General features: G+C 53.4%; 2 protein-coding genes across 6 annotated transcripts in view; one reads left to right on the top strand and one right to left on the bottom strand.

Annotated features, from left to right (window-relative positions):
• Positions 1 to 23,837: 23,837 nt before the first annotated feature.
• SLC9A3 (solute carrier family 9 member A3) lies at positions 23,838 to 62,578 on the top strand. Of its 4 annotated transcripts, none has more exons than XM_003802007.2 (17): positions 23,838 to 24,099; positions 48,713 to 49,015; positions 50,166 to 50,326; positions 51,617 to 51,695; positions 52,153 to 52,330; positions 52,957 to 53,177; positions 53,588 to 53,790; positions 54,151 to 54,240; positions 54,415 to 54,485; positions 55,839 to 55,968; positions 58,327 to 58,442; positions 59,349 to 59,478; positions 59,643 to 59,819; positions 60,015 to 60,087; positions 60,453 to 60,566; positions 60,924 to 61,173; positions 62,524 to 62,578. In XM_003802007.2, the coding sequence occupies exons 1-17, from the start codon at positions 23,883 to 23,885 to the stop codon at positions 62,525 to 62,527; spliced, it is 2,517 nt and encodes an 838-aa protein (XP_003802055.1). In that variant the 5' UTR covers positions 23,838 to 23,882; the 3' UTR covers positions 62,528 to 62,578. The 4 variants fall into 4 exon arrangements, with proteins under 4 accessions (XP_003802055.1, XP_003802056.1, XP_012668320.1 ...); XM_003802008.2 differs by having other exon boundaries at positions 54,178 to 54,240; positions 62,524 to 62,545; XM_012812866.1 differs by lacking the exon at positions 62,524 to 62,578 and having other exon boundaries at positions 54,178 to 54,240; positions 60,924 to 61,177.
• A 5,659-nt stretch (positions 62,579 to 68,237) lies between these two features.
• EXOC3 (exocyst complex component 3) overlaps positions 68,238 to 69,771 on the bottom strand; it is a 35,742-nt gene continuing 34,208 nt past the window's right edge. Inside the window, exons 11-12 of one of the 2 annotated variants that reach the window (XM_003802006.3) lie at positions 69,241 to 69,368; positions 68,238 to 68,697 (exon numbers count right to left, since the gene is read on the bottom strand). In XM_003802006.3, the coding sequence (XP_003802054.1) occupies positions 68,526 to 68,697; positions 69,241 to 69,368 (300 nt within the window). In that variant the 3' untranslated portion in view covers positions 68,238 to 68,525. The remainder of the gene's footprint in view (positions 68,698 to 69,240; positions 69,369 to 69,771) is intronic. The other variant, XM_023508172.1, reaches the window with a different exon arrangement.

Here is a 69,771-nt window from a genome sequence, read left to right as displayed (position 1 = left end):
CCCAATAAGACTCTTTATTTTATTAATTTTTTTAATTAGGAAGGATGCAGTATATTTATTTTGCAGTTTTGGGCCGAGGCTGGGTTTAAACCTGCCACCTCTGGCATATGGGACTGGCACCCTATGCTTTTTTTCTTTTTTTTCTTTTTTTTTTTGAGACAGAGCCTCAAGCTGTCCCACTGGCTAGAGTGCTGTGGCATCACAACTCACAGCAACTTCCAACTCCTGGGCTCAAGCAAGTCTCCTGGCTCAGCCTCCCAAAGTAGCTGGGACCACAGGTGCCTGCCACAATGCCTGGCTATTTTTTTTGGTTGCAGCCATCATTGTTGTTTGGCAGGCCTGGGCTGGATTTGAACCCGCCACATTAGGTGTATGTGGCTGATGCCTTAGCCACTTGAGCCACAGGCGCCGAGCCACCCTACGCTTTTAAGCCACAGGCGCTGCCCCCCAATAAGACTTTTTAAAGTAGAAATTAACAATCTTGTCCTGAATTTTACAAGGAAGAGCAGAGTGTCGAGTGTCACCAGAGGAGTATGACAAAGAACTCAGTAGGAGAGGTCCTCCATAGCAGATGGCAAGATGGCTACAAAGTCACTTAGTAATACAGTGCGGCACTGGCTAGGAACCTGCAAATACTAAGATCATATTCTTACAACAGACGAGAAGTATGGGTTGCTTGTCTTTTTCCAGATATAAATATAGTAGAACCTCTGTGAGTTGATCGCCCAGGGACTGTAAACAAATGGGCAACATAAGGAACTGGTCCTGCTGTCCTGATATCCACATTTCCTGATATCTGCATGTCCGGTCTATAAAAATTAGGTCATCTCAAGGAGGCGGTCAGTGGAGACAGGTGGTCACCAGTAGAGGGTGCCAAACAAAGGTATATACATTTTAAGAAAGAAAAAAATGGTATTAACATTTTAATACTCAACATATACCAAAAACAAAAGTGAACATAAGTTACCTTGAGCATCTCTTAGACTTGCAAAAGTTAAATGTCAGTGTGTATCTTGTGAGTGTGTATCTGGTCAGTGTGTATGTCCAGGCCATGTGTTCGTCCTGTCCTGTGCAGTGTGTGTGTCCAAGCAATGTGAGTGTCCTGGGTAGTATATGTGTCCTGGACAGTTGTGTGTGTCCTGGGCAGGGTGTGTGTCCCAGGCAGTGTGAGTGTCCTGGACAGGGTGTGTGTCATGGGCTGTGTGTGTGTCCTGGGCAGGGTGTGTGTCTTGGGAAGTGTGTGTGTCCTGGGTAGGGTGTGTGTCCTGAGCAGGGTGTGTACGTCCTGGGCTATGGGTATGTCTTGGGAAGTGTGTATGTGTCTGGGCAGTATGTGTGTCCTGGGCAGTGTGTGTGTCCTGGGCAGAATGTGTGTCCTGGGCAGTATATGTGTCTGGGCAGTGTGTGTGTCTGGGTAGTGTATGTGTGTGGGCAGTGTGTGTGTGGGCAGTGTGTGTGTCCTGGGCAGTGTGTGTGTGTGGGCAGTGTGTGTGTCCTAGGCAGTATGTGTGGGCTACGCAGTGTGGGTAGTTTCCCACTTGTGTTTTCCCCTGGGGCAGAGGAGTTGGTGACACAAAGAGACATCAAGTCCCACTTGGCTGGGCAATGGGTGTGGCTGGGCCAGTCTGGGGTCCTTTGTTAGGCCAAAGTTGCTGTGTATTGACCCAAATCCCATTCTTCCTCCTTGGTGTCCTTGCCCACACAGGACTGGGGCAGGCAATCACCTCCTTCATTGTCCAGCAGCAGCACATCCTCCTCTGTGGCTCCCTCCTGCTCCCCGTCCAAGTCTGCAGCAGAGATTTTGCTGTCCTAAACCCTCACATTTCTGTATGTTCTCACGTTGGCCTTCTCTTTTGCAAACTTAATTGTTAAGGATAGGCTGTTAGGAACTACACCAGAGAGAATCATGCTATGGCAGCAGGGTCTGCATAACTGGCAGGCTGTGTGGGCCAGTGTGGGGTCACTGCCTGTCCCCAAAAACCTCCCTCCCCATGACACAGTGTGAGAGGCCCAGCCCAGCCAATACTGTGACACACACATGATGAGCTCTACGGACACAGAAGTCCTGCATCCCAGGCAGCTTTGGTTGCTAGTCTGGCCATAGGGAGAAAGACACTTCTAAATTCCTTAGTCAGATGGATAATTAATTAACTGACACTTCACTTTTCCACTGTCTAATGCCCCCCTTCTCTCTCAACCCTACTGCCCAGATTTCTCACAAATTGGAGAAATGAGGCAGTAAATGGAGCCGGTGGAAGTGCCCACGCACCCTGACTGCCTCTCTGTCCTCCAGTGTGGCCAGTATGTCCAGTGGCCATCACATGGCTTACTGTGCTAGCAGAAGTGGTTGAGCACCAGCCCCATCCTGGTTCCCCGTCTCAGTCCTGTGGGACCAGCCCTAGGACCCAGTGACAGCTGAGCTGGCCTAGACTAGGGAAGTACCATTGTGGGCCAAGGTGCTGCACCTGCCCTGGCCTCTCCTAGACTTTCACCCATGTTGATCTGGAGATCCTGGCCTGTGATCACACCCCATTCAGGTCTACCAGACAAACCCTCTCTCCACTGTACCCCATATCTCAGCTGAGCCCCCTTCCTGGTGCCCACACACACCTGAGAAAGCAGATCCATCCCGCAGTGGGTAGCTGCTCCCTCCAGATTCTTTTCATTTCTCTTTTTGGCTGTTTTGTTCACTGCAAATATGTGTTGGGGTTCCCATCTTTATGCCAGGTGTTTGGAACAGGAGCTGTTCATGGGCCACAAAGTAGCTTCTATCCCCTGCGTGCAACCCAGTGTGGACACACCTGGGCTCTGTGTTAGTTTCCTTTCCAAATGGAGCTCATGTACCTCCAGGCTGTCCAAGGAGAATGGTCATAGACTTCATGCTTACTGTGTATACACAGGGTCCTAAATCACATCAAGGGGCTCATACTAGGGGCAGGACAGGGTAGCTTTGCTGGGCACTGTGGGGCTGGACATCCCTTTGGTGTGGCTCAGCAGGGAGACACAGGACCTGATGGGCCCACTGTGGCCAACCAGCAGATAGATGCTGCCCCCCACAGGGTATGGCCAGGCTGACCTACCTGGGGCAGAACCAGTTGCTGAGAGCCCCATCTTCAAAGTATTAGCTGCTAGTCCTACCCTAGCCATGGCTCAGGGCTGTGGTCCCGTCAAAGAGCAGACCCTCCTGTGCTATGTATAGATTATTCACAGCAATATGCAGAAGTGGCATTACCCTAGGCGGGAGACGAGGAAGCTGAACTTCACAGGAGTGAGGCAGACAGGACAAGGTCAGGCTATGAGGCAGCCGCCCACAATCTGGAGCCCACCTCGTGCTTATCTGCTGTGGTCCACCCAGCCTTAGGCTCAATGCCCCATGCTTCTTTTCTATTTATAGTTGTCTTGTTCTATGTTGAGCATGATTTTATAATCTGCCCGAAATTCCTTTGGGAAATAGATAGGTGTGTACACCCTAAATGAATAAAATACAGTGTGATTTGGTGAAAGGTAATGGCTGGTTTATTTCCCTTGTCATAAAAATGTTACTGTCATCCCTGGCAAAAGCTTGACAGCAGCATATCTGGTGGGAACACCTCCCCTGCCCATCAGATACGGGCCCTGCTTGAGGAAATGTTTGGTGATTTGCATACCAGGCTCCAAGGGAAGGAAATGTCTAGAAGTGACAGGGCCAGGCAGTGATGTCCCTTGTGTTAGATGATTTTTATTTCCTTTGAATCTGTAGGGCCACTGTCTGTAGCTCAGTTTGTAAGGCAAATGCTTTTAAAGACTACCCAAGTAATCCCAGACACAAAAGGAGACTTATTAGAAAGACAGGACTGTGCCAGCATTTCCGTCCTCTGGGGTTAATTCATCTCACCCACGATGGCCAGAAACCTCCCCTCACAGTATTTTCTCTGCCTCCGGTGTTGTGGCCACAACAACTGCTCCTGTCTGGAGCCTAGTCACCTGAGGGGGGAAACTCCTCCTGTTGGAGCTTGGGTCTGGGTTTTCTATCTCTTGATGATGACTCAAAGATGCTGGGCCTTGCACTGGGACAGGTGCAAATGACCTTTTATTCTGTGAGGCAACCACTAAGGGCCACTCAGAACTGAGTACTAGGCCTCATCTGAATTTAGAGGGCATTGTTTTATAAGAACTAATATAAAACGTCTCACTCATCCACTTTTTATTTAACAGCTTTACTGAGGTGCAATTGACATACAATAAACTGCATAAAGTGTCGATTTGATGAGCTTTGACATGTGTCTGCACTGGTGAAACCAGCACCATAAACAAGATAAGGAACTTTCCATTGCACCCAGAGATGCCTCCTGCCCCTCTGCAAACCACCCTTCTCCCAAGGTCCACGCAACCACTGATCTGCTTTCTGCCACAGGCATTTTCTATAACTTTTATAGAAATGTAGTAAGACAGTAATTACCTTTATTGGGCCTGTCTTACTTCACTTAGAGTAATTATTTTGAGATTTGTTTATGTTTTCCAATGTGTCAATATTTCTTTTGTTTTTTTCTGTTTGTTTTTTTGAGACAGAGTCTCATTATGTTGCCCTTGGTAGAGTGCCATGGCATCACAGCTCACAGAAACTTCAGACTCTTAGATTTAAGTGATCCTCTTGCCTCAGCCTCCCAAGTAGCTGGGTACCCACTACAATGCCCAGCTATTTTTTGTTGTTGTTGTTGTTGTTGTTGTTGTTATTGTTGTTTAGCAGGCTCGGGCTGAGTTTGAACCCTCCAGCCCCAGTGTATGTGGCCAATGCTCTAACCACTGGGCAACAGGTGTTGAGCCTCCATGTATCAATATTTCATTCCTTTCTAGAGCTCAGTTATATACTATCATATAGATAATATCATCTGTTTCTCCCCAGAGCTGTTGATGCACATTTGAGTTGTTTCCCACTTTGATTACTCTCTCTAATTTCATTGATTAGGATTAGCATGGTACATTTTTTTCTTAGTCTTTTATCTATAATTTATTGGGATTTTTACATTGAGTGGACATTAGGTTTATGTGCAATTGACTACGTTAAACTATTTTAAATTGCACACAAACTTTATTTCCACCTGTATTTAAAGCATATTTGTTGTCGGGCACAGAGTTGGGTCTTGGCTTTTCCACAGTCTGACAACCTTTGCTTTTTAATTGGGATATTTAGACCATTTATATTTAATGTGATATGGCTCAATTTATTAGTGATAAGGCTCAATTTAAACATATGTTTTTTCTATTTGTTTTCTATTTTTCCCCCCTGTCTTTTGGTCCTTTTTTTCCTTTCTTTTTCAATTTCTTTTGGATAATTTTTCTATGATGCCATTTTATCTTTGTTGAGTTTGAGGCTATTATTGTTTGTTGTTCTTTATTATGTTAAATAGTTACTTTAGGATTTACGATATACATCTTTGTTTTATCATAGTGTCCCTCCAAGTAATATTAGACATGTTAAAAACAGGTAACTTAACAATTGCATACTTCCATTCTCCCAGCCCTCATGCTATTTCTGCCATGCATTTTTCTGTATATGATATAATCCCATGGTAGTTCATTTAGTTCCCCTGTCTTAGGGATGGCTGTCCCATGTTGTCTGATCTCCCATGTCTTTGTTTCACATATTATTTTTGTGGTTTTATTTGTGTCAGGCAAAAGGTAAATCTGGTCCCAGTTACTCCATTTTAGCTAGAAAGGGAAGTCAACACACCTTTAAAAATAACTTTTTCATTCATTTGTATGTTGTGTGTGTTCACTATAAAAATAATTGGAAGCTATAGAAAAGTAAAACCATCCTGAATCTCACTGTGCAAAGCATTGACAAGATCTCCATATGTTTCCATAAGTGGCTTTTCTGTCTGTGCCTATTTGTGTATGATATTCCTTTCTTAGATAGTGTCATGCACAAGGTACATAGATGGGTCTTGGCTTCTTTTCCTAACATCACACAGAGAACATAGTTTCATGATATTAAAATTCAAATTGAAGCATTGTTTATTTATACATTTTTACTTGTTAGGTTTGCATAATTGACCATTTTAGCCAGTAGAATTTCAGGTAAATGATCAAAACCAAACCAGTGTGAAAGTAGATCAAGGAACAAAACCTGGCATTTTAGAAACAGATTTGCATTTATGTAGACACTGGTATATTATAGAGATAGCCTTGGGAAAATGATTGTCTACCAGAGGCTATGACTGCCAGCTGGATGTTTGGAGACCATGCAGCTGGGAACTCTGTGCATGCTGCAGGAAAAGGGATTATTGTTTAAGCTCAGAGGATTGCCAAGATTCCCATCTCTCCTTCTTTTCCAGCCCTGCCCTCAGGACCCACCTGGCATTACCTCCTCTAGGAAACCTCACCAAGCCATGTGCCCTCTCTTTGGGGGCCAAGGGCTCTCACAGCCTGGGCAATCCCTGCACGGAGCTAGGGGCTTTGGTCAAGAGCTCTCCAAGCTCAATAGCAAGAGCCTCATTTACTTTTCTCTGTGTCTCCAGCACCCTTGAAAGCAGAAGCCCAGCTACTGCTGGCACCTAGCACTGTGTGGTGGAAAGAAGCCCTGGTTAGTTTGCAGTCTTGGGAAATGGATTCTGCTGATGCGTGGTTGTGTCTTGAATACAAGTAACAAGTAGACCCCTTTCAGAGGCAGCAGAATGACTGTGGCCCACAGAGCTGTTCAGAGCAGCATTAGTTTATTGAGGCTCTGTTTGCTGGTTCAGAATAGTCATATCTGAATTTATCAGAACCATCAGAGAGAGTCCTAATTGTACTAAGGTATTGCATGTAAACTGCAACCCAATCCAAAGACAGATTATTGTAGCAGTATTAAAGTTGGCCAAAAAGTATTTGTCCATTAGAAAAAATGGACACCCATTCATTGTGCTTTGACTGCTGAAGAAAGGTAGCACACTGGCCATGCCTGGCCCTGCTCCTGGCACTGGTGAGGCCTGTTTGGGCTCATGTGCTACACTTAGCAGGTGCAGTGCAAACCCACACAAGGGTCTGTCCTGCTGCTGCCTGGCATGTCCATCCCACTAATCTGGACCCTGGTTTCAGTGGTAGTCAGGACACTAGCCCAAAACAGACAGCAGAGTGAGTCAGGCATCTTCCCAGCACAGGAGTGAGCCTAGAGCCAGGCTGCCTCCCTCTTGACATCTCAGCCTTAGGCCAGCTAAGCAGAGAAGCCTCTGTCTCCCTGCCCCCCGACTTGCTGAGCCAGCAGCTCTGGAACATGGCAGTGTGTAGGGGAGCAGGTCCAGAGTCATCCTGGCCAGGCCCCTTCTGAGGCCATGGTCTGGCCACATGTGTTTCTGTGGCCCTTCTCGTCCCTAGGCTAATTCCCACCTGGGCACCATGAGCCCTGCTCATGGCTTCCAAGTCACATGGTTACACCTGCCCTCTCCCAGACAAGCCATACTCCCTATGTCCCCAGGAGGGACTGGCCTGTCATGCAGGTCCAGGAAAGGAATCTACTGGCCACCTGAGATAGGTCTGGATCCTGGAGCATTGGGCTTGACCTCTGAGCTTTTGCCACCACTTCAAGGCAAAGCTAATATCAGGACCACTTGACACATCCCCAGCCAGCCAGAGCCCACACTTCCCCATCACTGACAGACTTGGGTAGCTCCAAGTGATAGCCTGGTCCCTTCCCAGCCTTGGTGCAGCTACATGGGCCGCTGGACAGGACATTCCAGCCAGCACCCTCCACTGAGCCTGGGGCTATGGTCCCTGCTGCCAGAAACCCTGGAGCAGTAATTTAAACGTTCAGTCTCATGAAGTGCTCAAAGCCCCACTTGAGGGCAGCTCTCTCCCCTACCTGGTTTGAGTGGGTCCTGGGGGTTGGAGTGGATGGGCCCTCAGGAGCAGAGGTCCGTAATGCTGACCAGTTATCTCCCTGCCTGGCTAGGGCTCTTGGCTCTTTGGAAACCCCATGGGGAATGTCTCCTCCACTTGTAAAGCCTGTGCTCAGTCCTTCCTTCTACCTGGAGTTTCTCTGGGTTCATCCTGTAACTGGCTGTCCAGGAGGACCCGGGACCCAAAGAGCCAAGCCTGTGCTATGAGTGCCTTGCCCTGCCCTGCCTCAGTTACTGGGAGCAGGAAGTGAGCATGGCAGGCCTGAGAGGCAGAAATAATCAGATGTCACAAAGTCCAAGCCCCGTAATTCTAAGGACTTTATTGGCAGGAGGGGCAACTCCAGCCCACTTGCCCCATCCTAAACTTGGTTCTGGCAGCAAGTGTTGGTGGCCCAGCCCAGAGCGAGGGTGTCCAAGGCATAAAACATTGAGGCTGTGGCCTCCAGTGGAGTGAAGGGCAGAGGGAAGCAAGGGTCCCTGGAAGACCCCAAGGGCCACACCCATAAGTCTACACTTTTGCATAAAGCCCCCCAGCATACCCCAGTGTACCCCACGTCAGTGTTGGGGTCACACAGAGACTGGGTAACCTCAATGAGCTTTCTTCCTGATAAGCCCAGGTCCCTGCTCTGGCCCTTGGCAGGAACAAAGTCACTTTCCTCTACCTCCTGCTTCCCGGCATCTTCCCAAAGCTGCCTGAACATCCAGAGCCACAGAGGCCAGAACAGCAGAGAACACAGCTCTAGGATATCAGAAGAGCTGATGGAAAGCGGCTGCTCATGTGACCACCCAGGCACAGGCTTCAGCTCCAGGCTCCTGGTGAATCATGGCACAATGGCCTGTGGCCCTGTGCTCCTTGTTGCCCAGCCCACTCTTTCTTCAGATGCCACCTCGAGAGGGCAAGAGGCTACAGCCCATGGAGCCTCCCAGTGGCTTTGGCTCCCCAGAGGCCCTGCTGTACATACTGGACTGAAGCTCCATGGAAGAGCTTATATGGGATAAAGGGGCTGGTGAGGCAGATAAGGTAGCACTTTGTGATTAGCTCCAGCCACAGATACTTTGATCAGGTCCAATGTAGACACTCAGCCCAGGACCACGGTGCTGACCACAATGCAGACACCCACTCCACCTGGGACCCCCACCCCCCACAGCAGGAAGAGTGGGCTGAACAGGCTTTAATGGTGGCCTGGCCTCTGTTCCCTCCATACCACACAAATGTGGGTCTCAGGGGCCACCAGTGTCTAGGGACCTGCCTGGCTGTCTCTGATGAAAGTTACATTCTCTTGGTTTTACAAGAGCTGTGGTTCCCGAGACCCCACAGAACACAGACCCTCAATGAGGTCTGACATCCAGGCTATATCCACTTAGGTAGGCAGGGAGTGCTGATCCATGGGTGTGGTTCTCAGACTCTGGTGCCCTCCACACAGGAGGGGACACAAGCCAGGCAGTGATGTCCAGTGGGAAGGGGTTTCTAACAGATGTGCTTGAGTGGAAGATAAGGACTAGCTAGTGCTGGACCCACTAATCTTGGTAGGTCATCCAGTGGGAGCTATACTCACCTGCTAACACTGCAGTGTTAGGTGGAGCCTCTTTTGTCACAGTGATGCTCACTGTGTTTATGCCTGCTGGGCCGGGTGTGCTGGCCTGTCTCTGCAGAGAGGCTTCCGCTGCTTCTGGAGGCACAAGGTCTGCTCACCCCACTCATCCTCCACTCACCCCGTTCATCCTTACCCCCACCTCACTCACCCCGTTCACTCCCCACCCTGCTCACCCCGCTCTCCTGGGTTTAGAGAGTTAGCACCACAGAGCCTTGAAGAACTATGTCGACAATCTCTTTGCCCAGAATCAGATGGCAGAAGGGGCACCTGGATGTGGCCAGCAAGCACAAGCCAAGGGTCTCCACCAGTTCTGACCCGAGCTTTGGGTAGTCTCACGGGCCCTGTCTAGGTTTTGTGCTTCCCCAGGCATGAATGACCACAAGGACCCGCCTCACAGCCACGGAGCATGCAGCCTCCATCAGAGGGTCCCTCCTTAGGAGCTGGTCCAGACCCAGCCCCTGCTTGGGGGGCTCCAGTGTCTGCAGGAAGCAGCACTATCCCCCACTGCTCTTGGCCCAGGGAGAGACACCAAATATACATCAGTCTGCTCACCTTCCAGGCAAAGGCACCAGGCTCCGTGTGTGAAGAAGTCCCATGTCTGATCTTCCCAACAGCTGCAGGGGCTGCCCCCCCTGCTCCACTGGCATGATTTAAAGCACATAAAAATTAAACAAGGTGAGAAAGTGAAGTGAGGCACCACCCCTCCTGTGGGCTCCCCGGCAGGAGCTTTGCAGCTATTTACACTTCCCTGACCTCTTACCTTCTTGCAGTGTGGGAAGCCTGCTGAAGTTAATTTGGCTAGAAAATGATTTCTGGATCTTCTAGGCCAGGAAGCAAGTGGCCTGACCACATGCTCTGAGGATGGGCTTTTGCTGGTCACTTCTGGCAGTCAGCTATTTCTCCTCTAGGATGCTGAGAACCACCTGACGCTTCCTCTGAGCCACCATGGACTCATGTGCCTCACAGGCTGGAGTTTAGTCTCCATACCAGGCTCCAGGCTGCCTCATCCATGCCTACCTGCTGCTCATGCTCCCTCAAGTACATCCCAGGCCAGCCAGGCCCACAAGGCAGTCCCTCAGCTCCAGTGTACCCCAGGGAAAGCTGGTCAGAGCTGCTGTCCCCAGAGTTCTGGGCTCAGAGACCTCAACAAAAAGCCCCAAATTGTGTGTAATTTTCTTGTACCCTCTTCCAGAGGCCAGATTTGCTCTGACCACCTTCTGCAATGGACTCTACACACTCAGGAGGAGCTCTAGCTCTGCATGGACACTTCTTGTGGTGTTTCCCACTTGTCCTCACTTGGACCCTCCATGTCCCCCAGATGGTGGCTGTTCTGCCACACCCAGTGCTCCTTCCTGCTCCCCTTGACAAGAAGCTTGAGTGCACCCACATCCCAAGCTGGACCCTGATGACCCAGCTCCTGGCACTTGGCTGCTGTAGTGCTAAGGTGTTCCAATCGTGACTGGCCACCCGGCCTCTGGCTGCTGCTGCAGAGTCACATGGTCTCTGTCCTGGATTTTCCTCTCCACAGAAAAAGTTGGAAAATGAGGGTCCTCAGGCTGACCATACCTGGCCTGACCTTGCCTGCCCATCCTTCCTACCACTGGAGGCCTTGTGCTTCCTGTCCCCACCCCACCTGCTGGCTCTTGTCACCACTCATGCATATTCAGTTGCTTCCATTTCAAACCCAACAACACCAGGCCCTCCCTCCCAGTGACCTGGGCCTCTCCTCCCAAAGCTCACCAGTCACATCCAAGCCTGGCATACTAGGCCCTGCCTTTGCCCCTCTTGGCCAAGCCCCACTGCGCTGACCAGTCCTTATCTCTGCAGCGGTGTCACCTGGGCCACTCTTTTGGCACAGCTGCTTCCTTTGGCCTTTTTGGGGGCCCAGAAGTTTTGGCCCAGAGCTAGAGTGTCCCTTGAGGGTTCTGTGGGATATTCCAACCTCAGGGCACCCAGACCCAGAGGCCTCCAGGTCTGACTCCCTGAAAACATGCAGATGCTCCTCAGAGAACATGAGCACAGCCACAGGTCCACCTACTGAGGGCCTGGCAGAGCTCAGAATGCAGTGGGACCCACACCAGCCCTGCCCCACAGGAGCACCTGTAGCAGGATAGGGGGCAGCAAGGCCAGAGAGCAGGACCACCCCCAACTAGGGCCAGCCCAGGACTATCTTTGATGAAACTTTGTTGTTCGAGAAAAAGAAATGCTTTTCAAGAAAAGGAAATTATGGCTCAGCACCTATGGCTCAAGTGGCTAAGGTGCCAGCCACATACACCTGAGCGGGCAGGTTCAAATCAGCCTGGGCCCACCAAACAACAATGATGGCTGCAACCAAAAAACAGCCAGGTGTTGCTGTGGGCACCTGTAGTCCCAGCTACTTGGGAGGCATAGGCAGGAGACTCACTTGAGCCCAGGAGTTGGAGGTTGCTGTGAGCTGTGATGCCATGGCATTCCACCCAGGGGGCAACAGCTTGAGGCTCTGTCTCAAAAAAAAAAAAAAAAGAAAGAAAGAAAAAAGAAAAGAAAAGAAAATCATTCAAGCAGATTTGGTGGGAAACTAGCTTTCTGGGGGCTGTTCATACCCTGCACAGCTGAATGTGATCTCTCCGTGGGGACAGGGCATGGGGCGCCCAGCCTGGCTGGCAGGGGTGGGCAGACATGAGCTCCTGAGGCCTCAAAATGCTAGCAACCCACCTCCATATGGGAACATGGGGCCACACTCCTGCCTGTTGGGCAGGCACAGGACAGCCACCTGCCATCGGTCTCAGCCAACTCTGGCCTCTCCCACACCCAAAGGTGGGGAAAGGGGCCAGTGGTGGGATCTGGTGGGTTTTCTCTCCCCTGTATATTCTTTCACCATTTGCTTAGATGCTAATGAGCTGAGGCCTAACCATCAAGACTCCTAAAGTGCCCCTCTCCTCTCATGACCCTCAAATATAATGTGGCCACACCAGTAGTAAGAATGCATCATGATCGGGTTCAATTTACCCCAGTTGCAAATGTGGTCTGTACCTGAGTAGTTCTGTTACCTGCCTGCAGCTGACAGTGATGCCAGGAATGGTCAGCCTGGGGACCCCAGCCCCTCCCTCTACAGGCCCCGCCTACCTGCCTTGGCCTACCCACCTAAGCCCCACTGCCTGGGCTGTGATGGGTAAGGGGCATCCGTGAAGGAGGACCGAGCAGTGGTTGGGCAGCAAGGAATCTTGCTGGGGTCCCAGTGGGTCCCACTGACACTGGCACCTATCCAAGTAAGACACTGCACTGTCCCTGTGCCTAAGTGTGCCCTGTCTCCCCAGGGAAGGGGCCTGGAAGGGGCCCGGGCCGCCCACCGGGCCCGCCCACCCGGGCCCGCCTACCCCTCCTCCTTGACACCTCCTCCAGAGTCCCCTGGAGCCCCAACCCTGTCGACCCTATGCCTTATCCTTGACTCATGGACCTCAAGGGGAAGCAAGCAAGTGCACCCCCCCCCAGCCTGTCCTTGCAAGATGGACAAGCATGCCCCTCAGTGGGCAGCACAGGAGCCACACCCAGCAGCTCCTTGGCAGGGTCTCCACACTGTCATTCAAGAGGGAAGTGGGGTGATGCCAGGGATGGTCAGCGTGGGGACCATCGTCCACAGGCTCCTTTTCCCAAAGTAGCCAGCTGGTAGCCCACCTGGTCCTGGGGAGCAGGGACGAGCCCTCTGCCAGGTATCCTTCAGACCTGTCCTCTGCAGCCCACTAGGCCAACTCATACTGTCTGGGATGGCTTCAAAATAGTCCTGGAGAAGGCCTGGGCCAGCAGGGCTGGGCTGCGACGGTGGGGCAGGCTGAGGGACTTCTCAGAGGAAGCAGCTCTTGGCTAAGCCCCCTAGGAAGAGAAGACCACAGGCCAAGAGGCAGTGCCTGGGAAGTCAGGAGGACCTGGGAAGCCGGGAGGACCCAAGAAGAGCTGAGGAAGAAGAGGAGGGTGGGAGCCCAGGGCCTGGCCCCAGAGGGACCATTCTGGCTTCAGCTCTGGCATGGGGCCATGTGGAGGCCACTGCTTACTCTAGCCCATAGGTCAGGGAAGATGGAAGGTGTGGACACCAAGGCTATGCACTTCTGGGTGGGGAGGAAGGAATGGATTAGCCTCTGGCTGGAGGACTACACAGGAGAGAAGCAAGGCAGGGACCCAGAGCCTGGCTGTGGCAGGGGCCTCCCCCCTCCCCAGTGCAATCAGAGGGCAGATGAGTATGGAGTAGCGCCCCTGAACTAAGTCAAGAGTTCCCTGGAGCCCCCACCCTGTCTACCCTATGCCCTTATTGAGCAGCTCCTAAGGGTGGGAGAGGAGCTAGAGACCAGATGGCCTGTGCCAGAGAAAGCCTGTCGGTGCTGGCAGCCTCCTTAGTGGAATCTGCAGTTGTGACTGTGGCTGTGGACAGAGGTGCATGGCGCCGGGTGCCATAAAAGGCTGCATAAACATTAATTAGCACAAGTTAATATATAATTCTGCACCCGCAGTATCTCACCAGCACAATGCTATTGTTTGATAAGGATTTAATGAGAAGAAGGAAAGAAAAGCCCTGATAAGAACCTGTTCATATTGTGATAGGTGCCAAGGTCATAAGGTGGGGTGTGAGGAGAGCACAGGGGACACCCTGTCGGCTGCATGCCTGGGACCTGTAGCGGAGCCCAAGGTGGCCAGGCCTGGTGCCCCTAATGTCTGCATTTGGCCGGTTCAAGCAGAGCCTTTGGGACGGTGCTTGGCCCATGTTTACAGAAAGTGCTGTGGGCTACATTACTATCAACACTTTGGATTGGTGGCTCCCATAGACTTCAGCGGAGCAGGTCTAGTCCACAAGGCATCCACAGCTTTGTCGCTTTCCTCCCTTGGCTCACAGACAGCAGCATGGAGGCAAGGTCAGGGAGCTAACAACTTGCAGAGTCAGGCAGTTCCGGGCACGGCAGCACTCTCCCTGAAGCAGGACAGGGTAGAGGCAGGAATATGGCCTGTCATAAACTGGGCTCACTCGTCACCCATCCCAGAAGTGTGGGAGATGCCAGGCATTGTGATTGGCACGTGTGCTGATTGTGGCTGCTGCAATCAGGGAAAGAGGACACCGAGGGTGGATGTCTGCCTTCCAAGGTGTGGACGAATTTGTTTCAGAGAAAGGAAGAGCCTTCTTCCCACTGTGTCCTCCTGCCTCTGGCCACCCTCCACATGCACTGACTTTGGTCCAAGGCTAGGTGTCCTTGGGATGCTGATGTGGGATACAGACAGAGCCCCTGGGTGCCTCTCTCATGTGCACAGCCCCCAGGTGTGGCACTAACACAGAAGGTGGCAACAAGGGGCAGAGAGTGAATCCATGTGGACAGGTGCCAGGGGGCCCCTCCCACCCAAGGGCCCTACTCTAGAGATGCAGTGGGCAGAGCCCACGGTCCCCTGCCTGAGGATGCACATGCAGCCACCTAGCTGTGTTTCAAACATCTTGTCCTTTCAATGACAGTTTGCCACGAAAGTGTGGCAGCTGAATGAGCTCCCTGCCCTGGCCAGTCTGTGTTTCCTGAACTTAGAGGTGGCTGAGCAACCGAGACCCCTTAGAGGGACTTGGAGGAAGCCTCAAAAGAAAGCACACAGGTGCTGGCGTGTCTCCAGACAGACCAAACCATAAATGTCATGCCCATCGCCACCACAGGTGGCACCTCTGGGGTATGTGCAACACCAACAAAGAGGTGACTGCTCTTCAGCAGATATTTAATTGTCATTGGACACCCAAGAGAAGCCATCTCCCCCACAGCAAAGCCACTGTCTCCCGATGTGCACACTTGGCAGGACAAGCCTGCGTCCACTCCTGGAAGGGAGCTCTGTGGTGCTCAAAGACAGCCCTGGTGCTCTCTTAATCCTACTTTTGCCATCAGTGACTCTGGCTTTAGAGGGGAGTATAGGTGCAAGTGAAGGGTGAGGTGTGTAGGCCAGTGGCATGCTGGCGTCTAGGAGAACACCTGCTACCCAGGCCTTCTGGACAGATCACTGGGCCCATCCATTGTTGCCACCATAGTGTTTTGAAATAACCCACAGCCCAGCAACCCACCCAGAGCTCAGTGGGTACACATATTCATTCTGGTTAACACTGTGTTGGCCTGAGGTCTGGGCAGTGGCTCAACTGGGACCTTCCCAAGCAGCCTTCAGGAGATGCCCTCCTATGCAGAATGGCCTGGTGCTCACACCTGCGTTTGCTGACCCTGAACCCTGAATCTTCACATGGGGCAGGTAGGCTGGTCCTGTAGTCACCTCCATCTGACAGATGAGGTTAGGCTCAGAGAGGCTCAATAATCCCACAGAGGTGGCACAGCCAGTCTAGTGCCCTAGACCCCCAGGTGTGTGCAGGCCCCCACCTCTCTATGAGAACATCCACAGCGAGGTCAGCAGTGCAGGGGCAGCTTGGGCCTGGAAGGGAGCTTGCCTCTGAGTGTGTGGCCCGCAGCCAGTCGCTGTAGCCTTCAGCTTCCTCACTTTAGAACGGGATTAGTGTGGAGTGAGTGCCAGCCACCCTGTATCCCGGGGTTCCCACGGGCATCAAATGAAACCCAGGTGGGGTTGAACCAGGGGGAGAGTGGCCAGAGCTGTTGTTATTTTTCTGTGCATATAATACCCAGTCTCTAAATAGGGAAGTCCGGAGCCAGAACAATGAGTACATTCATTAGTGGATGAGGGATGGTCCACATTCATTAGTGGATGAGGATGTGGCCTTTGCCCGGGAGCCTAGGGGCTCCCACATTGCCAGAGAAGAGGGAGTCCATGGCTGGTCCCTAGCATACTGGCGAGGATTGCACTCCTTCTTGTGGCTTACATGAGCAGGGAAGGCCATGCTCCCAAAGAAGCCTGGGCTCCACCCCTGGGGAAGAGCAGTGTGACCTGGTGAACTCATGGGATGAGATGGCACCAGCCAAGAACAGATCAGGGAGCACCTGAGAATTCCTAAACCCAATGCTCAGTCGCTTTTGTGCGGGGAAGTAGAGATGAGTCAGGACGGGGTGGGCCAGCCATATCATTCTGCTTTATTGGCACCTAATGTCTGTACCAGGGGCCACGTGGTGGCTTTGTCGGGGAAGCCAGAGGACCCTGTTTGTATGTCCAAGGAAAACACCCTTGTTTCACAAGCCGACCCAGTAGAAGCATGAAAGATTGATTTTGAAAATATTGTTCCTGAAACCTAAACTTGCAGCTGGTGCTTCCTGGCAGCAACATATCCACAAGGGCTTGGCTGGAGCCTGTCCAGGAAGCATTTTTGAATAGGGAGGAAAAACTTTTGACTTTACATATCACCTTCCACCCCAAATCTCAGAGGTGACTCAGTGGCCCCCATGTCCCTAGGCTTGCTCTGCCCAGGTGGGATGCCGGGTGGGGGCCTCATGCCCTTCCCAGGGCCATAAGGATGACTCAGGCCGCTCCAGCCTCCCCCAATAAACCTGGTGACTCCTGGTTCTGGGAAAAAGTTGTGGTTTATGTCCAGGCCCAGGACAGCCAGCATCCATGGCAAATGTACTAGCAGCCATGGGATATGTTCTGCAAGGTCTCTGGTGGACAGAATAGAGTAGGGTGCCAAGACCTGAGGGGAGACCCTCGCTGTGGCCCAGCACCTGCACCCATGAGACTTGGAGTGCTTTTCAGGAGCTGCAGGGAGTGGGCTTTCCTGGTGGTCAACCAACCACAGCACGGAAGGGTATGACCCTCCCCACTGCCCAGGGGCATGGGAGCTGCTGGTGATGGCTCCACTGCCATCAGTCACAGAAGCTGGGATGCAGCTGCCATCCTGGTCCCTATTTACACAAGGGGACAGTGATCGCAGGCCCTGTCCAGGCATCTCCAGGGCATCCTCAGCTCATCCTCCCTCAATCCCCCTTTCATTCTGGTTTCACATTTGGGGAAGCTGAGACAAAAAAAGCCAACTATTTCCACAGGCCAAACAGTACTCCATGCCCTTTCACAGAAGTGCCTGTGTCCCAGCAAGCAGTAAATGAGGTCACCATGTGCACCTGCATACCTCAGTGCCCCCAGGTGTTGCTGAAGGTCACAGGGAGAGTGGGCCTGTCTAGAGAGTTCATCCTATGGGTCTGTGATGGATGGGGTGCACCGGGGACCATGTGGTGGCTTTGTCAGGGAAGCCAGAGGACCCTGTGTGCATGTCCAAGGAAAACACCCTTGCTTCACAAGTTAGCCAGCTTGTGAGCACCCTTGTTTCATAAGCCAACCAGCTGTTCAGCAACAGGACTCAGACCTGCTGACCTTTGGGCCCATGTGCAGCTTTGGGGTCAGCCCAGTGTCCCTAGGGATGACCAGGCAGGCAAGGCCTCTGCAGTTCTCAGCTGGGAGAAGCCTCCTTGAGGAGACCTGGGTGAGGGTGTGTGAAGACTTTGGCTGGGAGGAGGGCAATGGGACATTTCCATGGCCTGCAGGAGGTGGCCATGCCCTGCTGGGGTCCAGCCTCGCGCAGCAGCTAGCACAAAACATTCCGTGGGAAGTGCACTCTATGGACATGCTGTAACCCACAGGGCCTGGCCGTCTCCTGTCTGTGGCCTCTGTGGTGCCTGGAATCCAACACACACCTGAGATATCAAAGTCCCTGCCAGGGCTAGAGCCAGGGGCATGTGCAGTCCTCACACCCCTTTGATCACACCCACCTGGCACTTCTCACCAGGAGGTTGGAGAGGAACAGCTGTCCCAGCCTGGCTCCGGGGCCTATAGTCCTTTCCTACAGTGGGGTGGGGGCCCCTGGAGCCTGTTTGGGGAACTTCTCACAGGAGTCTGAGCAAACAGATGACCTGTGCGAGGCTGACCTCCCCAGACAAATGGAGCCGCATCCCTCCGAGTGCTGTCTGCATGGTTCCAAAGGAGCCTCTCAAGGCCCCCAAATCCTGCTTGGGCCCTGACTGAGTCTCAGGATGGGTTTGAGGTATGGGCAACTGGAGGTCTCAGGAGCTGCTGCACTCCTCCAACTGACAGAGCGTGAAGGCTGCAGGTCAGGGCCATGACAGCGGTGTCATGGATGGAGGGCTCTGGACACCTTGGAAGGAAAAGGTATTATCTGAAGGCAAAGTCAGTATGTGGTGTGGGCCTCCAGGTGGTGGGAGTGAGTGCAGTTCCTAGCACTGTGTCCCTTACATTCCTTCCGTGGGAAGGGGCAGGCGGGAGCTGAGGGCCCCTGTGTGCTGGGACCTTGACTTTCTGCTCTGGGACACTGTGTCCTGCCCCCGCAGCCGTCCTGTGCCCACCGGCTCTGGCATGACTGCTGCTGCTCCAATCTGAAAGGCTAATTTGTGCAAATGAGCACCGTGCTCCCCACGCGGCCTCTGCCCAGGAATTTCCTTCCCTGTTGCACATGGCCAGCATTCCTCTCGGCAAAAATTTTCCGCTCTCAGGTGAGCAGCTACTATTCCCCTGCTCCCAAGTGTCTGTGCTTTCTTTGCCTTCAGGTAACACCTTTTCCTTCCAAGGTGTTTAGTGCCCTTGAGGTGTCTGGCCTGTCAGCCAGGGGAGGCCAGGGTCCCCGTACATGCCTGGGACAGTATGACAAACCCAGCCACCCTCCCTAACTGCAACTCTGGGCCTCATGGGGGACCTGCAAGTCTAAGGCAGGGCCACATAGGAAGCAACGCAGATGGAAGTGAGCTGGAACTTGCGGAGCTACATCTGGCTCCTCCCTCACTATAGGTGCCCACCTCTCCTGGGTCCCCCAGAACTTGCCCTGTCCACTGGTCAGCAGGGCTGGGCAGTAGCCCATCTAGCACCTTCAGGGGCTGTGCTTTAACCAGGGCTCAAGTTGGCCCCCTCCTCTGTGAACTGAAGCCACCAGTGGGGCAAAGACCCCCTTCACTTGTGCTCAAGAATGTGGCCATGATAGCAGAGGCACAAGGACCCAGGCAGCCACTGTCATAGCACACTGGTGGGAGTTCTAAAATCACTCTCACCAACAAAGCTGCCATTCTTTGGAGAAATCTCTCTGGATTCCTTTGACAAAAATGCCATGGGGAATGATTGTGCTGACAGGACCTTGTCCAACTCTGCCCCCCCACCCCCTCCCCTTGTGTCCAGCCTCCCCCTGCCCACGCCCTTCTGGGCCCTGGTGAATGGGGTCTCTCCAGGAGCACAATGGGCTTTGTGCTGTGCTGGGCGGTGCCCTGCCCCAGCCCTGAGAGCCTCCTTAAGTCCTCTGCACACATAGGCCACAGACAAAGCCCTGCCCTGTCGGGCTATTGTCATCCAGCCACTCAGGTCCTTGTTTGTGCCAAGTCTGATACCACTGAACTCCAGGCCAGGTGGGGTTCCCAGCCACTGAGATGGCTGTTTGAGGCCCAAGGGAACTTGGTTCCATCCAGCAGCTCTAGAGGCTCTCCTCAATGTCCCTGTCCAGGAGGACAGAGGGGCAGGCGCCAGCAGTCCTGGGCACCGAGGTACACACATGTGGTGTAGAGAGGACTCTGCCATGCAGCTATGTAGGAGAAACTGAGGCAGGCAGGTGGGGGTCTGGGCTGGGCCAGCTCTGATCAGAGACAACAGGACCCCCAGTCTGTGTGGTTCCAGTGGGAACCATGAGGGGCCAGAGTGAGCAAACTACCCCCACTGCAGCCCAGGCCTCACATGGAGGACAGGAAAGCCAGCAAGGGATCACGGCAGCCAGAGTGATATGGCTGCTTACCCATGCATGGGCCAGCACTCGGTACTACGTGCTCCCCACTACCCTCATTCTTGGGGGTTTCTAGCCCCTCAGTCGTCAAGCAGGCTGGGGAGGTGAAGGAGGCTCCAATGGGGACCCTGGAGGGGAGGAAGGAGGCTCAGGGCAAGGCTTTGAGGAGAAGGAAGCAAACCTAGGAGGGAGGCACAAGCCCAGCATGTGTCCACCTGGACATACCCTGGAGCCCCCAGGGGCCTGTGGACCTTGGAGGAGACCAGATGATTATTCGAGTGTGAGGGACCTTGAGGACACCTGCGTGGCTGAATTCTGTGTGAACAATGGCTTGGAACGCAGCAGTGCAGAGAGGGGAGCTGACCTGGGTGGCAGGAATGTGGGGCACAGTCCCAATCACCACCCTGTTTGCTGGCACCCAGCACTCTCCTCTGCGTGTCACTTGAGGGTCCACTTCCCGTATGCTGACTGTGAGCAGTCAGAGGCATATCTGTGCCACACACAGAACCTAACATGGTCCAAGCAAATATTTGCTGAAGGGAAGTGAGTTATAAAAAGAATGCATAGAGAAATTAACCACGTCTGAAAGGCAGAAGAAAACACATCCAAGGACACAGAGCAGGGCACGTTTACTTTGTCCTGAGCCAGTGACAGAGTCAGCAGGAGCGGCATCCCTGGGGGGTATTAGGGGTGAAGAGAAAGAAATGTGCTGTCCAGATCTTGGTGCTACAGACTAGCCAATTACATATTATTAAGAATAGATACATATAAGATAAGAGTTATTGGACTCACCTTCACCAAATCCACACATACAAGCCCCCTGTACCCTAAAACCGCAGAACATGCACTCACTAAGGGGGAGCAGCAGACTCACCAAAATACACCAGACTCTTTCCTACAAATTTCAACAAGTCTGAAAGGATTGAAATCATGCAGTGTATGTTCTCTGGCCATGGTGGAATTATACTAGATTTCAAACACAGAATGAAAATAGGAAGCTCTCCGAATGTTTGAAAATTATGAATTAAGCAATACACCTCTAAATAACCTATATGTCAAAGAAAAAATCACTATAGAAATCAGAAAATAGCTTGAGCTGAATATGGGAAATACAACATATTAAAATCTCTGGGATACACAAAGGGACATTTATACCTCAGTGAAAAACTTACATGTGTAAAAAGGAGAAATGCTGAAAATCAATGACCTATGCCTCCAGCTCAAGAAGCTAGAAAAAGAACATGAAAATAAAGGCAAAGAAAACAAAAGGAAGGAAATAGTAATGAAATCTATGAAGCAGAAGACAGAAATACAATAAAGAAAATCAATAAGATCAAAATCTGCTTCTGTGCAAAGATGAATAAAGTTGCTAAACCTCTGGCAATATTGATCATTAAAAAGAGAGAAAACCAAAATTTTCTTACCATTTCATGTTATTGATGCTGTGTAAATAATAGTTTTATATTAAATTTCATTTTCAAAAAAGTTTGTTGCTAATGTATAGAAATGTAATTGATTTTGGAATATTGGTTTTGAAGCCAGAAAACCTTGCTGGACTAACTCTAAGAATTTGTAAGTTTTGGGGGGTTTTCACACCTGTAGCCCATCATCTTATACTTGCAATTCTTACACCTCCTATTCTTTTTCTGCCTTGTGGTACCAGCCAGCACCTTCATCCCTGCTCCTGACCTCAGGGAGAAGCCTTCCCATGATTCCTCAGTAACTAAGTTCACTGTAGGTTTTATCATACTGTTTACCAGGTTAATGAAATGTGCTTCTATTTTAAGTTTGCTAAAGGTTTTCCTTTTCTCCTTTAATCTTTTAATCTGTTAATGTGATGAACCTTGCTAGTAGCTTTTCTAATGTTAAAATGGCTTTTCATTCCCACATAAATTCAATTTGGTCAAAGCATATGATCTTTTATATATTATTTTTAATATTATCTCAATATTTTTGAGTACTCAGTATTTTGAGTTTCATGGTGATGGCCTTTGCTCATGTGTACAGGCAAACCCACAGGGATCCAGGCCACTCGGGAGGCATCGTCACGCCTGCGTGATGGATGTGGTGAGTGGGACAGTTGTCAGATGGTCACACACCTGTAGGTCATACACCAAGACTCCCCCATCACACACACAGACAGCCCTCTGAAATGTTTGCCCATGAGGCTGTGCAGGTTGTCTGCTTCGGTGTCAGGGAGCAGGGTCCACGCAACCTGCCTCATATGCATGGTGTCCCTGGAGTGGTAGGGTGGCCACAGCCCTGCCTAAAACCACAACCTTCTTGGAAGAAACAAGGCTGTAGGAGTGCCCTGCTTCCTGGCCCTCGTCCACTGTAGTAGAGTGGCGTATGTAGTAGGTTCCCTAAGCTGACTCTGCTTGTAAGGGCGATGTCCTCACTGACATGTCCTTCCCAGGCACTGGAGCCGGGAAAGCACCTTGGAGCTCAGGTGCATTTCCTCCTTCAAATGCCCACAGATGACACCAGATAGCCACACTCAACCTGAGAGGTGAGTCCTGGGGAATGAGTGTGCCTGCTCTCCCCAAACCACGTCAGGGTGCTTGGTGCCCTTCTACTTCCCATTAGGCATCCTTTCCACTTGTTCTTGGGCACACACTTACTGATGGCCAGTGACGGGCATTGGTGTCCACTCTGAATCTGTGCCTCCTTGCAGTCACACTCTGCTCTTGCCCTTTGAACTGCACTTTGGGCTCTTGGAGGCCCTCCCAGGAGACTTGCTGCAGGTTCTCAGGACAGGCTGGCCTGGGTGAACCCCCCCCCCACCGCCCCCCAGGGCAGGGCAGCCAACAGTCCTCCTCCAAATCCCGCCACACATTCCTTGAGGGAAACTGCTCTGTCGTCTGGTTGGCCCTTTCTCTCTGCTAACAGGCCAGCTGGCCACAGAAGTGGGTCCAGCGCCAACACACTTGAGATGAGAGTGACTCCAACAACCCCCATGTCACAGTCTCACACCCCTGCCTGGTGCTATACTCAGAGCCTCTGGTTGACCCAGTCAAGGCCACCCAGGCAAACCACCCATCTGAGTGCAACTTGAACAGACCCTCTCTCTGCCACACAGGCCACCTGCCATCATAGTGGGATAAAGTTGTCTACTTCAGCAGTAATTTCTGAACAATTGCTGGATCCTGTTATGGAATGTGGACTCTTGTGAACAAGGGGGCTTTGCAGTCTGGGCCCCTTCTGAACCCTACAGCTTCAGGTCTCGTGTTTATGGATAAGGACTGGGGTGAGGGTGCCCACACCTCCCCCAGGAAACTCAGGAGGAGCTCAGGGAGCGCTCCGAAGTGCCATCCAAGGCACCAAGAACTGACTGTCCCACCTTGCAGCAGAGTCCACAGGGTCCCAGGCTCTGCCCACCGGCAATCCCGCGCTGCGCTCCACACCCCCGCCAAGGGAGGCGACCATTATGGTCCTTTGCATTGGACCTCCGGGCCAGCGCCCTTCCAGTCCCCGCAAGGGGAGACCGCATGGATCAGGAGCGCGTGGGGTGGTGAGGGAGAAAGGCTGGGGTGCAGTTGGGCGCGGCCGGTTGGCCAGGGGTGACGGCACGGCGCGGGAGCAGAGTGAGGCGCAGGCTGCACTCTCTAACTCGCTGCGGGGGCGGGAAGGCCCCGCCCCGGGGCGGGCGGGAACCACCGGATTAAAGGCCGCCGGGGCGGGGGGAACAGGACTGCCGGCGGCACTGGAGCGCTGAGCCCCGCTCTGGACTCAAGCAGCTGGCTTCGCCGCGACATGCGCACCGGCACAGGGCTCTGAGCGGAGGCGGTGATGTCGGGGCGCCAGGACCCCGGCCCAGGCTGTGGGCTGCTGCTGGCCCTGGTGCTGGCATTGAGCGGGCTGCCGTGGGCGAGGGGCGTCGAGGAGGTGCCTGGTGGCACGCATGGAGCAAGTCAGGGCTTCCAGGTGGTCACTTTCGAATGGCACCACGTCCAGGACCCGTACATCATCGCTCTCTGGATCCTTGTAGCCAGCTTGGCCAAGATCGGTGAGTGCCCCAAGCCAGGTAGTCAGCTGGACCTAGGCGAGCTCCCTTAGGGACAGAGTTGGGTACCCGCCTTCGCCTTGGTCCGCAGTCGCTGCCAGTCTGCGGTGATCCTCCCGGTGGCGTCATCCGGCAGATTGGAGGAACGCAGCGCCTGAAGCCTGTAGGCGCCAGGAACTGAATTAGGGTCTCCTGCTGCAGCCACCAGCTTTTCAGTTGGGTTTGTTGGGGCCTTTTGAAATACCCAGAGGAAAGGCTTTTGCTGTCAGCCACTGGAGTGAGGATCCTGTGTATCTCTGGAGCAGAAAATAAAAACTCGGCTGCTCAGAGTAAACCCAGTAGAATCCTATCCACATGATCAATTTTCCTGTTGGTCTTCTCTTTTCAAAAATCCTGGCCTGTCAGATTTCTCTTCTCTTAACTGGCTTCCAGTGAGTCAGTAAGGTGGGAATTGCAGGTGGCTCCTGGGCAAGGTGATAAGAAGGTCGGATTTCTTAAGAGTTTGAGAGGATCAAAGTCTCATGCAGTGGCCAGTGCCAGCATCAAGAGGGTCTTTGAGATGGTGGGGATGTGGACGGGAGTGTAGCTTCCTGAGTGCAAGGCCAGGGCATGTCCTGGGAGGTTTCCAAAGTGATTTTGGGAGAGGGGCAGGGCACCAAGGAGGGGCCTCCTGGGGGTACTGATGTCCTTGGCAGGACCAGGAGGGACAGGCTTTGGGGAGAGTGGGTTAAAGGGCTGGACTCCGTCCTACCTGGTGTATCTGGCAGACCTCCAAGAGCACCTGCTGTCTGTCCCAGTTGTCCTGTGTCTGCCGATGAGCTCCTTCCCCTTCAAACCCTTCTTTTCTGTTGTCTCTTCAGCTCTCTTTCCATGCCTCCTGCCCCTGCCTCTGTTGGCTCTGCCTTCCTCCTTCATCCTTCAGCATCTGGCCCCAGGGCTGGGTCTCTTTGACAGTCTGTCCCCTGTGGGGCTTTCCAGTTGGGGCTGGCGCTGCTGGCTGCTTCCTAAACGGTCAGGGAGATCCCAGAACTCCTGTCCTCCAGCTCAGTGGCTCCTCTCTGGCAGGGTTCCTGTGGAGTGAATATGCAATTTCTGAACAAGTTGGGGGCCACCAAAGGCCCATCCCCATGTGTGATTCAGAACCTGGAATCTGAAAATCCCAGCCAGTCAACCCGCCCAGGGAGGCTGCAGGGAGGACACATAGACCAGGGTTTTGGCCAGCCCCAGAGTTTGTTATTCACCAGGAAAAGCCTTCAGGCCTCCAGAGGACTTGGACTGGAGAGGGCATCTGAGAGGGCGGCAGGCGAGGGTGCCAGCTCTGGCAACTCTTGGGGCAGGGTGGGCCTAGACATGTTTCCCACTGAGTCTGAACCCTCTAGAGACCCCTTCCCAGTTGGTCGCTGTGGTACTGGGGTGGTTGCCCCTAGAAAGAGCAACAGTCTAGCACTGGTGGAGCTTTGAGCACAATATGAAGGGCCCTTGGTGCTTCCCCTGAAATGCCCTCTCCCTGGACTGTCCCTAACTTCAACTACACAGTGGTTCATTCTGTATTTGAAGGCTCTACTATCGAGGTGTCACCATGGACAGATCACCCTGTGTGGGGAGCTGAGTCCATCTTAAAACATGAGGTGGGACCCTCCTCTCAGCTCCCAAGTCCCCATCTCTTATCCCCTTCCCCTGGGGGTCCACCATGACCCTCACCTGGCCCCCCAGCCCCTACATCTTCTCATTACCAACTGCCTCCTATGCTGCGCTGCCTCACGCCTTCAGCTGCCCAGATCCCCACTCCAAACTGGTGTCCCTGGGTCAGTCAGCTACCAGGCACCCCTGCATGGATACCTCCCACACCCCAGTCCAGATGACCCCTCTCTACCCTCCACTCTTCAAAATCAAAGCTAGCTGGCTAGCAGGCCATAGAGGTTCATGCTGGGTAACCACCATAGCCACTGGCACAGAGTCCAGCTCCCCTCCCCCAAAGCCTGTGTTGCTCTGCATTTCCCACGGCAGTGACCAGCAGAGACCTGACCAGGGCTCTGCCTTAACCGACCCTCCAGGCCCAGCCCTCTGCCTGTGGCCCCCTCCTGGCAACCCCCTCCTTTGTGAACTCTGGACTTGCTGGAGCCCAGCTGGCCCGGACTTGGCCTCCTGGAAAGCCTCCTGGACCCCTCCCTGTGCAGCCACCCCAGATGCCCCTGTCCCAAGTGCCCCTCAGAATGGCCCACACAGGCAGGCACAGCAAGGGCTCTTGTATCTGCGCAAGTGAGGGAAACACTTGAGTTTCACCAACCCCCTTCCACACTCCACAGTCCCAGGCTGAGGCCGCTACTGACTAGGGTGTTTGGCACATTTCGTTGTTTAAAATGCTCAGGGATTGCCCAGACTCTTTCAATCTCAAGTTACACAAATAGAAACGTATCTTCTAACAAAAGAGGAGGTGCTTTTGTGCTCATTTGCCAAACATTTGTTGCATTTCTTGTACATTATCCTAAGTGTTGCTGGCTCACATCTCCAACCTTGAGAGGTCAGATTTCAAGCCATTTGTAAGCTGGTTGGGGAAATAATACTTAGGACCCTGGAACACAGGCCACATCTGATTCCAGGAGGTTTTTTACTTCAGGCAGCTTCAGCGAGAGAGGTGGAAGACAACAGCTGCCAAAGAAAACACAGCAGGTGTCAGGACCCTGGGAGGGGACCAGGTGCCTTTAGCCCATGGACCTGGGACCCTGAGCCTGGGCTGTGGCAAGCTCCCCATCCTTGTCAATTTGGTTCCCCAGGGTCTCCCTGCCTGTCATTACAGCTCTAAAAATTCAGAAGGGGAGGAAGGGGCTGCCAAAGCCAGGGTGCAATCCACTGCCTAGGGGCAGGTAGTATGCCAGAAGGTGAGAACTGACCCTCAGCCCAGGAAGCTATAGGGTTGGTGTCTGACCCAGGTTCAGTGAGGGGTCCCCTCCTGAGACCAGCTTGGGTACTTGGGACACATGCCCACCAGAGATTGCCAGCCTGCAGCCACCCCGCCAGGATCACTTTGGGCCCTCAACAGAGCTCCTGCCTTACCACATATCATCCAGCACTGGGGAAACTGGGCCAGACTCTGCCCTGATGGAGGTCTCCTTCCTGGCCCTCCCCTGGGAGTCAAAGGCAGGTGTTGCCTCACTCAGCAGACCTACCTCAGCCATGGGGAGGGAGGATAGGGTCAAGAGAGAGGTGGGGTCTAGGGACAGGAAAGAGGAGGAGCAGATGGCTGAGGATAGGTAGGGGAGGGCTGAAGGCGGGACAGAGGTGGGGGCAGGACCAGGGGCAGGAGAGTGGCCCACCAACTTAATTGCAGGCCTTGGAGGACTTTGGTTTCAACCTGGGGTTGGGATGGGGGTGGATGTGGTCAGATCTAGGTCCTCAGACCACTGCCCTGGCCATGAGGTCAAGAAGGGCACCAGAGGGCTACTGGGCAGACAATCTGAAGTGTCCCTAAAGTCCCAGGGGGCTGGCCATCAGGCCTAGGTGGAGCACTGGGGAGGGGTCACAGGATTGTCAGTAACATAGCAGAGGCCAAACCTCTATCCTGTCCTGTTCTCCCACCCTCAGGCCCCAAGCCATCTAGCAAAGTCTGTGTCTGCTGTGCCCACTCCACCCATAGCTGAGCCACCTACAGTGACTGAACCTAATGAAACAAGAGCAGGAGGTGTGGCTTTGGGACTCAGGAGACTGAATTGAGAAGCAGGTGGGGCAGGGAGCAGGTTCTAGGCCCAGGTGGGCCATCTGTTCCCATCCAGGCTGTGGGAACACCTGGAAACAGTCACAGTTGGGTGTTGATTGGGCTGCCCAGCCTGGGCCCAGCCACAGGAGTTGTGCAGGGACCCCAGCCCTCTGGGGTGGGCAGCGGGGCTGGCAGGCAGGCAGGTCAGGGTGGGCCATATTCTGGAAGTAGAGTTGCTAGAGGGGTAGGGCTGGATGGGGTAAGAGCCTCTGCCTGTCTGCATGGCCTGCTCTGTTCCCCCCCAGAAGTGTCAGGGAAGATGGCACCAGGGTCGCAGAGGTGTGTTGGGCGAGCAAGGAGCCTGGGCAGCCCAGTCAACACCCAACTGTCAAGAAGCACAACATGTGACCTGTCTCTGACCTTCTGTGCCAGGATGTGGCTCTTACTGGTGGCTGTGGGGCTCCTACCTCTCTTCCGTGTGCTGATGCTGCCTGACTGAGACCTAGGTCTCTGACCATGAGATCCCCTGTTCCTGGCCACAGAGTCCTTGTCACTCAAGCCCCCCTCAGGCAGGAGCATCTCTGTCTACACCCACCCATGGATCTCTCCCAGACACAGCCTAGCAGGTCTGGCGCTGTGTTTTCCCTGAGTCACATTCCCAGGCTGAGGGTCCTACTGACTTCCTGGGATTGGACTTGGAAACTGGAGATTTCATTTCATGTGCTCTGGCCCCGGGGATGGGAGCCCCAGTGACATATCCAGCCAGACCTGCTATCTTTCCCTTGGTCCTCTACTGCTAACCCTCTTACTGAAGGAACTCAGGAGAAGATCAGGGGAGGGGAAGCTTGAAGGGATGGGGTGGGAGGGTACTCCACACCTTCCTCTGGGGGAGGATAAGTCAATGGGCCCTAGTGGACTCCAGTCCTGGTGGGAGAGATGGATTCCATAGGCTTGGAATAGGGACCTATCATCAGAGCCCTGGAGTCTCTATGGGAGGGAGGGTTTGGACTGAAGGTGTAAAGTCTCATTCTTTTCAGGAACTGCCTGCAGCAGAATTATCCAGGGGCTGTAAAACAATCCCTGGCATTTGGAGGTGAGGCAGCGCCCTGGAATATCCCAAGGAGAAAAGGCAAAGGTTGGGAAGATATGATAGCACCCAGGGTCAGGGAGCGAGTGGACCAGGGCTCCCTGTGGGTGGCACCGTGTCAGAGAACCAGGAGAAATCTCCAAGTCCCTTTGTGAGGCTCTAACCACCAGCACAGCACACTGTGGGCCTCTCCTCACCTATAGCTCTGGCCTGTGACAGTTCTCGGAAACGCATCTCAGGGCATGACTCTGCTGCTCCAGCACTGGCTTATCCTCCTGCTTTATTTCTGCGTATATCTGTGAGCCCCGAAGAGTGCTGGTGCTCTGGGAAGGAGCTTTTGGGGTTCTGTTCCACCCCAGACAGCCAAGCTGGGGCACTTTAAAGCTGAGTGTCCTGTCTTGCCCCATGCATCATCCCTCAGTTTAGAGGGGAGCCTCCATGCACAATGAAGAAGGCTTCCCTGGCCTGCTGGGGACACTTGCAGGAGTTAATAAGGCCCCATGGCCTCCACTCTGGGATGGGGCCCTGGGTTTCAGGGTGCCATGTCTTGGGGGTGCCAGGCTTCAGGGTGCAGGTTTTGGAGTTCCAGTTCTTAGGGTACCATGTCTCAGATTCCAAGTCTTTGGGTCCTAGTCTCAGGGTGCCAGTTCTTGGAGCACCAGTTTTGGAATGCCATGTGTTGGGGTACAATGTCTCAAGGTTCTGGGTTTGGGATGCCAGATTTCAGGGGTTCAGGCTTTGGGTGCCTTGTTTCTGGGTGCCAAGGCTCAGGGTGCTATGTCTCAAGGTGAAATTTTTGGGGGTGCCGGGTCTCAGGGTACCATATCTCAGGTTCCAAATCTCAGGGTCCCAGGTTCTAGGGTGCCATGTCTCAGGCTTTAGGTCTTGGGGTTGCCAGATTTTAGGGGTCCAGGTCTGAAAGTGCCTTGTCTCAGGGTGCCAGGTTTCAAGATGCAAGCCTCGGCTCGGCGCCTATAGCTCAACCAGCTAAGGCGCCAGCCACGTACACCTAAGGTGGCGGGTTCGAATCCCCAGCCTGGACCCGCCAAACAACAATGACGGCTGCAACCAAAAAATAGCCGGGCGTTGTGGCGGGCGCCTGTGGTCCCAGCTACTTGGGAGGCGGAGGCAAGAGACTCGCTTGAGCCCAGGAGTTGGAGGTTGCTGTGAGCTGTAATGCCACAGCCCTCTACCCAGGGGGACAGCTTGAGGCTCTGTCTCAAAAAAAAAAAAAAAAAGATGCAAGACTCCATCCCTGAGTCATGCTCCAAGCCCCACTCACCCGGCTTCATCTGTCCATGCCCACAGCCCTCTTGCCCCACCTCCTATGGAGCACAGAATCCTCCAGCTACCCTAGCTCCCAAGACCACCTCCAACACCAAGTTTTTACAGCTCCTCCAGGGTAGGGGCTGCCTGCTCTGTCCTGCTATGTTCCCAGTGGGCTCCTGTGAGTCTGTGAACACATAGAAGAGAATGGAGAGAAGAGTGGTTGAGTGGACTCATGTAAGCATCAACATTGGCCTTTCATTTGTCCATAAGCCCATCCAAACCATCTGGACACTGGGCCCAAAAGCTTCTTAGCAGAATTCCTCCCCCAAGTTGCCACACTGCCTCCTATGAGTGGCACACCCGCTTCCGAGGGACAACACCCTCAGAGGTGCTGCCTGCCAAGGAACAGCAGTTAATCTGCAGAGTGGGGTCACTGCCATGCGACGTTGGCAGCAGCTTAGGGCACTGAGGGCCAGTAGGGGCCCAGTGTGGGTGCATGCTCCACCCATACAGAGCCCACCCAGCAGCTCTTGTCCCTGGGAGGAAGCTAGGCTGACCTGACATGCTCTTTACCAAGCCAACTCCATGCTCTGGACTCACCCCACCCTAGTTATGCCTTTAGTAATAGGATGAGTCCAGCCCATCCCACCAGGCCCCTGGAGATGCAGACACACCCTGACAGGTCCCAACGTGGGTGCCAGACTGGCCCAGCCAGGCATCCTCCTGGGACACAAAATGGGACTTTTTGTCTCTTGGTTTAGCACTCACACCGAGCACTGCCATGTGCTGCTAGCTGCAGACTCCTGCTTCAAACAAAACAGCCCTTAGGCCTTGGGGAGTAACTCCTGCCAGGACACAGAACTTATATCATGCAGCAGGAGGGTGCTGTGCCATGGCAACAGCCCCGTGGTGAGGGGGCAAGTTTGCAGGGCAGGTAGAGCCATGCAAAGGCCCTGAGGCATGTGTGTAGCACTGAGGCCCGAGCAGGGGCTTCTGTGGGTAGAAATGCTGGACCCAGGGAGGTCCTCAAGGCCATGATGGCTGCTCCATGAACAGCTGCAGGGAAGATAGAGACAGCTCAGTTCTGTCACCTGATGAGCTGGATCTGCTGTAGGGGGGTGTGATGTTGATTTAATCCCTCTGATTTTAGAAGGTTCTTCTTATAAACATGTTCGGAGTAAATAAATTGGAAAGCCAGCTTTTAGGGGCTCTGGTCTAGAGGACCTCACCAGGCTGCTCTGTGTTTGGGGGTTCTCTCCAGGTAGCTGTCAGGAAGGCACAGCCCAGGGAGGTGGTGAGAGCTGCAAGGAGAATACCAGGGCCAGTGGGGGGTCCTCTCTGCTGTGTGGTAACTGGGCAGCATCTATACAAGCCTGATGTGGCCCGGGCTGTGGCTGAGCTCTGTTCTATAAGACGCTCAATCCAAGCTTGAGGTTGGGCCCTAAGCGAGGCCCCACATGGGCCTTTCCCTGACTGGCTGTGTCTCAAGTCCACATTCTCCAGGAAGAATCAAAAGAGCCCAAGGCTTGCTCGACACCAGGACAAAGTCCAGTCTGAGAGGCAGACAGTAGCCGGGGTGCAGGATGGGCTTCCCACCTCTAGGGCAATGTGGAGAGGCAAGGGCCCTGGGACACAGGGACGGGGTAAGTTCAGGGAGGCGACAGGGCTGGAGGTGGCTGCAGCTGGATGCTGGGGGCCTAGGGCATTGTCAGCTGTAGTGCCCCACAAGACACTCTGCTTCAAGAAAAGGTGGGGCCACCCAGTGCCAGTTTCAGCTCCCTGGGGAGCAGCCCCACCTCCAAGACCATCAGCTTGGCCCAGGGAGACCCCCCTGGTAGAGATACAACCAGGGGCCTTTCAGGATCAAGCCACACTCAGCAGTGAAGGGCGGGGAGCTTGTGCCTTCCCTTCCTGGACAAATCAGGTTTACCACCTGCAGAGCGTCCTGCCAAAGTCCAACTTGTCTGAGTACGCAGCTGGGAAAGGGCTTCTTGTAAAGGCAGATTAGGAAAGCTGAAAAGATCCATTTCTAAGAGCTTTTGGGATGACACAAATATGGCAAACCACCCACTCTGGCAGGCTCCATTCTTAGAGTTAGCTCAGAAGTTGGGCGCATAGATCTGCACCTGTCCTCTGCCCCCAACTCCCAGCAGATGTGGCCCCAGCAGGCAGGGCTGCCCGTGGAGGTTGCAGTGAGCCTGCCCACCCTGTGGCTGGCAAGAACCCTGGCACAGCTTCACTGGCAGGGCCAAGGGCATGGCCAGTTGGTTTTGATCTCAAGCAGGCTGACTGACAGAGCAGGAGGGATACAGGCTGCACCTGGATCCTGAAGGAGCTGCTTGAGGCACAGGGCCCAGGGCTGGGAGGAGGAGGATATGTGTACATGGGGAGATGCATATGTGGGTGTGGGCACAGGTGTGTGCAGGTATATGTGCATGGAGTGGTGTATGTATGTGCCTGTGTGTGTGTATGGGAGGGGTGCATGTGTGGGATGTGTATAGGCATGTATAGGTGTGTATGCATGGGAGGGGCACATGTGTATGTATAGGCATGCACAGATATGTGTGCCTTTGTGAATGTATGGAAGCGGGGGTGCATATGTGGGTGTGTAGAGGTGTACATAGACATATGGGTGTGTGTGTGCATGGGAGGGGGTGCATGTGTGAGTATGTGTAGAGGCATGCACAGATGTGTGTGCGTGGGAGGGGGGCACATGTGTGGGTGTGTGTACAGGTATGCAGAAACATGTGGGGGAGGAAGGGGCACATGTGTGGTGGGTGGGTGTGTGTACCGGCATATGCAGGTATGTGTGACTGTGTGTGTGGGAAGGAGCGCATGTGTGGGGCATTTAGAGGTGTGCAGAGGGGGGGTACATTTGCAAGCATGTACAGGTGTGTGCAGACATGTGGGAAAGTGTGTGTTGATGGGAGGGGGCACATATGTGGGTATGTACAAGCTTGTGCAGGTGCATGTGGTTGTGTACACTTCCCTTGAGTGATAGCTCTGATGGGTCTGAGATTTGAGCTTGGGGCCTGACTGAGATCTGCTCCCTCCTACATGGGACTTGGTCTGGGCTCCAGCCTCTGCCTCTTCCTGGGGTCCAGTGAACCCAGTGGCAAGGCCAATATTGATATCTGAGATCTGTGAGTGCGGAAAGATTTGTGGGTCCCAAACAGGAAGATGGGGCCTCAGGGCAAACCCCAAGGGGAGGAGCTGGCTCCAGGGCAGTGGCTGGGAGGCTGCAGAAGCTGCCCCCTGGCCATCCCTGTCAGGAGCTTGGCTAAGAGCCAGGTTGTGACCCCAGTGGGAATCTGCCAGGCATGGCCAAGGCCAGGGCCAGGGCAGGTACAGGCCTGGGGCATAAGTACTAACACTAGGGCTCCTGATGGCCTCTCACTGCTTCACAGAGGCCAAACCTGGAGGCCAGAGCCCAGGGAATGGCTGGAGCTGCTGGGTGAGGGACAGACCGATCACTTGCCTGTGTCCCCACCCCCACTGTGTGGGCAGCCTAGTACCTTGGGAAAGCCCCTCTTGCCCCAGCCCTGGCTGCCCAACCCTCCACCCTGCCCTCAGAGGGCCATGTCCGGGAGCCTTCTGTCCTCAGCCCAGGGTGTCTCCAGACCTGCAGGCTGCATGGAGCTAGCAGGCGCTGGCTCAGGCAGGGAAAGCAGGTGCCTCCCACAGCTATGGCACGGGCCAGGCTCTCAGGGCAGAGCCGCTCCCGGGAGAGGCAGAGGCAGCCTCGACCTCCCAATGCCTATGGAGCTATTGTCAATCTGCTTCCAGGGCCCATAGCCCCCATGCCACAATGGGGAGTTAAAGGAGACAGGACTGCCCACTCTCCTCCCAACACTGCATGGCGCCTGTCACTGTCACTTAGGGGAGGAGGTGTGGGGCTGCCCTTCTTGGGGGGCGCCACCTGCCCTCCAGAGCCACTGGCATTGCTTTGCCCTGGGCTCTTGATGGTCATGCGAGTATGCCAAGGAGGAGGCACGTCTGTGCTGTTCTAGTGGCATGTGCACACGTGAGGGCATGTGTGTGCTGAGGAGGCAGATTTAGCTGTCACGGCAGCACTGTGTCTGAAAAGCTTGAGGGGCCCCGTGGTCAGGACCCACTGAACTGGACCCACTGCACTGAATGTACACAGGGGCTTGAACAGCTCTGTCTTCCCTGCACACACTAGCACTGACCCCTGGGCCACCCTAACACCTTCCTCTTTCCTCCCTGTGGCTCTGCCTCTTCAGAGGGGCACGTGTTTTCAGGGTGTGCCTGGGCTCTACAGGGCTGGAGTGGCGTGGGGGCCTGTCTGATGCCTGTGTCCATGTGTGGCCACTGTGCAGCAGGTCAGCTGTTCTCCCAGGAAGGGCTCTCACCCCGCTGAAAATGCAAAGGTGAAACGATGCTCTCAACCATGCACATCACAGCAGTGAAACCCCAAAGGGGATCCTGCAGACCCCAGCGGCAACCCAACTACTGCCACCTCAGGCTTCAAGATAAGGCCTGGTTTTGTGGTTTTCTGGAGCCACCTGCAGCTGGTTTCTGAGGACGGCACCTTCACACCCACCCCAGGCGACTCACCCTGGAGCCCATGCACACCCTGTGCTCTGCCCACATCCTGCTCTCCCTGCATTTGCTGTGGGGAGCCTCAGAGGCAGCTTCACCTCCCTCCTCTCATCTTCCAGCAAAGTGAGACTTTCCTTTGCTCTAATCTTGGTGAGATCTGACAGCATTGTCACATGGCTGCATCATGGTAGACCACAAGCCCTTGGTGTGAGACTACAGGCTACCAGCCAACGATCCCATGTGTCTATAGCTGGGTCTTTCTCTGTACTTGGAGAGCTGTCCACATCCATCCCAGCCTGACATCTTACTGCCACCCTGGAGGAGTACCTGCCACAGGTTCCCTGAGGCTGTTTCTTAAAAAATTAATAGGTTCGGGCGGCACCTGTGGCTCAAAGGAGTAGGGTGCCAGCCCGATATGCCGGAGGTGGCAGGCTCAAACCCAGCCCCGGCTGAAAAAACCTGCAAAAAAAAAAAAAAATTAATAGGTTCAATGTTTACTAAACATTTTGGATTTAGGGAATAATTGAGCAGATAGTACAGAATTCCCTAACCCATACCCCACTCCTCCCAACCTACTCTAATAGGTTGCATTAGCGTGACATGTTTGTTATGACTGCCACATTTATATTAATTAAATCCCACCATTTACATGAGGGCACACTTGTGCTGCTGCCCATTCTGTGTTAGGATAAATAATATAACGTCCTGTCTCCATTGTTTTGCCTTTTCCTCAATGTTATTAGTATGTAGTTGGGGTCACAGAATGTACCTTTCCCAGATTGGTTTGTGCACTTAGTAAAATAGATTTAAGCTCCCTCTTTGTCTTTCCATGGCTTGATAGCTCATTTCACTTTAGCACTGAATACTATTCCACTGTCTGGATCTATTACTGAGTATTTATTTATTCATTTATTTATTTTGAAACAGAGTCTCACTCTGTCCCCTGGATGGAGTGCTATGGTGTCATAGCTCACAGCAACCTCAAACTCTTGGGCTCAAGGGATCTTCTTGCCTCAGCCTCCCAGGGTGCTAGGAGTATAGTGTGAGACACCAATCCTGGCCTAACCAACAACAATTCATAATCAGTTTATTATTTCTCCATTCTGCTAAAAAACATCTTGGCTGTGTCCACATCTTGGTAATTATGGATAAAGCTGCTATAAAGATCTATGTGCAGGTTTTGTGTGAACAGGAGACTTCAACTCATTTGGGTAAATAGCAGGCAGTAAGACTGCCAGATCACATAAGAGGCTGTGCTTGGTTTGGTGAGAAGCCACCAGTTGCCCTCCTCATGGCTGCACCTCTCTTTCCTAGCACCAGTGGGTGCTTGGAGCTCGGGGGGCTAAGTGCTCTCACTAGCACCTGGTGCGACCAGTGTCCTGGATTCTGGCCAAGCTAATGGGTATGTGGTAGCATCTTAATGTCACCTTTGCTCAAGTTTCCCTGATGACATATGACGGGGAGCATATTTTCATGTGCTTATTTTTCATCTGCATCTTTGGTGAGGTGTCTGTTTAGATATGTTGTCCATTTCCATTGGATTGTTTGTTTTCTTATTGGGCTTTAAGAGTTCTTGGTAAGCTTCAAATATAAACCCCTTAAGTGTTTTGAAAATATTTTCTTTTACAGAGAAGAGGTTTATAATTTTAATGAAGTCAAACTTACCGATTTTTTTTCTTTTATGGATCATGCTTTTGGTGTTGTATCTAAAGTTTCACCACTGTTCCTAAGGTCACCTAGATTTTTGTCCATTTTACCTTCTAGAAGTTTTATAGCTTTGTGTTCTACATTTGTCTAGTCCCACTGAATCAAGCCCTGCCTCCCCTGAGCAGACACTCTTGCCGTCCAGCAAGGCCAGTGGATTAAGGAGCCCTCATGTGGCACATGGTTTTGGGTGTGTTAGAATGCACCGGCCTGGGTCTCGCATGTAGAGATGCAGGTGTGCAGCTCTTTATTAGGCCAGAGAGGCTGTAGCCAAGCACTCAAGATTGGGGGTGAAGCCTGCAGAGACAGGTAGGGTGCTCTGGCTGGGAAGATCTGATGGGGCAGGGCAGGTGTCTGGACACAGATGTGGGACAGTGGGGGTCCCAGGAGGTCTCGGACCATAGTGGTACCCAGAGGAAGCTGTGTGTGCTCAGATAAGCCCTCCTGTCTGTACCCCAGCAGCCCCAGCCATCCCAGTCATCTAGTCTATCATCTCCTAAGCCATTGCTGGGTCCCGTCAGGGTACTGACCCTGACCACAGAAGCCAACACTCACAGCCTCATGTCTGACCAGTCCACAGGCAAAGACCTGGGAATGCCATGTGCTACTGTTTTGCCTGCTGGGCATCAGGCAGTTCATGCACTAGCTGGTGACCCCTGTCTCCTCTCCCAGCTGTCAGCTTGCCAAATGGAGAATCAGCACAGGGTGTTCCAAAAGTTGCCATACACAGGGAAAATGGGAAATTATAGCTAAGTATACCTTTATTTACACAACATTCATTACAAAATATTTTCTACATGTTGGCCATCTACATACATTAGACGAACACGTTCCCAAGGGTCTCTTACTATGGGAGGCTGTTCATGTTTCCTGTGTGGAGACTTTGGGACACCCTGTGGTTCTGGGGCTCCTTTGAAAAGCAGTAGCCCCTGCCCCTGCCTAGCTGGAATCCAGTCACCCGGTTCACACACTGCTCCCAGTGGGCCCTCAGTGCCCAGCCTTGCTGTGCCCACATGGACATTCCCTATAGCTGTGTGACAGCACTGTCTTCTCCATACCCTATACAACTTTTTGTTTCACCTGAAGTTTGCAACCGTCCTTTGCTGTTGCTCACTCTGGCGCTCTCATCCTTTTTAGGAGTTTCCACCAACATCCTCCACTCCCTGGGTGCTCCTTTTTCGAATCTTGGGTCTCTCTTGGGAAGTCCCTCTTTTTAGGGAACTCATTCTCCTGGAGTGTCCCCAGTTCCTTCCAGGGATGGAGAGAGCCCTGGCCCCAAGGCCCACTTGAGGTGCCCTTAGTGGATGCCTGCAGGGCCGTGAGTGGGACTCAGGCTGCAGGCGCCCCTTCTGTGTGGACAGTAGCAGGGTTGGCACCTGGGCTGCAGAAGGCTTCCTCTGTCCTGGCTCCCTCTGCCAGGACTTCTCTTCCATAACAGATCTGCCTTGTCCCGGGCCACCTGGTCTGGAAACTCCCACTGAATTCTGGGAACGGCTGGTGGCAATGTGTGGGCCTCAGAGTCTGGATTCTCTGGCCATTCCCCAGGGACAGGATGGGGGGGCTCACCTATGTTGTTCCTCTCTTTAAGTTTTCTCTCCTAAATTTTCTTAGTCTTTTCCTCTATATTCTGAGAGAATTTCTTATCCTCTCAATTCCTCTGTTGAGTTTTTAATTTCTGCTGTCATGTTTTGGACTCCCAAGAGGTCTTTAAATCTCCAAATATACCTTCCTTCCAAGGCAACACATCTTTTTCCCGCAGGCCTACATCCCTTCACCTGCTCTGGGTGCTGCCTGTGACTTGGTCCCTGGGCCCCACACCCCAACACCCCCCAGGCCTCAAGTGTGGGGAGTCACATGCCAGTGGCTAAGAGAAAACTGGGGTGCCAGAGTCTTTGGGTTCCTCCTTCCTGCTAACTGGGCTAAAAACCTGAAAATAAGGACAGTAAAAATGCCCTCCTCCCTTTTGTTTTCATTGGATTTGAAAATAAAATCAATTTACCTACTCCAAGAAATCTCATTTTCATCTTTATGGCAGAACCAAGCCCTTGAAGTTGTTACTCTTACTGCAAGGGTGGGACAGCCTTCTGCATAGTGGCCAGGCAGGCATGCAGACCATGGACTTCCAGCTCCACATCAGAGTTGTCCCTGCTCTGCAGTGAGGTTCACTTTACTGGAGGTCCCAGCCCAGTCTTCCTGAACTTAGAATAGATGGCAGGCTTTGGGCACACAGGAAGCTTGGGAAAGACGCTGTGTGGTGCTTTCCATCTTCCCAGCCCTTTGTCCTCTCGCTTGGATGCATAAATACCAAGAATCAATACTCCCGACTGCTTCCTGGGGCTGCATCCAGACACAGTCATAAGAAAGGCCCAGCCTCAGTCCCGGGAAAGTACCAGGAACTTCTGATAGTGGTGGCTTATGTGCCACGTGGATAGGCACAGGCTGGGTTAACAATGGCCTTGGGACATTGCCTACACACTTTATCTGCACAAAAGAACTCAGAGAAAACAGCCCTGCTGGACTTTTCACAGGACAGGATGAAGGTCGATGGCATCCAAGCCGCTGCCCTGTCATCTATCTGCCCTTTAGAGGCCCAACAAGCCCCACCCAAGGAGGCATATCCATGTCAATCTCTCAGTGGACCTACAGTGCTCACTGTCAGCCTCCCAAATCCGCCAGTATGTATCCAGTTCCTCATAGCAGCATTTGGTGATGTGACTAATGTTTTGTAGTCTTAAAACTTAATACCTAAAGAGGAATGCCATTTTTGACCTGTCCAGCCTTTCTAGCCATGGGGGCCACCATCACCTTGTTTCATAGAAAGATCATCATGCACATGCCACTCTGGGGCCTCCCCCAATTCATACAGGGAAAGGAGGGAGTTGGCGGGGCTGCTGGCTGTATGCCCTGGGAGCCGGGTCCTGAAGCTCCGGCTGGCATGTCTTTGCTCCTCTAGGGTGTTAGCTGTTTTGCCAGGTGCAGGTGTTAGAGATGGGTGCCACCAATCCCATGGCTGGATGGGGCCTGAGCGAGTGTCTACCCTACCCTGCCTGTCAGGAGTGGCCTCTGCCCTCTTCTGAGGTTCTGCCCTGGCTGCCCCTCCGGTGTCCTTGGGGATAATAGGAACTGCCCCACAGTGGCTGTAGGTGACATGTGCACCTCCATGGGTGCTTTCTGCAGCCCCAGTGACTGCTCATTCACTCTGAAGAGGAGAGACTGGGTAGAGAAGGCAGGTCCGCTGCCCTGCCCTCCGTGCCCCATGCTGGTGGGGCCAAGAAGTACCTAGAACTCAGGATATTCCTGCCTGTCTACCACTTAGGGGCTATTTTGGGTAATTTGTTCAAAATATGGAGATATGAATGCACCCTGAGTGAGCCAAGGTTCTAGTGCTGGAGGCACCATCTCCTGCAAGGATGTGTTTCTGGCAACTTTGCCTACAAGGGGCGCCTCACGTGGGACTTTGTCCTGCTTGTCTGAAGCTTCTGCAGAACACCCGTGTTTGGTTGTTGATAAACCAAAGGAAAAACAAGGAGTTCTAAGCCTTTACGATTAGCTGAAATATCTTTCATAATTTTTACTTTAAAATGGATGCTTTTGTAAGGGCAAGAAAGAAGAGAGGAAGGAAGCATTGCAAAGTGAAATGTGAGAGGCCTGAGGCACGACCAGGGCCTGAGTCAGGAGCACAGACTGTTTGGAGAACACAGACCCCTGCCAGGAACCCCCAGTGTCCCATACACAGACAATTCGCCAGTTTAAGAGAAGCCACAGGAATTGATAAGATTCCTGATAGACCCATTTTCCTTTCTTGCCCATATGATGGAAGAGAACAGAAAGGAAGATCCTTATTCATAGCTTATACAAATCGTACGTTTGTCAAGATTTTCTGTTTATTTTTGATTTTCAGCATTTTGACTACTATATGCCTATAGGAATGATTTTCTTTATATTTACCTTGCTTGGGGATTCCAGAATTTCCCAGTTCTGTAAAGGAGTGTTTATAGATTTCTAAAATCTATAAAGGGTGTTTTCTGTAGGTTTATGTTTTTCACCAAACTGGGGACACTTTTGGCTATTATTTCTTCAAAACCCTCCTACACCAGCCTCCCTCCCTCCTTCACAACCCCAACTACATTATGTCAGACCTGTTGGCACTGCCCCACTGACCACACAGACTCTGGTCTCTTTTTTCTTTTTTTAAATTGAGATAGAATCTTACTTTTTCACCCTGGGTTGAGTGCTGTGGCATTATAGTTCACCGCAACCTCAAACTTTTGGGCCCAAATGATCCTTTTGCCTCAGCCTCCCAAGTAGTTGGGAATACAGGTGCCTGCCACAATGCCTGGCTATTTCTTTAGAGATGAAGTCTCACTCTTGCTCAGGCTGATCTTGATCTCCTGAGCTCAGGCAATTCACCTGCCTCAGGCTCCCGGAGTGGTAGGATTATAGGCATGAGCCACTGAGCCCAGCCTGACTCTGGTCATTTTTAAAAATCTTTCTTTTGTGTTTTTCAGATTGGATAATTTCTTTCTTTTTTCTTTTTCTTTTCTTTTTTTTTTTTTTTTTTTTTGAGATAGGATCTTGCTCTTTTGCCCAGGCTGGAGTACAGTGACTCAATCACAACTCTTTGAAACTCCAGCCCCTGGGTCCAGTGTGTCCTCCCCATCTTCCTCACTTAGCCCGCATAGAGTAGGTGTTAACAGCATGGGTACCGACCCGACTGGATGTTTTCTGTAGGTCCATCTTGCAGTTCATAGCCTCTCCCATCCTGTCTGCTATTAAGCCATCCTTTGACTTCTATTTCCAATATTTCATGCTTCAGTTGTAGAGTTTCATTTGGTTCTTTTTGGTAACTTCTATTTCAGGGGTCAGCAAACTCTAGCCCATGGGCTGACCAGTTGCTTTCATAAGTGGAATCTTACTAGAACATAGACATGCCCATTTGTCTGTGTGGTGGCTGCCTTTGTTCTGTGGTGGCAGAGCTGAGTAGTTGTGAAGTAGACTGTGTAGCCCACAAAACCTAAAATATTTACTGTCTGAACTTTAGGAAAAAATGTTCCATTCCACTGCTCAGATTTATCCTATTTAATTGACTACAAGTGTATTTTCCTTTAAATTCTTGAACATAGTCATAGCTGTTTAAAAAAATCCTTATCTGGTAATTTCAATGGGTGGATCATCTTGAGGGCTCCACTGTTTGATTTATGGATTGGCCCTATTTTCCTGTTTCTTCATCCATCTAGTGATGTGGAATGGTATCCTGGACCTTGTGACAACACACTGTAGAGCCCTGAGCTCTGCAGGCTCCTTAGGGAGGCCCATACTTCGTGACTGTTGTGGTCACTGTCTTGTGGTTCCGCCAGAAAAGTTGACTTGAGCCAACTCCCTGGGTGGGGCCACTGGGATCTATGCAGTCCCTTCAGTTTGCTGAGTGGGTGCCTGTCCTAAAGCCTTAAGAAAGCAAAGCTTAAAGCCTGTGCTCTTTTGTGTGTGATAGGCCTCTAGGGTGAGGGTGAGGCTGAGGCGACATCCTGGCATGGACTGAGGCCGAATGACCGTTGGCTTGGAAGGCTTGTGGGGCCTATTGCTGCTAGCAGGGTAACCATGCACAGCACAACGGTCTGCTTTAGGACAAGTCAAAGGCTTTGTTCTAAACAGCAGTGCATCCTGAGTCTCTCTGGGGCTTGGAGCTGAGTGTGAAGGCCTATTCTTCCCTCTTCTGCTTGTCCGCACCCCTCTGCCCAGGACCAATGCTTCTGCCCTGCTCTTCTCACCTGGCCCTGGAGGATGCTCTGTTGGCCACCCAGGTCCTGGTTACAAGGTATTGCCTGAGACCTTGGAGCAGGTCCCCACAGTGTGGAAGGTGAGGGAGTGGTGACGAGGGTGGGGACTGGCTCAGAAGGACACCCAGGGCATCTTTGAGGAAGGCAAAGGGTGTCTGGGGCAAGCTGGTGTAGGACAGGACACTGTGCTTTGCTTCCTTCCATCCTCATTCCTATTGCCCAAAAAACTAGCAACTTCCATTTTTCATTTATTTATTCCTCTTTATTGTGATAGAGTCTCACTGTCACCCTGAGTAGAGTGCCGTGACGTCATAACCCACAGCAACCTCATATTCTAGGGCTCAAGTGATCCTTCTTCCTCAGCCTCCCCAAGTAGCTGGGACTACAGGTGCCCGCTACCATGCCTGGCTATTTTTTCTATTTTTAGTAGAGACAGGGGTCTTGCTTTTGCTCAGGCTCGTCTCCAACTACTGAGCTCCACCTGCCTCAGCCTCCCTTACAGGTGTGAGCCACCACACCCAGCCTTCCATTTTTCATTTAAAAGTGGACAAGAGTTGCTTGAGTTTTGTAAATGTACAATGTTTCAACATCCTGTGACCTGTGCACAAAAGAGCCTGTTGTCTCCGTGTCTGTGAATATCCTTGCATGGGAAGCAGGAGGCAGCACCTAGGAGCCGCAGCTCCATCCTGCCTCTCATTCACTGAGCCACACAGGTGAGGGACAGGGGTAAGTCTACTGGGATTGCAGGGCTGGCACTATAAATACCTCCCCTTGGGGTGGAGCTGACACAGTTAGCAGTTAGCACACCTCCTGTATTGAGGGCAGAGGGTGTGGGCCTGCTGGATTTGTGGTGGGGGTGAGGGAGGGTGGGACCACATGTGTGTCTGTGATTGTCTGTGTCTCTGTATGTGTTTCTGTGTGCCTGCATGTCAACACGTATCTCCATGTAGCATGTATACATGAGTATGTTTGAGACCATCTTGCCTCATCCCATGAGCTGTCCCTGTGCTATCTCAGGCCTCCCTACAGGTCTCACTGTGATTCTAGTTGATTTTTAGGCGGACCTTAATCACTGAGCCTTGTACATGTTAAAGTAAAACCAAGGGATTTACTGTGCTGCTGCCTTGAGCGGACTCCACTAAATCCTGCGTCACCTTGAAAGGTCCTTGGGGGCAGTGGTGGCTCTGGCCAGCAGAGGCCGCAGGCCGAGGCTGGGCTCTGAGGGTCCTGACATGCAGCCCATGGCCATCAGAGCCCCCAGCAGGCCAGAACGGAGCTCATTCTGGTGCCTGCTATGGAGCTGGCCAGTCAGCAGCTGACCTTCACCTTCAGGCAGAGGGTTTGTAATTAGAGCTAAAGGCACCTGCTGCCCTGTTGTTACCACCTGCAGGCCCTGCCATTCTGTGCTTAATTAGCTGTGACTCTCCAGGCCTGGGCAATCAGTTACTCCTGGGCTTTGGATGTCCCCTTGTTGGTGTCTCCCAAGTGGAGGGCATGCTGGCTGCGGCAGGGGCACATGGGACACTGTCCATTGCTAGCCTCCTCATTCTTGATGCACTTTTACTTTGTCCTCTGAGGAGTTCCAGAGGCCTCTGCACAAGTAAGCTGCTCTTGGTGGTGTTGTCCATGGTGGGCAGGGGAAGCTCGTTTCCTCCACCTGTGCCCCCCAGCAGGTAGCTCTGTGCCTGGCAGGTGCACAGGGGGCTGCTCCTGCTTGCTCTGCTTTCTCTCAGGCCTCAGGCAGCCTCAGCCCTTCACAGCCTATAAGGTTAGGTTTTCCAACTGGCCTGGTGGACTTCTCTTCGGGGCAAGGCAGCATGGTGCAGCTGTCTTCCACGTCACAGCCACTGGCTCAGAAGCCTGTGTTTGGGGACCTGGTCCTGCCCCTGAGATGCCCAGAACTGGACTCCAGGTCCAGAGCTATGGTCCCCCATCTGGACTCTGGGTTGTCTGGTGGTTTAAGGAGACATCATATTTAGACAGGGATAGTCACAAGATGCCACCCTGCCACCATTTCAGGCCCTGTCAGCCTCCCTCCCTTCCTTCTCTCTTCCCCTGGAGGCCAAGGAAGCTGCCCTGAGAAGGAATAGACAGTTGCCAGACTAAAGGGGGCTGATGCTGTTGGGTATAGGGAGGTAGTCAGGCAGGCCAGGGCATAGGGAGCCTATCCACACAGTGGTCAGGACCACAGTCTTGTCCCTACCCCAGGCAGGTGCAGACCCCAGCAAGAAGTGAGAGTGTTGAGATAGGCCCCAACCCCAGGGCTGTGTGCATGTCGATGCTCTGTCTAGGCCATTCCTTGTTGCTAGGTACTCTACCCCTGCCCACTCACTTGGCACCAACTCCTAAAATGCCCAGCAAGTGCTCAGGGATGAGTTGCCAGCAAATCACCACTTAGAATCATTCAGATCTTCAATCAGCCAATTATATTGTGAGCTGGCACTGAACACACCCTGTGGGAGCCCTAGCCTTCTGAGTGGGGCTGAGAATCTACAGGTCTGAACTATCCCTCCCCCCAACAATGTCCCAAATAATTGAGGGGTCTGCAATGCCTATGCAGGAGAGGGGACTGAGCTGGGGGGAAGAGCAGCCCAGGAGATCGTGCAGCCCGCAGAAGCCAAGTGGACAGCAGAGGAAAAAATAGGGGCCCAGAAGCTGCTGCTCACAGCCCAGCGCAGGCCTCCGACCGGGAAGAGTGGGAGGGAAGCAACATCTACCCAAATCCAGCTCAAAGGAAGATGCTGCAGCCCCAGAGGAGACAGCCAAAGTTGGGAGGTCTGTGCAGGACTGTTGGTGTTAGGCATGGACAAGATAGGAAGGAACACTGCAGCCACAGAAGGACCAGCACGAGGCAGGCACTGGCATGCAAGGCTGAAAGACAGGATGTGATAGGGGCTCCACACCAGGGGTGCAGCAGGGGATCTTGCACAGGGCTGGGTGGCCACAGCAGGACAGGAGAGGGAGGGCTCTGAGCTCAGCCTCTGGAAGGATGAAGGATTCATGATGCCCAGTAAGCACAAAGGTAGGACAAAGAAAACAGAGTGAGCAGAGGAATAGCTCAGGTGAGGGGCACCAAGTTCCAGAAGCAGAGACTCTGCAGCGAGCTGCACAGGGGTCAAAAGCTCAGCGATTTTCCTAGTAAGGGAGAGTGGGGTGGGGGCGGGGCTGACGGCACCCCTCCTGGGACAAGTAGGGTACAACTTCCCTACACACAAACAAGTGACTGCAGGGTGGACACATGAAGCCGGGCTGGACCGAGCCCCCCACAACACCATCTCTGCCCACCAGAGGCTCTTGGTGGCACATGACCCGAGAGCACAACCCGGCCACACCCTGCACAGAAGCAGAGGCATCGGCCCCCTGTACCTACAAACAGCACCAGGCCAGAGTCAGATTCAGAGGCTGGGGACAAGGTGAGGATGGATTCGTGTCCTGGAGGGATTTGGCTGGTAGGTGGCCTTGTCCATAATGCAGATGAGTGGACACCAACTGGCAGCTGAGGTCCAGGTCCCAAAAGCTGTCCTGGATGCTGCTGGGACCCACTCTTGGCGTAAGGGGTTTGAGGAACCTGCATGGGAAAACTGTCTCTGTGAGGTCAGGTAAGGCCTTTTGACTCAATATTTTTAGATATTTTTTTTTGTTAAGTTCAAGGAAAATTAAATTGAATACCTTTTATTATAAAAATAATAAATGATGAAAGTTCAATAGAAAGCATACTAGTAAGAATGGCTTTTTAAGGCATAAGACAAAACACAGATGCCATAAAACAAGACTGAGAAGTCTAACTGTAAAAACAGACATCTACTTGTAGCAAAATAACATAAACAAAGTCAAAAGAAAAGCAACAATACCTTTGACAGTGAAAACACACCTGTACCTGAAAACACAAGCAAAGGTTTGATTTTTCCAGTTTATGAAGAATCTTGTGTCAGCAAGAAAAGGATTAGTCCCCAGGCCAGGGGCCAGCAAATTCCCTGAATGGTTATTCACAGAAAACGAAAGTCATGTCTCTCAAACGTGACAGGGCACTCAAACCTCCCTTCTAAGGAGAGGACATTAAGTCACACTTACCAGCCTGTAGGAAGAGGGGACAGGTTGCCCCACCAGGACGTATGCACCCACCCTATGGATGCTGGTGTTCGTGGGTACAGCATGTGGGCAGGTGCTCTCCTGACCTGGTGATGGCAAGGCGTTAGGAACAGTCTTCTCCCATCTACATGGCATTTGCTCATGTGTGTAGACCTTTTTTCTCAGTAGGTAAGAAGATCAGCTTTCTTCATGAACTTTCAGGACTGATTTCTCAGTAAGAGCACTTAGTCTGAGGTCAGCCTATCCCTTACCACCCATCCGCATCCAAATTAAGATGATCTTACCAAGACTAGTTGCCACAATAGGAATGTTCTGGTACTGAGGACAGCTCTGAGCTCCTAAAGTATAAAGTTTGTTATTGTTGTCTTCAAAGATAACCCTGCCCTGGCTTGCCCTGCCTTACTGGCCTTGAGTTGTCCAAACCAGCTTTACAGTGGTCACAGCCTCCTTGGATCTCTAATAGAAGAGATTGTGACTACAAGACCCAAGGCCTGGTGTTTGCAGGCTACCCAGGCTGTGGGGGTCTGGGCCGAGGATGCACCATCTCCACAGTCCCTAGGTTTTAATCTTCAGGGAGGCCCATGGGGCAGGTACTGTGGGCCCGCCCCTATTGCTCCATGAGCTTTATGGGGCAAGCAGGCAAGGATAAGTGAGCAGGCTTACTGGAGAGAGGCAACTTGTAGAGAAAGAGGTGGCCTGGGCACATGCATGACCTCTGGGGAGCTAGGCAGCCTCCCAGGGGCCATGCATGGCAGGGGATTTGTTGGACAGTGGTGGCAGCACAGCTAAGAAGAGAGGTGGGAGACCTGGCCCACTCTAGTGGCAGGTGGTAAAGGCTGGGGCAACAGGACAGGCTGGACTGCTTGGGCATCAGCTCCTGGCCGGCCAGTTCAGCCTTAGGAAGGAGCAGTGGGCAGCTCCAGGTACAGGAGTTGGGAACCTAGGCCTTGGACAGCACAGAGGGCAGGGTCTAGAATCTACCACAGTGCAGCTTCCACAGACAGAGCTCTCAGAATGCAGATTTGGAGCTGGTCCACAGCTCTCAGGGTTTCTCCAGCTGCCTGTGCAGAGGATGTGACCATTGCACCTCCCCAGGGCTGGAAGACACCCTCAGGCCAGGTCTGCCCCTGATAGCCACAGGGATGGGGACCTGGATCCTAAAGCAGAAGGGACATCCACATGCCCTGTTGGGGTGCCGGGGTGACAGCAGAGCTGGGGCAGGGGTCGGTTCTCAACCATACTTCAGCTTCTGCCAACCAGCCTCAGAAAAGGCCTGACAACTTTCAGGGATCCTGTCTTCCCTGTTCCCCAGAAGCAGCCCCCAGGTCTGGCACATGGGACCTTGGGGTTGCCTCCAGTCACCTGGGTGCCACCTCCCTGCTGCTCCACTTGACATTTATGAGAACTTTTGGGGGTTTGTGCCAGGCTAGAGGAGCAGTGGGGGCACACGGGGGCAAGGGGTCTGCCACAGGGCCTCAGATCCTAGAAGCATCAACAGATCTTGGGGTCCTGAGGTTGAGGTGCAGTGCTGGGGGTGGCGGGGAGACTTGAGTGCTAAGCAGGTGCAGACCTGGAGAGGACAGCGAAGATGATGGCGCTGTCGTCCCATGGGCTAGTAGGGACCCTACAGGACCCCAATAGTGTACCTGGGGACACAGGCTTCAAGCCCCACCACCCCTCCAAGCTCACCAGAAACTCTATGAGGACAAGACAGAGTGAGCAGGACCTGTGTTCACTGGAGCCCTTCCTTTCTATGCTGCCGTGTGCTTAAATGGGGTCTCGGCTATCTCAGGAGACAGCTTTCCTTTGAATTTCAAGGAAGATTTTTAATAAACAGAAGCTTAGAGAATGAAAAAATAATTGTCCCACATATTGTTTAAGCCAAAGAAGTCAACCTTGCTAATCAACATTCTATTACAAACTGGTCCTCAGAAGGGAATTTTCATCACTTCTTTTTCTGAGTCCAAATGAAATGAAGGTATGGCCCAAATAGGTCAGCGCCTCTGTGCTCTGAGGCCTCTTAGGGGACCCGTAAGAGGCCGCCATCAGCCCCTGGGGAGACCTGTAGACCTGCAGGGCAGCATCCATGGGGGCCTCCAGACACCTTAGGAGCAGCTACAGGCACAGGGGTGAGGTTCAGCTGCCAGGCAGGAACCAGCAGCACCCTGTGCCCCAAGGGAAAGCCACCAGGAAGGACTGTGGGTCAGAGACCCAGCCCTCAGTGTGAGAAGAACAGGCTGACACCCCCTCCTCAGCCCTCTTGGACTCCCTAAAAAGTAAGGGGGCAGTCTGGGCAGCCTCCAGCCTGAGCTCCATGGCTCCCACCCCTCTCACTCTGATCACCCAAGGCCACCAAATCCCCAACCTTTTCCAATGTGCCCTCCGCTCTCTCCCCTCCCCCGTGGCCCCCTGACACTCTCCCCTCCCCCGCAGTGTTCCACCTGTCCCACAAGATCACCAGCGTGGTCCCTGAGAGCGCTCTGCTCATCGTGCTGGGGCTGGTGCTGGGTGGCATCGTCTGGGCGGCCGACCACATCGCCTCCTTCACACTCACACCCACCGTCTTCTTCTTCTACCTGCTGCCACCCATTGTGCTGGATGCTGGCTACTTCATGCCCAATCGACTCTTCTTCGGCAACCTGGGCACCATCCTGCTGTATGCGGTCGTTGGTACCGTGTGGAATGCGGCCACCACCGGGCTGTCTCTATATGGCGTCTTCCTCAGCGGGCTAATGGGTGAGTCCCTGCCCAGCACAGGCTGGGGACAGAATACAGGCCCAGCTTCACTCACACAGAGCTGTCCCAGGCAATTTGTTCCAGGGTCCCTGGACCAGTGAGTAGGTTGGGTACCCTTCCTCCTATGCTCATAGGGGTGGGTCTGCACACTCTGACTGCCATGTCCCCAAGGCCAGAGCCCCACACAGGGTGGCCCAGAGATGGGCATGCAGTAGGAGTAGGAGCAGGTGCAGGTGTTTACCCAGCCCTGCAGGGTGCTACAGCCCCCACACTGTTCATCCCAAACAACTGCCTCCTGCACCACTGTGGCCACTTACTATGGGTTATAGAGCCCCCGTCCTCTGAGCTTCCCTGGACCTGAGCCAGACACATGGCCACACATGGGGCCCTGAGGGTCCAGCTGGGCTGTGGCCCCTCCAGATGGGCTGAGAGTGGCAAAAGTACATTTCTACAAAACCTTCCCACATGTGGGGCAAGGAGGGGCAGAGCAACAGCAGGGGAAAGCTGCCTGGAGCGGGTGCATGTTGTCCTGTCTGTCTAGTCCTGCTCATCCACCCTAGTGCACCAGGTACCCCTGGCCTTGTCTGGCAGCCCCTCTGGCCCAGAACTCTCAGCTGCTCCTGCAAGTCTGGGTGGGACATCAGGGATGCAGCCCCCAGGGGAGCCTCATCTCCTGCTCAGCACCTAAGCTATCTGCACCTGCTGCAGCCCCTTCACCTTGGGACTGGACCCCAGAGGGGCTCTGCTTCCCTCCAGGTGTACCCTGCATGCAGGGCTCTTTCTTCTTCAGATAAATGGGCTCCCTAGGATGGCACAGCCTTCCCTGGAGAGATGTGGGAGGCCTAGGGGTGGCACATGGGAAGCCATGTGAGACATGTGGGAGACACATGAAAAACCAGGGGAGACACGTGGGAGATGTGTGAGACTAGAAAACGTGTGGGACACAGAGGGGCATGTGGAAGGGCTGTGGGAGACATAGGTGGCTATGGGGTGCTTGTAAGGACACAGACCCAGCTGACAGCAACCTGAGGCTGCCCCATGAAGGATAGCCTGGTCTGGTTGGGGAGAGGTTAACAGCCTGCCCCTGGCCCGGCTCTCCCCTGTGGGCAGCAGGTCCTTTGAGGCCCCATGGCCCCCTTGCATCTTCCAGGGGAGCTGCAGGCGGGGCTGCTGGACTTCCTCCTGTTTGGCAGCCTCATAGCAGCTGTGGACCCAGTGGCTGTCCTGGCTGTCTTTGAAGAGGTGCACGTCAATGAGGTCCTATTCATCATCGTGTTTGGGGAGTCACTGCTGAACGATGCTGTCACCGTGGTGAGTGTGTGATGGGTAGGGCTTCAGAATGGACTGGCCTCTCAGTGTCTGCCTGGGCTACACAGCCACCTCCAGATGCTCTATGCAGCTGCAAGTCTAGTCCCCAGCCTGCTGACCCATCATGACGTGATTTGAATTGGGCCTCTCTTCCTCACAGCAGGGTCCACACCTCCTAGGCAGGGTCTTCAGCCTTATATCTGCAGCTGGTGCCAACCAGGCCTCATTTCTTAAAAGGCAGATGAGTAACGCACAAAGCACAACAAAACCTCAGAAGAACCGTGTGAGTCCACTGTGACTACCATGCAAAGTGCTGCAGCCAGGCTGCTTAGCCCACAGATGCTGGGTCTTTGCAGTCCTGTGCCATATGTCTCCAGGACTGGGTCCTCCTCTTCTCCCACCCCACTGACCTCATGCTAACTAGTAACCCTCCAAAGGCCCCATCTGGAAACAACCACGTTCTGAGGCCACGGCCACCTCATCACAGGGCTGGGCATAGCACATTCAGCCTGTAATAGGAACTAGGGGAAGAAACCTGTTCAGAGCTAAATGTGGACCTGGGACGTTGTAGGGGCCCATGCCCCTGAGCCCTGAAGCCTGTTACCATGACTTAGAATGAATAGTTTTCTAAAACATGGGGAGTGTCCTTGGGCCTCACAGTGGCCCTCCTGAACTTACAGCCATTTCTCTAGGAAGTGCAAAGCCTGGGTCAGAGTTACCTCTGCAGCAAGAAGCTGCTGGACTGGCCTCAATAGGTCTTCCAGGGCTATGGCCCCCCAGGCAGCCCCATCTGCCCTGGTGCCCTCTGCGTGGGCCCCCACACCCTGAGGAGGAAAGCGCAGGCTCAGCAAACACTACTGTCTCAACCAGCGCAGGATGAGGCTCCCAGGCTTTTTGTCTCAAGGTCTGGGTGGGATGTGGTTTAAACATCAACATGCAAAGACCTCAGGGGTGAGCTCCCATCCATTAGAAACAAGACCCTGGGTTATTCTCTGTGACTGAGTGAGAAGTAAAAGGCAACAGGTAGCTTGATGGTGACCCCACTGGCCTGAGGTAGGAAGAGGCCAGCTTTGCTTCCCAAGTCTCTGCTTCCTCCCAGAAAGTTCTCTGCCTCCTGTATCCCACCTGCTAGCTTGCCTGTGCCTTTTCCTGTGACAGTCATCCCATGATGATGTCCTTCTGACAGCCTTTGATAGCTGTGGGCCCCACAGTCAGGCCCAAGTCTGGGGAGGCTTGGGGCCTAGATGTGGGGTGTTAATCCTGACCGGTGGTCTGGCTTGTTTGTCCCCTCAGGTCCTGTACGACGTGTTCACATCTTTTGTGGCACTGGGTAGTGACCAGGTGACCGGCGTGGATTGCGTGAAAGGCATAGGTGTGTAGCTGGTGGGGCCTTCCCAGCCCACCTTCAGGCCTGTCCACTGAGACAGTAGGCAGGCTTGCTGCCCCAGGCGAGCTCTCTTGGCGCCCCTGCCATTCCTAGGACTCAAAGCCCATGTAGGACAATGTGTTTTCACTCAAAGCTATTGTGCCAGTTCCCCTCCCAGCGCAGTTCACAAACACAATTTGATGTGGGTCCTGCCTGAAGAGTCCTGAGTCTTTCACTGGGCAGAGCTGATCTTCCCAGAGAAAGACAACTGGACAGGGTCTGAGGCCACAGGAAGCCTCACAACGGGGGCTGAGTCTGGCGCAAGGACTAGGCCTTGTCTCTGAAAGGGGAATGGATCCTTTGCTTTCTGAGCTCTTGACACCTCCGTGGGAGGTGAAGAATGACCTGGAAGGCAGCAGCCTCACTTGCACACAGGCACATACCCTGGTGTCTTTGTCTGCAGTGTCCTTCTTCGTGGTGAGCCTGGGAGGCACCCTGCTGGGTGTGGCTTTTGCCTTCCTGCTGTCCCTGGTGACCCGTTTCACCAAGCACGTGCGCATCATCGAGCCTGGCTTCGTCTTTGTCATCTCATACCTGTCCTACTTGACCGCAGAGATGCTGTCCCTTTCGGCCATCCTGGCGTGAGTGGGTTTCTCAGGATGGACTTGAAGCCCAGAGATGGGAGAGGCCCTCCTGGGGGGGGCAGCAGTAGCACAGGGAGCACAGCCAAGCAGGTGCAGGCCCCATAGCACCAAGGCCCATGCCTCGAGCCCCATGGGGTGCAGCTGCGACAGCCTCAGGGACCTTTCCCCAGTGGCTCTCCCCACCCCCACCCCCCTGTCTTCTCAGTTCACTTCCCCAGTTGATGGACAGTCCCTATTGGCCAGGAGTTCTTGGAGTCTGTGTCTCCACATTAGTGTCCATGGTTGGCTCAGTGTGGCTCTGAGGGGCTCTAGGCCCCGTGGTGCTGCCTCTGTCACCAGCAGCCCACACACAGTAGGAAAGCCACAGTGCTCCCAGGTCTACCCAGAATTCCCCACTGAGGTTGGCACAAAACAGTGGCAGGGGTCCTGGGCAGGGAGAGCCATCTACTCCCTCCATGTAGGGCCTAGCTGGGGCTGACTGGCCACAGGGGGACCAGCCCAGGAGGAGCTAGGATGTCACCAAGGGTGTGGCCTGGGAGAGCCTGCAGGACTGTTAGGGGCTTGGTTACTGGCAGGGATTAGGCCTTCCACCCATCCTGAGCTGTCCACATTCCCCCATGCAGCATCACCTTCTGCGGCATCTGCTGTCAGAAGTACGTAAAGGCCAACATCTCGGAGCAGTCGGCCACCACTGTGCGCTATACCATGAAGATGTTGGCCAGCAGTGCCGAGACCATCATCTTCATGTTTCTCGGCATCTCAGCTGTGGACCCCCTCATCTGGACGTGGAACACGGCCTTCATCCTCCTGACGCTGGTCTTCATCTCTGTGTACCGGGCCATTGGTGAGGCAGGTGGTGGCTCACACGTCTGCAACAGCTCCCTGAGAAGTCCAGGCTTTTGTGGCCCTGTATGCGAGAGAGAGGGATGAGATGGTGGTTCATGGGCCGGGAAGGAGGTCTTGGAACCCAGAGGGAGCTCACCTGGTTCTCCACTGACACCCTTGGACATTGCCCCCAGAATGGGCCAATAAGACTGGAGGTGGGACAGAAGGCAGGACCCACCCCCACCAGCCTACTACCCCCAGGATCTGCGTGTGGTTGGTGGTATGGGTAGAGTGTGGTGGAAACAGTGGCACATGGGGGTTTCTCAGGTCCTCAGGAGCAGGGGATTGAGCGTGGCTCCAAGGGATGAGGCAGGGGGCACTGTGTTCAGGGTGCTACTGTCCCTTTGTCACCACATCTCCCTCCTGCAGGAGTTGTGCTGCAGACCTGGGTCCTGAATCGCTACCGCATGGTGCAACTAGAGCTCATAGACCAGGTGGTCTTGTCCTATGGAGGCCTGCGTGGGGCTGTGGCCTTTGCACTGGTTGTGCTCCTGGACAAGAACAAGGTCAAGGAGAAGAACCTGTTCGTCAGCACTACCATCATTGTGGTCTTCTTCACTGTCATCATCCAGGTGCGCCACCAGGCCCACACCCTAATTAGGTTTTATAATTTTAGTAATTAGGAGCTCTTTTGTAGGTTTCCATGTGGCCTCACAAGGGATGGAGCATAGTTTGCCCTAAAATGCATTTCCTGGGCTGTGGCTGCCTGGCGCTGCCCCAGTTGCCTCTCCCTATGGGTCCAGGCTCAGCACAGCCGCGAGGTGACACTTTGCCTTTGCTTTTGGTCAATCCAAAGAGCATGTTGCTGGGACCCAGAGGCTGTCCCTGATGGGTCTTGACTGCCCTGTGGGGACTGTGGCCACTGACTACTGTGACTCAGTGGGGCTCGGGCAGGAGGGCTGCCCAGTGGTTAGCAAGACCTGGTCTTTCAGGGCCTGACCATCAAGCCCCTCGTGCAGTGGCTGAAAGTGAAGAAGAGTGAACAGCGAGAGCCCAGGCTCAATGAGAAGCTGCATGGCAGGGTAGGGATAGGGGTAGTGCGGGGAGTGGCAGGTGGGGAGAGGAGCAGGTGGGGGCCTCTGGGGTAGGGAGGCAGAAGGGGAGAGGAGGTGGCTGCTTGTAATGAGGGGCACATGTCCGGGGCTCTAGAGCTACCAACAGTGATGCCAACTAATGTCTCTTGCCTCCCTGGCAAGGCTTTCGACCACATTCTCTCAGCCATCGAGGACATCTCAGGACAAATCGGGCACAACTACCTCAGAGATAAGTATGTGGCTCTCTCCCCTTAGGCAGTAGGCTGGGGACCCATGGGCCCCTCGTGGCAAACCATGTTCCACAAAGCCCAGTTCCTGGCTCAGTGGCCTGGACCCCAGAGAGCACCAGGCCTCAATTGGCGTCAGCAGAGGCACCTGACCGTGCTTCACAGTGCTTCCCAGGCACAGAGTGACACCCTTTGCTGGGGGATAATTAATTCTAAATGTCAAAATATGTGGTTGGAAGATGACAGTGGGAAAACAGGTGATTTCCCCTATATTGTGAACAGAGAATGAGTGTCAGTATCATCAACATTTAAAATAATTTTTTTCTGTGAAACTGAAACTATTTATATTTTATTATAAAATACATTTGACTTTTAAAATTAAGAACTCTAATAATTGAAGCACTTAAAATTCACAGTTTTTTGTTCCTATTTTACGAACAAATAACCCACATTGGCGTACAAGGTATGACTGTGGTTTCTATGGAGCAGAACCATAGTTCTTGGTGACAACTGTGAGTTGGTTCTGAGGTTCCAGGGCATCTCCAGCCTCTCATCTGTGAGGGGGTGTTGCAGGAAGCACACCCTAGGTGACTGCACAGAGCATTGGTCATCCGGAGCTGGACCAAAGAAGTCTAGCCTCCAGGACACATGTAGAAAAGACATCTGCGATTCTGGAGTGATTCCAGAGGCCCTTGGGAGTCTTGCCACTCTCTGCCTCTGAGGGGTGGGCAGTGTCTGGCAGCTCCACCCCTCCCTGGAAGGGCTGGAGCCTTCTCTCTCTTGAGTCCCAGAAGTTTCTCTTAAATCTGACCAGGCCACCTGCCTCTGACCTGAATAAGCAATGGATTTTTCTAATTCTGCTGACTAAGACAACAGCACTCAGGTCAGCTCCACTCTTCTCATAGCCAGGAGCTCAGAGGGGATCTACCATCCTCAGCCAGTTCTGTCATCCACCTTGTCCAGGCCACTTTCTAAAGGATCACTTGGGAAACTACTCATAACATGGTAATTGATGAGAAGTAGAACCCACAGTTTTGTGTACACTCTAGTTAAAACAGTATCAGACAGAAATTTGTGCAGACTGTGGATGATCGCTGATTCGAGGTGGATAGCAGACTTGAATGTGAGCATGAGACCTTATGGATTCTAGAGGACAATGTCAGAGAAACTCTGCTAGAAGTGCCATTGCTGGCTCCCTGCACTTTGAAGTGCTCCCATAGGGTTGTCACTGCAAATGAAATCCAGGGGAGAAAGGGTGACTGTGCATGTCCACCTTGAGTTAGGCAGGGCCCTGTCTGACCCAGGCAGGCTGACTACCACCTCCCCTGCATGCCGACTTTGTGCCATCTGTCCCCGCAGGTGGTCCAATTTTGACAGAAAGTTCCTGAGTAAAATCCTAATGAGACGGTCAGCTCAGAAGTCCCGAGATCGGATCCTGAATGTTTTCCATGAGCTGAACTTGAAGGATGCCATCAGTTACGTGGCTGAGGTACCAGAGCTCTGTTGGCTCCCTGTGGTGGACATGGGTGTGGCTGCTGTGGTCTGGGTATAGGTGATGGAGGGCAGGGGTGGCCCCACACTTCTGAGGCTGGCGTAGCAAGGACAACACCATGTAGTCCTCAGCAACTGGCCTGAACTCATGAGACTTGGGGCCCTCCAGTTCCCAGGGAACCGGCCATGTCATAGCTCTCTCACTCAGGAAAACTGAGGCACAGAGCACTCGGGCCCCCCACCAGATACTTGGTGGTGCTGGCAGGCTAAGAGAAGAGGCCAGGCCCCATGATCTGAGGCCCTGTGTTTCCCTTTAGGGTAGGATAGGATGGGAAGTAGGCAGGGAATTATGGGTCTGGGCTCTCAAAACGCACATATGTACATGCATACATTCTACATGTGTGCACACAGAGGGAAAGCAGTAGGGACGTCTTACCCCAGGACAGGCTGTGGCCCCAAAGCTGCCTCCACAGTGCCTGCCTTCTTCAGAAACTGACCAGAGCAGGCCACCCCATCCAGCCCAACAGCCAGCACCCGCGGTTGGGTAGTCCTCAGCCTCAGACAAAAATCTGGGCCTCCTCTGGGAGTGCTGGCCCCTATGGCCTGGCCAGTGGGCAGTTGCAGGGAAGATTTCCTCCATGTGGTGTCCACAACTCCTTCTTAAGGGGCAAGGCCTGGTCAGCTTGAAGCCCCAGGTCCAGAAGGTTCTCTGCCCCCGCGGGGCAAAAGAGATAGGCTCAGCAAACCCGTGAGACACTCAAACCAAGGACCAGTAGTCTAGTCCCTCCTAGAGTTTGTTACCCCTGTGCAGCCCATGACCTGGGCTCACATACATGACAGGGGTATCCTGGCAGAACCAGGGCTCAGGGAGCCCCTAAGCCATAGATTTCCTGGACAATGCTCCACCCATAAACCCCTAAGTCTACACTCCAAGGCACAGGAAGAGGCTGCCTCAGGCTCAGCCGGGCATAGAAGCTACTGGAAGGGTTGCTATCCTCACCTCTGACCCAAGTTTAAAAAATTCAACACAAAAATCTCAACCTTCTGTGGCTGTGGCTGCCCTTGCGGACTTGGAACCTGCACAGAGGGTGGGAGGGGGCTGGCTACAGGTCTCTGGAGGGGCCTGGAGCCCAAGGCAATATCCCCTCTGCTTGCTGGTTTCTCCTGAGACACTTCTTGGCTTCCACCCCCAAATGGGTGATGTGGGCACTGTGCAGGGCTTAAGCCTACCCTCAGCCCTACCAGCCACACCAAACGTTTACCTGTGACCTATGATCTTGGGCTCTGCCTCATGTACAAAGCCTTGGAGTCCACTTACCTGCTCTGACCACACCCACTGTGTCATGCCCCCAGCATCAGACCTGCCTGGACACCTCTCCTGTCGGTCACTTGCTCTCTCCTAGTGTTCCTTGGCGTAGGGTGGGCTGGGCACTCTGATGCAGACAGGTGGGCTTACCACTCACAGACCCTCCTGGCCCTTGCCTTTTCCTCATGCATCAGTGACAGAAGGATGATGGGGTTGTAGGCTGGTGTAGTGGCTCATGCCTGTAATCCCAGCATTCTGGGAGGCTGAGGCAGGAGGATCATTTCAGCCCAGGAGTTCCGGACCAGCCTGGGCAATAACAAGAGTCCATCTGTATAAAAAATTAAATAAAAAACAGTTGGATTTTGAAGAAGAAGACCAACAGTTTCCACCATGTGAAAGACAAACATACTCTGAAGGGGCAAACAGCACTCTGAGCCTGAAATGCCCCAGCACAGAGTCTCAGTGACTTGGGAGGCCAAGGCAGGAGGATCACTTGAATCCAGGAGTTTGAGGCCAGCCTGGGCAACAGAGTGAGATCTGTCCCCACCCCATGGAGCCTGTCCTTTTGCTCTGTCCACCCCTAGCACCCTGCCCTATGCTCTTCCATGGGCCTCATGGTCCCTCAGGGCCCCACTCCTGCATGGGGCTTGTCTGGCATCCCCTTCTCTGTCAGGTGCATCATAGTGTGATCACTCCCAGGTATGAGGCTGCTGGGGTTCCCTTCTCTGGGGAAATGAGGGTGGGGGTTGGAGTCCACAGCCAAGAGCCACCTTCCTGACCATGGTATCAGTGGGCTCTAATAGTGCCCCAGGGAGGTTTTATTCTTTCACACACACAGGCTGTTTTGTTCCCTGACTGCTCAGGTGGGGCAGTGCTGACATGGCCTCTGACAGGAGCTTCTGCACTTGCCCCACCCTGCAGCTGCAGGGCAGCCCCTGGGCCATGTGGCGTCCCCAGTGCTTCAGCCACATGAGGGCAGATACTGCCTGTGTGCCTAGGGCTAGGTGCTGACTGACTGACTGACACTGACGAGGTTGTCTCTCATGGCAGGGAGAGCGCCGTGGGTCCCTGGCCTTTATCCGCTCCCCAAGCACTGACAACATGGTCAACGTGGACTTCAGCACGCCACGACCATCTACTGTGGAGGCCTCTGTCTCCTACCTCCTGTACGTGTCCATGTCTACACAGCCTCCTGAGCCTGGAGCCTGCCAACAGGCATGGGTCTTCTACAATGGGCATTTCCTCAGGCCCTTGGGGAACTGAGAGTCCTAACTGGGTGACAGGGCTGCAGCCTGTGTGCTGAGGGGGTATGCAGGAAGTGGGCCAGGCATCTCCTACTGCAGTCACCATCAGGCAGCCAGTGAGAGCATCTTCCTGTTGCACTGATGCAAGATGGGGGAGGGTTGGGGAGGAAGTGGGGATGGCAGCATGCTGGGGCCTAGGGCCTGATCTGTCTGCCCTTCCCAGGAGAGGACTGGACTGGTCCTGGATTGCATACTTGCTGCCCCACTGGCCCCAGGATCCACAGCTATGGCCAGTGCTTACTGAGCAGCTATATCACTCAGTGCAGGTGTGCAGTGGGTGGCACCATGGGGTCTCACAGACAGGGTTTTGGAAGGAATAGGTCACAAGGGGCAGAGAGGGGAGTCAACTAAAACAAGATGGCTTATAAGGCCTCTGGGTCAGGCTAAGCCCAGAGGAGAGAAGGAGCTGGCCAGGTGTACAGGTGCCCTGATGTCTAGGTGTCAAGATGTCCAGTTGTCCTGGTGTTCAGTTGCTCAGGTATCCAGGCACCAGGTGCCCAGGTCCTTCCCAGGTACCTAGGTGTTGAGCTGTCCTGGTGTCCAGATGTCTTGGTTCCCAGGTATACAGTTGTCCAGATGTCCTAGTGTGCAGATGTCCTTGTGTTCAGGTTCCCAGGTGTCCTGGTGTCCAAGTATCTTGGTGTCCTGGGACCCAAGCCCAGGCTAAAGCCCAGGCCAGATGCAACCAGCACAAAGGAAAGGGGCAGGGGCCAGCAGGAGGCCCCAAGGTGCATTTCTCGTGGCTCAGTGACCACTACTCCCAAACAGGAGGGAGAATGTCAGCGCGGTATGTCTGGACATGCAGTCCCTAGAGCAGCGGCGGCGCAGCATCCGGGACGCAGAGGACATGGTCACCCACCACACATTGCAACAGTACCTGTATAAACCACGACAGGAGGTGGAGTCCTCGTGGGCGGTTTTCTTCTCCCATCCTCTCCTGGGACAACAGGGAATCTTGTGCTCAGCTGTGGCGGCAGGCGGGTGTGAGGGTGGGGTGACCCCATGGCCCTGGGGGTGCCCTGCTGCGTCCCCAGCTGTGATGATCCCTGTCACTCCCCCCAGTACAAGCATCTCTACAGCAGACATGAGTTAACTCCAAATGAGGATGAGAAGCAGGACAAGGAGATTTTCCACAGGACCATGCGGAAACGCCTGGAGTCTTTCAAGTCAACCAAGCTGGGCCTGAACCAGAACAAGAAGGCAGCCAAGCTGTACAAGAGGGAGCGTGCCCAGAAGCGGGTGAGGGACCGCACACAGCACAGGGCACCCCTCATGGGCCCCAGCAGGGACTGTATCCCTGCCACCTTGCCCACCAAGGAGGAAACATGGGGAAGTTGAAAGTGGGTGGAGCGGAGACAGGTCCTGCTCTGCTCTCTGGGGCGGGAGGCAGGTGCACCCTCCACACCTGTAAGCACTTCCTTGTTTGCTCCTCAGAGAAACAGCAGCATCCCCAATGGGAAGCTGCCCACCGAGAGCCTCATGCACAACTTCACCATTAAGGAGAAAGGTACTGGTTGGCTCTGGAAAAATGCTTGTCAGTAGGACCTTCTGGCCTCCTGACATTGGCTGCTTTCTTGCTTGTCTCCCAGGCTTGAGGCAAGCTAAACATATGTCCCCATCCCCAGCTGTGACTGCACCACTACAGTTGTTTCCCCAGCCAGGGCTCTCACATCTCTCCCTACTGGCCTGTCATCCCTGCCCCTTCCTCTCCCGGGGGTTCTGTCACCCTCACCCACCCTGCCCCTGGCACAGCCACCTATGGAGCCACCCAGACACTGCTAGCTTGGTGGCTTGATAACAGCCCCAGTCCTGGGAGTTGGACCTGGCTCCCTGACCCCCAGTCTATGTTCCTTGTGTTGCCTCTCCCACTAGATTTGGAACTCTCGGATCCTGAGGAGGCCCCTGAATATGACACTGAGGAGACCAGTGGGGGTATTGAGTTCCTGGCAAATGTCACCAAGGACACTGCATCTGACTCCCCTGCAGGTGGGCAGGGTGACATCACAGGTGGTGGTTGCGGGGGCAACTTGGTCATTGAGAAAGGGACATCCCCACGTCCTAGACTCCCCTAGAGAGTTGCTGACACCATGAAGAGTTCTCTCAGGGAGATGTAGTCCTGGCAGTGGCAGGTCCACCTGCCATGGAACAGGCAGGGTCTCTGTGCCCTGAGGAGGGAGGTGTCACCTGTGCCATCTGCAGGGTGAAGGGCCTGACACCTTAACCTTCCAGGTGACCTTGCAGGTGCTGCCACAGGAACAGCTGGTGACAGCCTGGAAGTGGCTTTCCCTCTTTCCCATGTGGGCTGCTCCTGGAAGACTGACTGGCTGCTGCCCTTTCTCCTAGGAATTGACAACCCTGTATTTTCTCCGGACGAGGACCTGGGCCCCAGCCTCCTGGCCAGGGCGCCTCCCTGGCTGACTCCAGGGGAGACAGTAGTGCCCTCCCAGAGGGCCCGCCTGCAGATACCCCACTCTCCCAGCAACTTCCGCCGTCTGACGCCCTTTCGCCTCAGCAACAAGTCTGTGGACTCCTTTCTGCTGGCTGACGGCCCTGAGGAACGGCCCCATGCTGCCATCCCTGAGTCCACACACATGTAATGCCTAACCCTAATGCCTCCTCTCTCCTCAGCTCCTGTCCTCAGGCCTCATGTTCTTTCTTTCCGACTGAACTTCTGCAGACTGTCAACAGCTGCTTCTTTCTTTCAGATCCTCTCAGGGAACGTTCGCTGGTCTGCTTCTCCAGAGCTACCTGAGGCTTGGTGTGTCTTAGCAGGCTGCCTCTGAGGATTTACTTTGAGATTGTTAGTTTGCTCACAAAATGCTCTGGATCCATGTGGTCAAACCATGAGCTCAGAGGGAGCTGAGAACAGGCCTGGGTGACTGAGGGAGGGAAACACTATCCTCCCCAAAGGCCCTAGGCCCTGGGAAAAGTCCAGGTGGTGGAAGTCTAGGGCAGAAGCAACATGTGAGTGGTGTGCAGGACATGGGGCAGTCAGGGGCTGGCCACACAGATGCCCGCCAGCATGCTGACAGCCTCTTGGGCTCCAGCCCAGATAGGAAGGGGAGACAGGTGGAGAGGAATGGGGGGCCTGGGCTATCCCATTCATTCCACAGAAGGAGGCCTCAGCCCACCTTGGGCAGGTGTTGGATCATTTCAAGTGTCCTTTGGGAGCTAAATGGGCTTGAGGGAAGAGCATGAGGGCAAGGCAGGGTAGGGTAGTGCCTACTCCAAATGCAGCTGAGACAGCTCTTCCCTCTGATGGAACCTGCACCTATCTACCCTGCACTTCGGGAGAAGACACTGTCTTCTGAGACTTGCAGGGTGGGTGCCCCTGGCAAGCATTGGTGGTCCCACTGGCTGTCCTGGTTGTGGGAAAGGGCCACACTGGGCCAACCTCTGCCTCCTTTCTACCTGTTCCTGCTTCTACTCTGGACCTCTGGCCTTTGCTTGCTTCTGGTCTGGACCTCTCGCATTGCCTTTCTCTGTTTCCCTGGGTGTCATCTTTGAGTCCCACTGGTTCTCAGAGCAGGGTGCCCTGTTCCCAGGAAGTCGAGGCTGCTGGGCCCACCTTAGGAGGCACCTGTCACATCTGCAGTGAGGTCCTCGCTAAATCTGTCCTATGGATCACGGTGGCCACAGAACATCTGAATGGTCCAGGCAAGCCCGGCTGGGCCTCAGACTGGGCCTCTGGGGACCCCCGAGTGGCAGACCACCAAAAAAGTCAAGTGGCTTAGGGTGAAGCCTCCCAGTGATCGAAGCTGAAAGGGCCCCCCATGGCTTGGAAGGCTAAGAGACCTGTGCTGGACACGACAGCTCGCACCCACCACGCCCGGATGCACCTGCTCTGGACAATGCTCAGGAGCAGCAACCAAGGGGAAGGAAGCTGCGTCCTGCGGTGACCTGGTGAGCGCTGACCACACCGCTGATGCCCTATCTTCCGCAGGTGACACCGGGTCCGACACCCCACTGACCGGACGCTCATCCCCACGCCACCGGTCACCTGCCGCTACAGAGAAGTCTCCGCTGCCCACGCGCCTCCTGCTGCCGCGTGCCTCGAGCCCCGTCCCGTCTGCGTCCGTGTCCACCCCGGAGATAGCCACGCCTACCGAGCCGGGGCAGGGGGCAGGGTCCTCTCTGGGGTCAGGTCCGGAGCACCGGGGGCTGCCGAGTGCTCACGCACGGTCGGCGGCGGCTCGCCGCGTACACAGCCGGCGCTCCTTCCAGCGGCCCCGAGCGCGTCGCCGCCCGGCGCTCCTCAAGCTCGCGTCGCTGCCACCCTCCTGCCACGCCCCGCCGCACGCGCTGGAGCAGGAGGAGACGCCATTGTGACCCGGGCCCACGCCCCTGGCCGCGAGCGCCACACCCCGTCCTCCTGCCCATTCTCCCTCCCATAATATTCCCGGCCCCACCGCGGCCTCCTCCCCACCCCGGCTCTCTGGCCCCACCCACATGGCCTTCTGAGCCGTCCACCACATACTACCCCCGTTTTCCCGCCCTCGCTCCCACCTGGGCGCATCCCTTTGCACACGCAGGTGCTGGGTGCCACCCAAGCCAGGCTGCTGGAGATGGGCAGGCCTGGCCTCCCTCATCGGAGGGTGGCAGATGCTCCACCCTGTCTGTGCTTGGGAGTCGTCAGCACTTCCGTGTGCATCTTAACGCCCTGACTCAGGGACAGGGAGGGCAGGAGCTCAGGCTCCTTTTTAAGGGCAGCTTGTGTCTAATTTTCATCACTGCCGGGGAAACTGAGCCCCACACACAATGAGACTTGCCCTACTGGACACAAATCCAAGCCTGCGATCACTCCAGACCTCCCTCCAGGGACATAAGGGACAGCCTGGTTCTTGCACATCCTGAGCCACTAGAACGCCAGGTTCCTGATCCCTCAGAACTGGCAGGCTGTGTGGGGTTCTCATGTCCACTTGCCAGTTCTGTGAACTGCATGTCACCATGTGGACTATAGGTAAAGTTGCAGGAATCTTTTGTTTGTTCATTTTTTGGTTTCAGTTCCTAGAACCCAGCACTCATCTTGTTCCCCTCCCAACTCAGGCCCTGCACTTGCCCAAGTCTGGGGTGGTAGCCTTTGGCCACAGCCCTGTCGTCAAAGACAAGGTCTCTGGCCTGAGCTGTCTCACCTCATAGGTTGACATAGACAGCTCCAACTTGGTTAGAAGCCCTGCAGAGGTAGTGCAGGGGGGGGCCTCAGGGGCAACTCGTTTAGTATCATGGATCCTCAAGTGGATTGTGGCCACAGTAACCACAGTAGGAGAGAAGTGAGGGGTCGGAGTGGCCAGAGGGGCTCATGGTCCTCCTAGGCACTTGGCTGAGACCCTTCGTACCCATACCAGGTCTCAGGGATAAGCCTTGGACAAAGCCCCTGTCCTTCTGGAGTAAGACCACTGTCCAGGCTGTTATGGGAGGGAAGCAGGGTAAGGTCAAAGTCTGGCTCCCAGGCTGCTATCCACTCCTGGGCTCTCTTCCAATCTGCCCCACACTGAAGGTTTCATCTGAGGGCAGTGGGCTTGGGACACTCACAGCTCCTTGCTCAGGAAAATGAAACTATTTGTGTGTTATGATAAAGTTTTGACAGTTTATGTTCCCAAAGCAGTCATAGATAAAGGAATTTATTAGCAGTTTGCAAACTGAGTCCCTGGTGGAAAGGGTCTACAACTCCCTGTTCACAACTTCACTCTTGAGTTTACTCCCAAGACAACTGCCTCCCTCTGGTGTCTGCTCAGAGGGACTCACTCCTAGCAAGTTAGCAGGTGGCAGCAGTGGCTCTAGGTTGTCAGTTACACTTACCTCCCCCACTTTCAACTCTTCTAAACCATGAGCACAACAGGCAGTCTATTCTATGAGCACCTGCCCAACAGGTCGCCCTGCTCAACTGCTGAGCTGCAGCCACCATCCTTAGTGGCCCCATTCAGCCCATGTGCACTGCTTCAGTGAGTGAGGCCACCCCCACCTACCTTCCAGTGGCCACAGCATATGTCCAGCTGGCTGATCCTTCACCTGGACCACTGGGCCCCAGACATTATTCATGGCTGCAAAGTTAGAACCTGAGTCCAGAAAACCTCTGGGGCAGTTCCTGGTCACTGCACTGTATGGCAGAGAACAAAGCAGCAACTGGTCTGTGTTCCTGAGAACCACCAGGGACACCCAAAACTGGCCTTCCATGTGAGAAGACCTCACTCAGAAACTCACACCCCATGCCCCAGAGGATAGTGTCACGGATTTGTGTGCTGTGGAACATTTCATAAAGTGAGAATTATTGCTGTTCTTGTCACTTTTATAAACAGAATGCAAACAAAGTCTTATGAATGTATTTCCTTATGAAAACTTGTAAAACTTATTAGGAAAGACTATTTAATATTGAACTTTGGCCCATTTTGTGATAGACTATAAAAGTACACAAATTGAGGCAAACACTATCTCTCACTTCTGTATTTTCTTGAAAATAATTTTGTTACAGTGTTCAATATACCATTTATTATTGATCTTCCGTTGTGAAAGGAAATTTAAAGGAAAAAGTTGCATCAAAAAGAGAATTGAAATGTATTTTATGAGTGTGAAAATTGCACATGTTAATTTCATTAACATAATATAATCAAATGTTCTGTGATAATTCTAATCACAAAATCACGTGCCTTAAAATGCCCCTCCCAACATGCTGCTGGCACTGTCTACACAGGGAGGGCATCGTCACCAAAATTCTGCAACAAATGCTTTATCTACTCTATTAAAAACGTTTTGAGGCATTTTGGGTGCAAACTTTTTTTATAAATGAGAAATCATATCCAGAACTTAATGAGCAGTCTCCTATTGGCTGTGCTCTAAAATTACACATTGCCTTTTAGAGCTGGTGTGAGCACCCACTGGATGCACAGCAGTAGAGTAACACCTGCATGCTGGGAACACTCCAGCAGTGAGTTCAAGCCCTTCCTGTACGCAGAGCACAGGGTGGGAGACCCCCCCCCACAGGGAGGTAGGAGGCCTGAGACATGAAAGTGGCCCAGGCAGAAGAGAGGTGGGTAGGCACAGAAGGGCCCAGGCAGGGACCCACTCTCTTGAGTGCTGGAGAGCAACCAAAGCAGCACAGCCCTGAGCAGATGGGGGGCACTGCCCATAGCTTTCTCTGAGCAGAAAAAGATCCCCTAGCATTTAGCCTCCATGATTGGTGTCTGCTGAGGACTGTGAGCAGCCAGACAAGTGAATGCCACTCAGCTTACCTGTCATACATGGAACTGTGTTGCCAGCTCTGCACTTTCTGAGTAACTTGGAGAGTCCAGAAACATCCCCAACCTGAGAGATGTCCTTCTGGGGGAGGGACAGAGTATGTCCTGGAACCGCAGCCTGAGACATCCATGCTTTGCAGCCAGATCTCCTTTATCAGGTAGGCACTTTAGTTTGGGTGCTATTGCTCCCTGACTGGAAATGGCCTACCCCAGCCTTTATGTGGGCTCCTTTATGGAGTGGCTCAGAGATGACTCTCCTTGGCATCAGGCTAGACACCCACTGCTACACACAGGGACAGAGCCCTCTCCAGAGTCACCCACACCTCCAGCACATCCTGGCCAACATCCTGCCTCCACAAGGCCAAATGGTCAAAGGCTCAGCCACCGTCACTATGGACATCCACAAAGTGGGCACAACCAGCCACATGAGGCCTTTGGTACCCACAAGAGACAACCAGCAAAGTACCTATAAGGACACCATGTGCCCTTGGGGTAATTTATTACCTGGATGTTTACTTGGAAGAGACTTGAAGTGAGCTCTCTCTCAATGCGAGAATAATGCATTTCTATTATTGTAAGGGGCAATAATTAGTGATTGTCCACATTGTCTCATTCACTTAATATATATTTACCAAGCACATCCTGTATGCAGACTTACTTAAGGTAGAGAACCACAGCACACATGCATCAGGAGATCGCAGTTCCCAGATTCCTTGGGTTTCTGAAGCTTCTGACCTAACCTCACTCCTGTCTGATCCTCTACTCTTTCCCTTCCCTCCCTCCTCTCACACTAACCAAATGCAATTCCTGGATCTTAAACTTCAGAGTTTTCTGTCTCCCATGCTTTTCACTGTCCACCTCTCACCTGCCTTCTACTATCATTCCTCAGTACCAGCCCTGCCTGTGTCTCTGGATACCTCCTTCTGCTCCTGAGATGGTCTCCATCTGCAGTGCAGAGCTGGCTGAGTTCCAGAATCCCAACCCCAGTCTTTTCTTTTTCAACAATTTCACCAAACTTGATATGCTTTCTCCCAGATTCTGTGGCCTTGCACTTCTTTCTTATCCAGCCAGTTTTAAGGGACAACCAGATTGTAGATGACAATGATAAAAAGGAACATATTTGTCTTTATACAAATATGGACACACACACCCCCACCCCAACCCAGGTCCAACGTGGTTGGGGGTTTGTTGTTGGGTACTTGGGTTTTGTTACAGGTTGGCAGGAGAGGCAGGGACAGAGGTAGATGTGTGCAAGTCTCAGCAGACAGCGCTCAACTCTTAGTACACTGATCCCTTCTTCCCTATCCAAGTCTTCTAGACATGGAAGACCCTGAGCTCCTTGCTGGCCCCAGCCAGGGAGCCTCCCAGCATGTCCTACTCAATGTGAGACAAAAGCTGCACAGCAGAGGAACGAAGTTGCCACAACATGCTTAGGTGAAGAAGGCCTACTGCACCTGAGCTGGGACACCCCACCCCCACCCCCCGCTGTAGGCTGTGGCTTTGCCCTTGCAGACAGCAGCTTACACCACAGAATGGCAATTTAAAGGCTGTTTCTTCTCCAGCTCTCAGTTGTGACTGGATTCAGGCTGAAACAATCATGTCCCCAGCCAAGAAAACAACTCTATTTAGGTTGTGATTCTTTCAATAAAAAAGTCCTATTCATGAATTTTTCACATCTTGTGAAGATGAAATAAAAGCCAAAGGTCAACTGCCATCTTAAAAATGTCCTGAGAGAAAACAAACTAAAGCATGTGTCCACACATGGCTGGAGCAGCTGTCCTGTGCACAGCCAGCAAGGGAACTGCATGATGTCCTGGTTGGGACTGGGGGTCCCTATGGACAACCCTCCTGATTTCCCACCTGCTGTAGCCAGGGAAAGGGAACAGAGGTTGGCACTTTCATCTCACCCAGCCTGAGTCATTGTCTCTGCCCTCTGGAGACCAGGCGTGAGCAAAGGCTATAGACACTGTTCATTCCGGGTATGATTTTCTTAATTAGCTTTATATAAAGTTAATGTGCAAAATGATGCTACCACTGAAGGCAGATGCTGTAGAGATGGCCAAATTACATAAAAAGCATTTAAGGGATTCAGCATCAAGAATAAGCATGATTCACAGATCTTTCAATGTATTCCAAATAAATACTCACTTTCTTACACATGTCTACCAAAATTTACACTCATGACCTGGCCCAACAGTAGAGGTCTACTGGCCTGGAGAGGTGTGTCCAGCTGATAATGCTCCCACCTACCCAGAGGAGTGAATCTAGGGGCAGTGGAACAAGGGTGCTGGAGACTAGCACAGGGTCAGGGCCTTGATGAGGATAAGACGTCATAGACAATCTAAAAGCAGTGTCTGGGCACTGCCAGGGCGTCACCGGTTAGAAAACCTTAACTATAGAAGAGAAACATCTCCTGCTCCTTCTCTGAGGAAGGTCAAAATCTTTAATCAGCGGTAGGGCATCTACACCAGACTGGAGTGTGCCTGAGGCCAGGAAGACTGCACGTTTTCTCTGCCCTCCACATCAACCATGGGGGACTTTACAGCAGAAGCTGCTCACAAAGGACATATACAACAGAAACAGGAACACAGCTGCAGATGTCATTCCATATGCCCCTCGTATGTCAAGTTTTGGAGCCAGAGGGACAGGCTATGGCACTAGGACCTTTGTGTGTGGACCCTAGAGAGTGATTCCTGCAGGGCTAGGCAGATGCCTACTTGAGAAGCTTGGCCACATTCAGACTGGGCACAGCAATGTCTCTGAAGAGTGGCACGTAGCTGGGACTCGCCTGTGTGGGCCCCTGCTCCAGGCTCTCGATGATGGTCTGTTTCATGTCACGACTGGCATCCCCACGCACGGCTAGCAGTGCTCCAATGTGCTCGTCCCTGGGGGCAGGAGACAGTGAGCCTGGACTGTTCACGCCCATGGTCTACAGCCCACCCCTCACATCCAGGCCCCACAGACCACAGACCTCCCTTCACATCCATAGCATTTGCCAAGTGGCTGGTGCGTGGTGCTGCCAGGGATGGCAGGACACTGCACAGAAGCCCTCCTGCCCTGGTCAGCCCCTCCGTGCTGTCTAGCCAATCTGGAGAAGCGCAAACTGTCCACCTTCTAAAGGGTGATGGGAGGGCTACTGTGCTCTAGGAATTCTGATGAGAGAGGCACATCTGTTACCTCTACAGTCCCCGGTTCCTGGGTCATGGACCAGTCCCAGTCCAGTCTGAGATAGGAGCCAGGCCACAAAAAAATCATCTTCAGTGGAAAAACTGTTCCCCATGAAATAGGAGTGGGCACATAGCAGAAGGTGAACAGCAGGCAGTGGAGCAAAGTAGCCTGAGCCTTCCTGCTCCTTGTGCCCATCCGTGGAAACTGTCTTCTGTATGACCCATCCCTGGTGCCAAGCAGGTTGGGGACTGCAGTCCTACCTGATGTCTGGGTATTTGCTGACCAGTGTTGAGACTTCCAGGTAGAGTAGAGAAGGGTCTGTCAGCTTGATCACTTCTGCGACGGCCACAATGGTGTCACAGTGGCCATCTGCATCTTCACCACAGCCCTGAACAACAGTGGACATGTGACCACAGCTCTCAGTCCTCACCCAGATACGAAGCTTGACTATAGCACCCTTGAACCCCTCCCTGGTTGGCACGTTCCTCTTTCAAGCAAATGCTTCAAATTCATCCAGAAACTAGGGTCTGCTCAGACTGGGGAGTATGGGAAGGGGGCTCCCAGCTATGCCCACTGCGGGTGTAGTGTCACGTCAGCAGCTATGCCCACTGCGGGTGTAGTGTCACGTCAGCAGTGTGACCAGTATCTTAGAAACAAAGCTGACCCAGGGCAGGGGTATCTAGCCACCTTGCTGCCAGCTGCTGCTAGTCTGGAAGCTGCCTACCAAGAGCTCCTGCTCGCTTGTGAGTCAGGCGGGATCTGACCCTACTACCCGCCTGACGACAATGACA

Source organism: Otolemur garnettii, unplaced genomic scaffold (genome assembly GCF_000181295.1).
Source record: "Otolemur garnettii isolate 467f Iridium unplaced genomic scaffold, OtoGar3 scaffold00226, whole genome shotgun sequence".
Lineage (NCBI taxonomy): Eukaryota > Metazoa > Chordata > Mammalia > Primates > Galagidae > Otolemur > Otolemur garnettii.
Note: the sequence above shows the minus strand (reverse complement) of the source record. Positions and strands in the feature narration are given on the sequence as shown.

Excerpts from the sequence above, each read along its gene's own strand:
- SLC9A3 (XM_003802007.2), top strand. The coding sequence starts at position 23,883 with ATGTCGGGGCGCCAGGACCCCGGCCCAGGCTGTGGGCTGCTGCTGGCC. Across the intron at positions 53,791-54,150 it reads TCTTCACTGTCATCATCCAG|GGCCTGACCATCAAGCCCCT; the intron begins GTGCGCCACCAG and ends CTGGTCTTTCAG. Across the intron at positions 60,567-60,923 it reads TGCATCTGACTCCCCTGCAG|GAATTGACAACCCTGTATTT; the intron begins GTGGGCAGGGTG and ends CCTTTCTCCTAG.